A 72,089-nucleotide genomic window follows, 5' to 3' on the forward strand; every position below is an offset into this window, starting at 1 on the left:
AGGAGATAAGAGTTAAATACTTGGGCCGGGCAGTGGTGGCACGCGCCTTTAATCCCAGCACTTGGGAGGCAGAGGCAGAGGCAGGCAGATTTCTGAATTTGAGGCCAGCCTGGTCTACAGAGTGAGTTCCAGGACAGCCAGGGCTATACAGAGAAACTCTGTTTTGAAAAAGAAAAAAGAAAAAAGAAAAAAAGAGTTAAATACTTAAAATTGAATGTTAGGACTCCTATCTGTAATCCATGTACTTGGGAGACTGAGACACAAGAACCACAAGTCTCAGGCTAAGCTGCCCCTGTAGTGAGAAACAAATTGTACAAATTTTCCTAAGAATGTAAAGAAGAAAGAAGATAAGGAAATTAGAAAGAAAAAAAAGGAGAAATGAGAAAATAAGAGAAAAGAGAAATTACAATAAAATTAGATTAAAAACTTGTAAACATTTGTGTAAATATTTAAAGCAATCTCATCTGTTCAAAAGATTCTATAAGAAATGGGGGAGGGTCAATTGCTGTCCATCAACCTACTCTTCCTAAGGAAGACCAATGAATGGCAAGATTTCTACCAGTCTGCCAACTGCTGTGAAGTCCCCAGAATGATCAAATGAGGTTGCAGTAATCTACACCGAAGGGTAGTAGGCACCCAGAGCTTGTGCGGCTCATTCTTCTAGTTCTCTCTGTCTCTGTCTTTATCTCTGTCTCCCTCCCTCCCTCCCTCCCCTCTCTCTCTTTCTCTGTATGATTGTAACTTAGTATCTACACATAATCATTTTCAACCACTTGTTTCCATGCTGGAGTTCATGTAACCAGTTTTCCTAATTAACAGCCGTGAAGAGGAATCAGCTGCATCTCTTCCTGCATCTCTGACCTGCTTCTCATGGCACCTTTCTCAAGACTATCACTTACAGGGGTCATTTCATGAACCTTGCTTGGAAGTCCTGAACATAGATCAATGAAGAAGCTTTGAGTTCCAAGCCAAAAACTCAGATGAATCATTTCAAAATGGTGTCTCGTTCCATCAGAGCAACCAGATGCCAGGGAAAGAGAAGGGAACTAGGCGTGAGCATTATACTACAGACCCCGGATAAACATGATGAGATGGTGTTTCTGCTTAGTGTTGACACTACTTTAATGCTGTTTTCTGAACCTTACACTGTTTCTCTCACCTCCGCCATAGTCTATCCAGGTATATTGGGTGTTGGCACTCTCTCTGTCCCTCAATTCTACCCTACAAAATGTCAAGTTTTCTGTTTTGGGAGGTTTCTTTTCTTTTCTTTTTTCTTTGATGATTCTGTCTGCTCACTTCTAAAACTTCGGTACTCTTCCACTGCAAAAACACATGGAGCTGTGAGAACTTGGTGGATGTTACAAGTTAGTCATGTTTTTTATTTTTCTAATAGTTAAAAACTGGAAACAGGATAGTGAGTAAACAAACTGACATGCCACATAATGAAATATATATGCATGTGCATACATATATTCAGAATAAAAATAGAGTATGAATCTAGTAAGAGCAGTCTCTCCTTGAACAGCTATAAGCATACTAACAAATGCATAATGTGTTCTCTCTCCAAATACACATCATTTTCAGGGAAAAGATAGCACTATTCATACTATAAACAAAAAACTTTTCAGAAATAGAAATTGCTTATAAATTGCTACAATGAAAAAGTAAACAATTACCATATAATTAAAAATCACAGTAGTTTATTTGTCCTCTAAATGATTAGAATGTTGTTGTTCAACACAGTCTGTAAGTTTCCAATGCTTATTCTCATCAAGATTTTCAAATCAAAATATACATATTTCACGACATACACAAAATGAGATTCAATTGTGGTTTTTCTTTTCGTTTTTCTGTTTGCTTGTTTGTTTGTTTAGAGAGTTTGTTCTCAATGTTTAATTTTAAAAAGAATGTGTTCCATTTGATATTATACAAAATATTTATTGCACAGATTTGTTTTAAATTTTTCATGAAAGGAACCTATACTCTAGTATTTGATAAAGTCTTAGGATATTCATCTATATTATAGATTGACTGAGAGATTTGCTTTTGCAATCGGTTCATTTAATAAGTATATCCATGAGTGCCAATCAATGGGTAAAGTCTCTAGGGTACAGAACAGAATGAAGAGGGTTTATATGGATGAAACCCTGTGGCTCTTGGCTTCTTTAGCACTCTGTAGTTTCCAAGAAGTCTTGTCCTTCTTTTTTATTGATGTTTTTGTTCATCAATCTGTCCCTGGAATCAAAAACAAATTAAAAGCATCAGATGAATGGACATAAAAGTGCAACAGAGATATTAAAATACACAAATAAAGTTTATTTGTACTGCACAAGGCTTGCACATCTCTCTTAGATGTTTATTCAGACTTCCCAACATAATCCTTTTTCTTTCCCTAATTTATTTTTGTTCAATTTACATATTAACCACAGCTCCTTTCCATCCTCATCCCCAACATAAAATCTCACCTTTTCTCCATATCCTTGATAGAGTCAACAAGTGGAAGATTAAAGGTTTCTGGCAGAAAGTAGATGTTGATTGTCGCCACTATGGGTAGGACTCCACAGAGAATCATAGGAAGATGTACAAAATACTTTCTAGTGACAAGTGTTAGTGCAGACAGGACTATTGCTAATCGAGCAATAAGCATAAAAACACCATTTACAGTAGACCTTCAAAAAGAGACCAGAGATGCAAAACTTGAATCTACACACTTAGTCTTAATTTCACCATTTTCAGTACAGATATCTGACATCACCCACGATCTATATCATTTTCTGGCATTCAGTACTATTAATACATTAATATAATATATATTATATATATTAGTATATATTAATATATGGGCATCTATGGGATATATATGTATATCCTAATTCCTTCTAGAGTCTCATAATAAGCATGATTTTCAAACATGGATTTTTTTGCATTTCTTGAACACACTATAAGATGTCAAACTATAGTTTTTGTTGTCAATGGAGTATACAATCTATTATGATGTTTAGCTTTCTCATGTAAAATGGACAAAATAGATATTGTATCAATGTTCGTGGAGTACAATATTAGGATTACTTGATAAAACAAGATAAATTAAATTTAAATTCAAAATAAGCACAAATATTATTTTAGTATGTAGTAACCAATATTTATTTACTTACTGCTTTATTTACAGCAAAAAATCCTGAAATTGATATTCATTTTAAATTTAATAAATTGACCTTACCTTTTTCTTTCTCTTTCTTTTCAGGTTAAGTCCTACCCTGGTACATGGACTGTCATTGAAAATTTTAGCAAAAATAGTTTAAAAACTAGAGATTCTCTTCTTGGTTCATAGCACATTTTTATAGAACTTTAGAAAATAAATTTTGCAGAAAATGAAATCTAAAGAGTAAAAAACATGACTTGACAATGTGACTCTAACTAAGATTAAGATTACAGTTCATTTATTCAAACAATTACTTGAAATTGCCATTTCACATGTATTTTCTCATTTGTCATCTACAAAAATCAATCTTTTTATCTAAATGGTCATACTTATATGGACATTAAATTATAAATATTAAAATTAATTATTAAAAAAATTAAAGAAGCCCCCAGAAAAACATTGGTTTATTTGGAATGAAAGTGGGTACTGGGAAGGAAATAGCTTCATGGAATTATATTCCAACTATGAATGGTACATTTTTGCAGATGTAATATAAACCATAGAGCCTAAACATCCAAATTGTGTATTGATGACAAAATTGGCTAAGAGAGTTCATTTTCAGTTAATTATATGTTAATTTCAGTTAACTAATTTCAGTTAATTAATTATGTTAATAGTATTTTTCACAAATAATATTAACATTGTGATTTTAAAAAGAAAGAAGAATCAATGGGCAGTAATGGATAAATGAAGTATCTAAATTATTGAGATGGCTAATATGACGGGATGGCTTTAAGGATGCATATTTATCCAATAAGCTAACAACCTGTACCCACAAAATATGATGCCTCTCTATACATAACTCAACAAAATACCTTTCTAAAAAGTTAGGTTTTATTAGGTAAATTCAAGGTCATCTAACAATCATGTCTTGCTGCTGGATGTGCTGTTTCCACCAAAAACTGGATTAACTCCTCTACAGACAAACAAAATCATATGTCTTCTGATTTAAGGGAATGGAATCCCTGACAGATATATAAAAATATACTCATTAAGAAGATGTCTTGTTATTTGGGTAGTTTAAAAATCAAGAAATGTACTTTGATAATGGACAGTTTTATCTTAAGGATTAATACGAAAAATTTTGACTGATTAATTAAAATAATGCAGCATTAGTAGGGAAACTGGGTTATATCTAACTGAGTTGAGAAAGGGTCACATGAGATATTCAAACAATCCAGACTCTTGCCAAGACACTAGGTTACTCTCTACAATCTGACAGCAAGACCTCATCGCTGAAGACAACATAGAGATAACTCATTGGTCTTAAAAAAAGTGATAAAAGTGACTCCTAATGATATTCTGCTACACTCATAGATCAGAGTCTTCTTCAGTCATAATCAGAGGACTTTCACAAAAAGAGAGACCCACAGCCAGACATTACACACACACAGAGAAAGTGAGACCTTGGCTTATTCAGCCCTAAATGGAATATCTTCATCAAATCCCTCCCCTCAGAGCTCAGGGAACCACACTAAAGAGGAAACTGAGTGAATATAAGAGCCAAAAGGTATGGAAAACATTAAGAAAACAAAGCTCTCTAAATCAACATGAGCAAAGCTTAAATGAACTCAGAGACTGATGGTGCAAGCACAGAGCCTGCACAGGTCTTCGGGGTATATATTGTGGCTTCCAGGTCAGTGTTTTTATGTGATTCCTGAATGTGTGAAAAAGTGGGTGTCTGATTCTTATACCTTCTCTTGGGATCATTTTTGTGTGTGTGTGTAAGTTTTGTCTTACTTTGATTTGATAGTTTTGGGTTTTTTTTTAAACCTAATTATATTTTCTTTTATTATATTTTATTATTATCTCTTAAAACCCCACTCTTTCCTCATGAGAGACAGAAAGGAAGTGGATCCATTTGGGAAGGTATGTTAACGAGAAATGAGAGAAGTAGAGGGAGAGGAATTCATAATCAGGATATATTATGTGAGAGAATAATCTATTTTTAATAAAAGGGAGAAGATGAAGAGGAGGAAGAGGAGGAAGAAGAGGAGGAGGAAGAAGATGAGGATGAGGAGGAAAAGAAGTAAAGCAAATTATCCACCACAAAGAAATGTAAATAATGAACCAGCAATTACTGAATTCAGTAACTTCCAAAACAAGTTGTCTGATATTCCTCATTATTCATGAAATGGTTTAAATTGTCAAAATGTTTCGAGATTCTCTATTGAAGATAGAAAAACTTAGAAAGTTCTTCCATTGGTAATGGAAAATCCATTTATAAGGAATACAGAGGTGAGTATTATGTTTGGCAAACAACATGGGCGCTCAATTTTGCAAGGAAAAGGCCCAGATTTGAACATCTGAACCAATAATGTCCTTGAACACATATGAATGATTAGGGTGGTATTATAGGTGCTCTATGCCATTCATTCCTTAATATGCAACATTTCGTTTTTGTACATGAAAACATCCTAAGGAAAGTGCCTTTTCAAAGTTTGTACACAAGTGGTCTTTGAGCCATCAAAAATGTAAATTAATAGGCTAGGACTAGGATATTATTTTAAGCCTGACAAGATAGAGTAAGAAGACAGTAGTAGTCTGTGTGCTGAATTTTTTGTATGTAGCAAGAGTTTTCAAAGTGTGATGATGTAGAGGAAGATGAGAAAATATTATAGAATAGTTTTACCTGCTAAATTGTTCTTTCAACTACTGTCTAAATGTCACCCACTTGTCTCTGAACATTGTGGGAGGACACTTTCTGTTTACCTTATCTTTTAAGTTAGCTTATGAGATGATGGGTTTAGCTAAGATGCTTTCATACATAGGTAATTATATATAGTTGTTATTCATTATTTTCTCCTCAATCCCTGCTTCCTAATCCCCAGGCTCACAGGTCCTTCTCCCACAGATGTCCTGCCTTCTGCTTTCTCACCATATGCATTTCATCACATTCCCCTTTTCTTTCTCTCCTCTTCTCTTGTATTTTATCTTCTCTTTTCTACTTTTATGACTTATACAACTAAACATACACACACATAAACTCACAGTCACATACATATCACATCACATCAAACTCACTCACCTTTAGACAGGTTGTACTGCTTAGTTTTGTGTCACCTTGACCCAAAGTAAAGTCTTCAAAGAGGAGGGAACTTCATTTAAGAAAATGTCTCTATAATATCTGGTTGTAGATAGGTCTCTAAGGCATTTTTAAAATTAATGATTGATGGGGAAAGCCTAGACCATTGGATGATGTTTTTCTGGGCTGGTAGTGCTGGGTTCTATTAGAAAAAAGGCTGAGAAGGCCATATGGAGCAAGCCTGTAAGCATTCCTCCATGGCCACTGTACCAGCTGCTGCCTCCAGGTTTCTGCCTTGCTGGAGTTCCTGTCATGACTTCATTTGATGATGAAACTATGATGTGGAAGAATAAACTGAATAAAACTTTCCCTCTCCAGGTTGCATTGGTCCTGGTGTTTCATCACAGCAATAGTAAACCAAACAAGACACAGGTTATTCATACTATGAGTCAGCATGCACTTTAGAGCAAAACTCCACTATAAATCAAATAGGCCTAACGAATCTATAGATTATTCCATCTAACAAAAACAGAATATACATCTCAACACTCCGTAAAACTTTCTTTAAAATAGGCTAAATGCTGGAAATACCTTGCAAAATGACACCCATTTTACTCATTTAAATTTTCTAAGATGTTCCAGCAGTATTCAGAATAAATCATTGCAGTTTCTTTTCTTACCTAAGTGCTACTGGTATGAGTTCATTGCAGTAGGCTAAGTTTATACAAGTGAAAGCTGCATAAAATCCTTTTCCCAAAATGAAAATAGTAAGACGCATGACATACATCTCTGCAAAAAAAAAAAAAAAAAAAAAAAAAAAAAAAAAAAGTTAAAGGGAGAAAAATGCTTATTCTATCAATGTTTATTGATCTCTAATTCAAAACATTTACAAATGTTTTCTAACATATTAACTACTAAGCCATTATCTGGAATCAAGCACTACTTTTTTATTGAAAAAATATATATTCTGATTATGGTTTCCCCTCAGGTAACTCTTCATAGAGCCTCTCTACCTCCCCACCCACCAAAATCTATACCCTTTCCTGCACTTTCTCATTAGAAACAAAGTAGGAATCTTAAAAACAAAAACAAAAAAAAGAAGATGGAAACAGATTATAAAAAAACAAGCAAATTAACAAAAATGTCTTTATTTCTTAAACAAAGGAAATATCATCCACAAAATGAACTAATCTCAATCTAACTAAAGTCATAAATGAAAAAGTCCTGCCAAGATCACACCCAATAATAATATATGAAAGTTTTCTTAAAGATATATAACAAGGCACATGAAATTCTACAGAGTAAAATGGAATCTGTCGAATGGTTACAAACATGTACCTTACAGGCTGTTACATTCCATATTATTAAAGAATTTCTAAAACTGCCCAACAAGAATTCAAATGATTTGAGTGAAAAATAAGCAGAGGATATCAGCAGAAATAAAAATAGACTCTTCCACCAGTTCCTTTCTGCTGGAGCAGACTGCTAGCTAGTATGCTCCCCTAAAGACACCACATCCTGAGTCACCCCAGAAGATCCATGGCACTTGGAGCATTTGATAGGAACCCTCCTGAAGTCCCACAGCTGCCACTGGGAGCCCAGTGAACTTGGCACCCATTAACTCCCAAAACTCCCACCCACCAAATACCACTCCCCTTCTTCTCTGACTTTCTGTTGGGGCAGACTGCTAGCTAGTCTGCTCCCCAGAAGACACCATGTCCTGAGCCATTACAGAAGATCTGCTGTTCTCAGAGCAGTTGACTGCTAGTTAGTCTGCTCCCCTAAAGTCTTCATATGCTGAGCCATCCCAGAAAATCCACTGTACTCAAAGCAGTTGGGCAACAAGCATCCCAGGAGATCTGCTACACACAGGGCAGCTGAGAAACTGATATCCAGCTTGTCTGCTACGCTGCAGACACCACTGCTTGAAGGCATCCCAGGTCTCCTCTGAACACAGGGCAACTGGACAACAGACATTGCAGTCTAAAGACCTTCTGGGGGCTCTGTGGCTTGCAGGGCAACTGACACAACAGACTGAAAACCTCCCTGGAGTTCTGCTACACACAGGGAAACAGAAACCACAGTCCATAGGCCCTGCTGGAGAACATCTTCACACAGGACCACAGCTTGATTTCTCCTCTGAAGACCCAACAGTATGAAGGCCTCCCAGCAGATCTATTGCAGCCAGGGCAACTGATCAGCAGCTTCTCTGCCCCTCTGAAGAGACCCCAGTTAGAAGGCCCCAAAAATCGTCTGCTACAGCCAGGGCCACAGGACTAACAGGAGACCTGAAGCAACCAAGGGACAAAAGAGTCAGACTCCAGACAGAGTCACCCAACCAGCAAACACCAGGGATAACCAGATGGCAAGAGGCAAGTGCAAGACCATGAGCAACAGAAGCCATTATACATGGGCATCATCAGAACCCAGTTCTCCCACCCACCACAGCAAGTTGTGAATACACCAAAACATCTAAAAATCAGGAAGCTGACCTAAAACCCTATCTCATGAAGATGATAGAGTCCTTTAGTGAGGAGATAAATAACTCATTGAAAGAAATACAGAAAAACACAGGTAAACCTGTAGAAACCTTTAAAGAAAAAACAAATAAATGCCTTAAAGAAATACAGGAAAACACAATCAAACAGGTGAAGGAATCAAATAATGCAGTCCAAGACCTAAAATGTGTAAGCAGAAACAATAAAGAAAACACAAATGGAGGCAAACCTGGAAATAAAAAAACCTAGAGAAGAGGTTAGGAATTGAAGATGTCAGTATCACCAACAGAACAAGAGATAAAAAAAGAGATTATCAGGTGTAGAAGATACCATAGAAGAGATTGACACAACTATCAAAGAAAAGTCAAAACACTAAAAACTCCTAACCCAAAGCATCCAGGAAATTCAGGACACAATGAAAAGACCAAATCTAAAAATAATTGAAGTAGAGGAGAACAAAGATACTCAGGTCAAAGGACCTGAAAAAGTCTTCCACAATATCACAGAAAAAAACTTCCCCAACCTAAAGAAAAAGATGGCAATAAAGGTGCAAGAAGCACATAGACCACCAAATAAATGGGACCAGAAAAGAAAATCCTCTCATCACATAATAATCAAAACACTAAACGCTCAGAACAAAGAAAGAATATTAAAAGCTGCAAAGGGCAAATAACATACAAAAGTAGACCTAATCAGAATAACACCAGACTTCTCAACAGAGAGTATGAAAACCAGAAGAATCTGGTTAGAGGTCATGCAAACTCTAAGATAACACAAATGCCAGCCCAGGCTACTATACCCAGCAAAACTTTCAATCAACATTGATGGAGAAACCAAAATCTTCCAGGGCAAAACCAAATTCAAGCAGTATCTATCTACCACTCCAACCTTACAGAGGATCCTAGAAGGAAAACTCCAACACAAGGAAGGTACCTACACAAAAGAAAATGTAAAATATTAAACATCTCACAACAAAGCCAAAAGAAGAGAACCACAAGCACATAAAGCCACATACAAAACCAAATATAACAGGAACTAACAGTCATGTTTTTAATATCTCTCAATATTAATGGATTCAACTCTCCTATTAAAAGACATAAGCTAACAGACTGGAAATGCAAACAAGATTTGGCATTTTGCTGCATACAGAAAACACACCTCAATAACAATGACAGAAACTATCTCAGAGTAAAAAGATGGAAAAAGTCTTCCAAGCAAATGGTCCCAAGAAACAAGCTGGAGTTGCCATCATAATAACCAATAAAATAGACTTTCAACCAAAAGTTATCAAGCATGATGAGGAAGGACACTTCATATTAATCAAAGGGAAAATCCACCAAGAGAAAGTCTCAATTCTGAACATCATTGCCCCAAATGAAAGGGAACCCACATTCATAAAAGAAATTTTACTAAAGTTCAAAACATACATTGAACTCCACACAATAATAGTGGAAGACTTCCACGCCCCATTCTCACCAATGGACAGGTCATTGAAACAGAAACTAAACAGAGACACAGTGAAATTAATAGAGGTTATGAACCAAATGGGTTTAACAGATATCTATAAAAGTTTTCACCCTAAAACAAAAGAATATATCTCTTCTCAGCACCTTATGGTACCTTTTCGAAAATCGACCATATAATTGGTCACAAAACAACCCTCAACTGAAGATTGAAATAATCCCATGCATCCTCTCATAGCATCATGGCCTAAGACAGGTCTTCAATAACAGTAAAAATAACAGAAAGCTCACATACACTTGGAAAACTTCACCACTCTCTACTCAATGAGAACTTGCTCAAAGAAGAAATAAAGAAAGAAATTAAAGACTTCCTAGAATTGAAAGAAAATGTTCACACATCATACCCAAACTTAGGGACACAATGAAAGCAGTGTTAGGAGGAAAATTCATAGCACTAAGTGCCCTGGTAACAAAACTGGAGAGATCTTACACTAGCACCTTGACAACACACCTGAGAGCTCTAGAATAAAAAAAAAAAAAAAAAAAGCAAACACACCCAAGAGGAATAGAGTACAGGAAATGTTCAAACTCAGGGCTGAAATCAACCAAATAGAAACAAAGAGAACAATACAAAGAATCGACAAAAACAAAAGCTGGTTCTTTGAGAGAATCAACAAGATAGATAAACCTCTAGCCAAACTAACTAAAGGGCCTAGAGGCAATATTCAAATTAACAAAATCAGAAATGAAAAGGGAGACATAACAACAGAAACGAGGAAATTAAAAAAAAGAATCAGATCCTACTACAAAAGCCTATACTCAACAAATCTGGAAAATCTATAAGATATGGACAGTTTTTCTGGACAGATACCACACACCAAAGTTAAATCAAGAACAGATAAACTATCTAAACAGACCCATATCTCATAGGGAAATAGAAGAAGTCATTAAAAACCTCATGACCACCCTTCCACCCTTCTCCACAGGTACCCAACCCCACCCTTGCAGAACTCCACTCCCCTTTCTCCCCTCTCTGGACCCATCCCGGTAGCTGGAACAGACACCCAGCGGGGTCTGCACCCTTAGGGAGACTGTATCCTGAGCCATCCCTGGGAGGCCAGTGTCCTCAGAGAGGCAGGTAAGGCCAGTGGGTTTGCACCCTGGTGGAAACCGTATCCTGAAACATCCTAGAGAGGTCACAGACCTCAGAGCAGGGGACACCATACCCAGAGTCATCCTAGAGGAGCCAAGGAACCCAGAGCAGTAGTCACCTTATCCTGAGACATTCTAGAGGAACCACTGCACTCAGAGCAGCGAACACCTAGTTGGTCTACTCTCAAGAAGATACCTTACCCTGAAACATCCTAGAGGAGACACTGCACTCAGAGCTGCTGGAGCTCAGGATCACAAGATCACAGAGACATCTGGACCCTGAGGAGTTCTGACACAAGCAAGATAACTGGAAAGACAGTCCCCAGTCAGAACCAGTGAGAGAGGGTAGCACTAGGGATAACCAAATGGCAAAAGGCAAGTTCAGGAATGTAAACAACAGAAACCAAAGTTACTTGGCATCACCAGAACCTAGTTCCCCCACCATAACAATTCCTGAACACCACATCACACCAGAAAAGCAGGACTCAGAATTAAAATCACTTCTCATGATGATGATGGAGGACTTTAAAAAGGACATAAACAACACTCTCAAAGAATTTAAGAACACAGGTAAACAGATAGAAGCTCTTAAAGAAATGCAAGAAAACACAACCAAACAGGTGAAGGAATTACACAAAACCATCCAGGATCTAAAAACTGAAGTAGAAACAATAAACAAATCTCAAAGGGAGACTACCCTGGAGATAGAAAACCTAGGAAAAAGATCAGGAGTCATAAATGCAAGCATCACCAACAGAATACAAGAGATAGAAGAGAGAATCTCATGCACAGAAGATACCATAGAAAACATAGACACAACGGTCAAAGAAAATGCAGAATGCAAAAAGCTCCTAACACAAAACATCCAGTAAATCCAGGACACAATGAGAAGACCAAACCTAAGGATAATAGGTATAGATGAAGGTGAAGATTCCCAACTTAAAGGGCCAGTAAATATATTCAACAAAATTATAGAGGAAAACTTCCCTAACCTAAAGAAAGAGATGTCCTTAAATATACAAAAAGCCTACAGAACCCCAAATAGACTAGACCAGAAAAGAAATACCTTCTGTCACATAATAATCAACACATCAAATATACAAAACAAAGACAAGATACTAAAAGCAGTAAGGGAAAAAGGCAAAGTAACATATAAAGGCAGACCTATAAGAATTACACCAGATTTCTCACAAGAGACTATAAAAGCCAGAAGATGCTGGACTGATATCATACAGGCCCTAAGAGAATACAAATGCCAGCCCAGACTACTATACTCAGCAAAACTCTCAATCAATATTAATGGAGAAACCAAAATATTCCATGACAAATCCAAATTTACACACTATCTTGCCACAAATCCAGCACTTTGAAGGATAATTGGTGGAAAACTCCAACACAAGGAGGGAAACTACAACCTAGAAAAAGCAAGAAAGTAATCTTACAAAAATCCTAAAAGAAGGTAGCTATACAAACATAACTCCACTGCCAATAACAAAAATAACAAGAAACAACATTCATTTTTCCTTAATATCTCTTAATATCAATGGACTCAATTCTCCAATAAAAAGACATAGACTATCAGATTGGATACATAAACAGGACCCAACATTTTGCTGCATACAGGAAACGCACCTTTGTGAAAAAGACAGACACTACCTGAGAGTAAAAGGTTGGAAAACAATCTGCCAAGCAAATGGCCCCAAGAAACAAGCTGGAATAGAGTGATTCTAATATCAAATAAAATTGTTTTTCACCCAAAAGTAATCAAAAAAGATAAAGAAGGACACTTCATATTCATCAAAGGAAAAATGTACCAAGAGGAACTTGCAATTCTGAACATCTATGCTCCAAATGCAAGGGCAGGCACATACATAAAAGAAACTTTACTAAAGCTTAAAGCATACATTGCACCCCACACAATAATAGTGGGAGATTTCAACACCCCACTCTCAACTATGGACAGATCATGGAAACAGAAACTAAACTGAGACACAATGAAACTAACAGAAGTTATGAACCAATTGGACTTAACTGACATCTATAGAACATTTCATTCTAAAACAAAAGAATATATCTTTTTCTCAGCACTTCATGGTACCTTCTCCAAAATAGACCATATAATTGGTCACAAAACAGGCCTCAACAGATACAAAAAGATTGAAATAATTCCTTGTACCCCATCAGACCACCATGGACTAAGACTCGGCTTTGACTTGAACAAAAACAACAGAAAGCCCACATACACTTGGAAACTTAACAATGCTCTACTCAATGATAACTTGGTCAAGAAAGAAATAAAGAAAGAAATTAAAGACTTTTTAGATATAAATGAAAATGAGGACACATCATATCAAAACTTGTGGGATTCCATGAAAGCAGTACTAAGAGGAAAAATCATAGTTCTAAGTGCCTACAAAAAGAAACTGGAGAGACCATACACTAACAACTTGACAGCACACATGAAAACTCTAGAACAGAAAGAAGGAAATACACCCAAGAGGAGTAGACAGCAGGAAATAATCAAACTCAGGGCTGAAATCAACCAAGTTGAAACAGAAAGAACTATACAAAATATCAACAAAACCAGGAGCTGGTTCTTTGAGAAAATCAACAAGATAGACAAACCCTTAGCCAGACTAACCAAAGGGCGCAGAGACAGTACTCAAATTAATAAATTCAGAACTGAAAAGGGAGACATAACAACAGAAACAGAGGAAATTTAAAAAAACAGTCAGATCCTACTACAAAGGCCTATACTCAAAAAAATTGAAAAAATCTGGATGAAATGGACAATTTTTTAGATAGATACCAGGTACCAAAGTTAAACAAGGAGCAGATAAACCATCTAAACAGTCACATAACCCCTAAAGAAATAGAAGCAGTCATTAAAAACCTCCCCACCAAAAAAAGTCTGGGGCCAGATGGTTTTAGTGCAGAATTATATCAAACCTTCCAGGAAGACCTAATACCAATTCTCTTCAAACTATTCCACAGAATAGAAACAGAAGGAACGATATCCAATTCATTCTATGAAGCTACAATTACGCTCATACCTAATCCTCACAAAGACCCAACAAAGAAAGAGAACTACACATCAATCTCTCTTATGAGTATTGATGCAAAAATACTCAATAAAATTCTAACAAACCGAATCCAAGAACACATCAAAGCAATCATCCATCATGATCAAGTCAGAAATCCGTCAATGTAATCCACTACACAAATAAATTCAAAGAAAAAAAACCACATGATCATCTCACTAGATGCTGAGAAAGCATTTGACAAAATTCAACATCCCTTCATGTTAACAGTATTGAAAAGATTAGGAATTCAAGGTCCATATCTAAACATAGTAAAAGCAATATGCAGCAAGCCAGTAGCCAACATCAAACCAAATGGAAAGAAACTTGAAGCAATCCCACTAAGATCATGGACTAGACAAGGCTGCCCACTCTCACCCTACCTATTCAATATAGTACTGGAAGTCCTAGCTAGAGTGATTAGACAACAAAAAGAAGTAAAAGGGATACAAATAGGAAAGGAAGAAGTCAAAATTTCACTATTTGAAGATGATATGATAATATACTTAAGTGACCCTAAAACCTTCACCAGAGAACTCCTAAACCTGATAAACAACTTCAGTAAAGTGGCTGGATATAAAATCAACTCAAACAAATCAGTAGCCTTCTTATACTCAAAAGATAAACAGGCTGAGAAAGACATTAGGGAAATGACACCCTTCACAATGGTTACAAATAATATAAAATATCTTGGAGTGAATCTAACCAAGCAAGTGAAAGATCTGTATGACAAGAACTTCAAGTCTCTGAAGAAAGAAATCGAAGAAGATCTCAGAAGATGGAAAGATCTCCAATGCTCCTGGATTGGCAGGATTAATATAGTAAAAATGGACATCTTACCAAAAGCAATCTATAAATTCAACGCAATCCCCATCAAAATTCCAAATCAATTCTTGATAGAGATAGAAAGAGCAATTTGCAAATTACTTGGAACAACAAAAAACCCAGGATAGCGAGAACTATTCTCAACAACAAAAGAACTTCTGGGGGAAATCACTGTCCCTGACCTCAAACTATACTACAGAGCAATAGTAATAAAAACTGCATGGTATTGGTACAGAGACAGGCAGGAAGATCAGTGGAATAGAATTGAAGATCCAGAAATGAGGCCACATACCTATGGTCACTTGATCTTTGACAAAGGAGCTAAAACCATCCAGTGGAAAAAGGACAGCATTTTCTGCAAATGGTGCTGGTTCAACTGGAAATCAACATGTAGAAGGATGCAAATCAATCTATTCTTATCTCCTTGTACAAAGCTCAAATCCAAGTGGATAAAAGACCTTCACTTAAAACCAGATACACTGGAACTAATAGAAGAAAAGGTGGGAAAGACCCTCAAATACCTAGGCACAGGGGAAAAGTTCCTGAACAGAACACCAATGGCTTATGCTCTAAGACCAAGAACTGACAAATGGGATCTCATAAAATTGCAAAGCTTCTGTAAGTCAAAGGACATTGTCAATAAGACAAAACAGCAACCAACAGATTGGGAAAAGATCTTAACCAATCCTACATCCGATAGAGGGCTAATATCCAAGATATACAAAGAACTCAAGAAATTATACTCCAGACAACCATATAACCCTATTAAAAATGGGGTACAGAGCTAAACAAAGAATTCTCAACAGAGGAAACTTGAATGGCTGAGAAGCACCTTAAGAAATGCTCAACATCCTTAGTTATCAGGGAAATGCAAATCAAAACAACCCTGAGATACCACCTCACACCAATCAGAATGGCTAAGATCAAAAACTCAGGTGATAGTAGATGCTGGCGAGGATGTGAAGAAAGAGGAACACTCCTGCATTGTTGGTGGGATTGCAAGCTGGTACAACCACTCTGGAAATCAGTCTGGCGGTTCCTCAGAAAAGTGGACATAGCATTACCTGAGGATCCAGCTATACCATTCCTGGGCATATACCCAGAAGATGCTCCAACATATAATAAGGACATATGCTCCATTATGTTCATAGCAGCCTTATTTATAATAGACAGAAGCTGGAAAGAACCAAGATGTCCCTCAACAGAGGAATGGATACAAAAAATGTGGTACATCTATACAATGAAGTATTACTCAGCTATAAAAAATAATGAATTTAAGAATTTTTTAGGTAAATGGATGGATCTAGAAATTATCATCCTGAGTGAGTTAACCCAATCACAAAAGAACACACATGGTATTTACTCACTGTTAAGCGGATGTTGGCCCAAAAGCTTGGAATAGCAAAGACTCAACCCACAGACCACATGAAGCTCATGAAGAAGGAAGACCAAGAGGGGATGCCTCAGTTCTATTTAGAACGAGGAACAAAAATGCTCAAGGGAGCAAATATGGAAACAAAACATGGGACAGAAACTGAAGGCGGGGCCATCAGGAGACCATTCCACCTTGGTATTCATCCCATGTACAGTCACCTAAGCTAGACACTGATGTGGATGGCTGGAAGTGCATGCTGTCAGGAACATGATATAGCTGTCTCCTTAGAGGTCTGCCAAAACTAACACATTCAGAGGACGATGCTCACAGTTAACCACTGATATGATCAGGGGTTTCCCAATGGAGAACTTAGAGAGAAGACTAAAGGAGCAGAAAGGGTTTGTGACCCCAGGAGGAAAGCAACAATACCAAACAACCAGAGCCCCCCCCCCCCCAGGATCTAAACCACCAGCCTGGGAGCACATAGGGAGGGACCCATGACTCCAGCAGTATATGTAGGGGAGGATGGACTTGTCTGGCATAGGTGGGAGAGGAGTTTCTTGGTCCCATAAAAAACAAACAAAGAGTGGGGGGAGGAATGTGAGGGTGAGGAGGGTGTAGTAGGGGGGTAGGTGCGGGCACTGCCTCATAGAAGCATGAGGAGGGGAGATGGGATAGGAGGTTTCTGGGTGGTGGGAGGAAGTGGGGTAAGGGGATAAAATCTGAAAGGTAAATATAATACCCAATTTTAAAAAAAGAGATGGGAAAAAAGGAGAAAAAGATAAAGAAAAAACGAGAAAAAAATAGGAGACTTAATAACACAAAGGGAAGTATTTAGAAATTGAGGAGGCAGTTTACGTTAATGGAAACAGCATCATAGAAACTGGAAAATCACACCCTCATAGAAGCACAAGGGGGGAGATGGGATAAGGGGTTCCTGGGTGGTGGGGGGGAATGAGATAAGGGAATAAAATTTAAAATGTAAATATTACAACCAATTTTAAAAAGGGGAATAAAAAGAAAAGTTGTTAGAACCAACATTTTTTTAAAAAATGTCAGCCCTCTAGGAAAAAAAATTTTTTTTGATACTAAAACTTGTTCTGAGAATTGTATATTGCAGAATACACAGCCTTGGTGTATCTACTCATCAAGCATACTGAGCAGACCTGCCCAAACCTCTGATATCCTGGAATTCCATCTGGATGCAGTGAAGACACAGAGTCAGAGGCTTATCAATTTACTCTTCCTCCTACCCCTCTTCTAATATCTCAACGCCCATAATCAGCTTGAAGAAGTTAAAGAAGAGTCAGTGCCCCTGTTCCCTAGGCTTGGGGACTAAGGTGGTTAATATTGGTCTGTCTTTCTAGGGAAAAGTAGTGGTTTTGTTGGAACAGGGAGGATTAGCCAGGACTTACTGCATAGCCATAACCTATTGGTAGAAATCTATATAATTAATATCAAGATGAAGTTATAATTTCTTAAATGGTACAAAATGTACTTTGATTTCAAATTTAAGGTTTTCATTGGTATGAGCTTCTCTTATTGATATAAAAGTGAGATGAATATTGATACTCTCATAGGCAATGTGCCTAACACATTTAGGAATACAAAGCTTAGACCCAGTCCTTCTTTAACTTTTTAACTGATTTGGAACGGTTAGCCTATGAGTTAAGGGACTATAGCAAATTCATGGCTTTGAGTTTATTGTTAGGGTGTTCTCCATATTTTATTTAGAAATAGCTGAGAGGAGTTAACAGACAACAGTCCAGGTTACCTTACATGGATAGTTGGTTTTCAAAACATCAGAAGTCCATAGAATTGACATTACAAATATTTCTATATTAATGTTCATTTTGATTAGAGACCTGTCTGCTCCTGACAGCTTCCTGTCGTGGATTCTAAGAAGAAATTGAGCATCCTTGGAGATACTCCAGTTGTGCAGTGACAACCACTAGGCAAGAATTGCCTCTTTCCATCTGCAGACAAATTAATGTCCAGAAAAGGACACACATACAGAATAGTCGACTGATTATATCTGCCTAGACAGAGTAATCAGCTCTTAATAATTCTGCATCACTAAGGTCTGTCAGATGATTCTGGGCTAGAAGGCTGAAGATTTGATGCTCCAATGGTCGGTAGTATAGGGGCTTTCCAGGTGTTCAGCACTCTCTATAAATTGGCTAAGTCTTAGAAGCTATGTTTAGTGCTTCCCATAATTTCAGTTAACTCAGTCATTCTGGATTTCTGACGGGGTTAAAGACCTATAGTCTCATAGCCAATCCTGGCTATTTACTTTGAGAGAAAAGATTTGAGTGGATGGTTTCCAGCTGACATTCATTCTAAAGCCAAGAAAAATGCCAGGTTCAAAACTAAGTGTTTTAGTTAGGAGAGATGACAGAGGTTCTGGTTAGTCAACAAAATGATGGACTGCATATTAGGACTATCTTGTACCTCACTGGTACAATTAGGAATAAGTATGCTCTAATTGTATTGTGAGAAAAAAGTTTTATTTTAACAGGAAGAGTGATATGTAGGAGGATCTAAGTGGGAAGGAGTACTAAGAGGAAGAGATGGAGTAAGGAGAGGAGAAGATGAAGGAGAGGAGAAGCTAGGTGATGAGAGAGAAAAAGAGAAAGAGAAGGTGGGCATGGAGGCAGATGTTCACGTGTCTCCACCAGTCAAAGATAGTTGATATATCTAGGTTGGATATTGGGTTACACTTCTGATTGAGCATTACCAAACTTAAAAAGCCTTTGATTAACATTTTAAAAAAATTGTATAAAAGCAAAAAGGAAAAGGGGGCATGGGATAGGGGTTTTCTAGGGAGGGGAAATGGGGAAATGGGATGGCATCTGAAATGTAAATAAAATATAAAAATAATTTTTAAAAAGACAAAAAAAAAAAAATGCCCAGGGCCAGATAGATTTAGTGCAGAATTCTACCAGACCTTCAAAGAAGACCTAATACCAAAATCCCTCAAACTATTCCATAAAATAGAAATGGAAGGAACACTACCTGATTCATTCTATGAAGCCACAACTACTCTGATACCTAAACCACACAAGGACCCAGCCACCAAAGAGAACTTCAGACCAATCTTGTTTATGAATATCGATGCAAAAATAATAAAATTCGTGCAAACTGAATACAAGAACACTTCAAAACCATCATTCACCATGATCAAGTAGGCTTCTTCTCAAGGATGCAAGGTTGGTTCAATATACAAAAAATCCATCAACTTAATCCACTATATAAACAAACTCAAAGAAAAAAAATCACATGAACATCTCCCTAGATGAAGGAAAAGCATTTGACAAAATACAAAACCCCTTCATGTTAAAAGTATTGGAGAGATTAGAAATTCAAGGAACACACTTAAGCATAATAAAAGCAATTTACTGCAAAATCAACAGCCAATATCAAATTAAATGCAGAGATACTTAAAGCAATCCCACTAAAATCAGGGACAAGACAAGGATGTCCACTCTCCCCATATCTATTCAATATAGTACTCAAAGTGCTAGTTAGAACAGTAAGACAACAAAAAGATCAAGGGGATACAAATTGGCAAAGAAGAAATAAAGGTATCACTATTTGCAGATGATATGATAGTATACATAAGCGACCCCCAAAATTCTACCAGAGAACTTCTCCAGCTGATAAACAACTTTAGCAAAGTGGCCTGATATAAAATTATAAATTATACACCAGTAGCCTTCCTTTATGCAAATGATAAACAGCATGAATAAGAATTAGGAAAACGCCCCGCGGTGATGGCGCATGCCTTTAATCCCAGCACTTGGGAGGCAGAGGCAGGCAGATTTCTGAGTTCTAGGCCAGCCTGGTCTACAGAGTGAGTTCCAGGACAGCCAGGGCTACACAGAGAAACCCTGTCTCAAAAAAAACAAAACAAAACAAAAAACAAAAAAATAAAAAATAAAAAGAAGAATTAGGGAAACTGAGTTTACAACGGCCACAAATAATATAAACTATCTTGGGATAACTCTAACTAAACAAATGAAAGATCTGTATGACAGCAACTTCAAGTCTCTCAAGAAAGAAGCCAAAGAAGATCTCAGAAAATGGAGAGGTCTCCCATGCTCATGGATTGACAGAATTAACATAGTAAAAATGGCCATTCTATCAAAGGCAATCTACAGATTCAATGCAATCCCCATTAAAATCCCAACACAATTCTTTGAAGACATGGAAGGAGCAATTCTCAAATTCATCTGGAAAGACAAAAAACTCAGAATAACAAAAACAATTCTTAATAATAAGAGAATGGCTGGCGAAATCACCATCTCTTACCTCAAGCTTTACTACAGAGCAAAAGTGATAAAAACTGCATGGTATTGGTATAGAAACAGATATGCTGATCAATGGAATAGAACTGAACCCAGAAATAAAGCTACACATTTATGGATACTTGATCTTTGGTGAAGATGCCAAAAATTTACAATCAACAAAACAAAGCATCTTCAATAAAAGGTGCTGGTCTAACTGGCTGGCTGTATGTAAAAAAATTAAAATAGACCCATAATTGTCAGCTTGCACAGAGCTAAAGTCCAAGTGGATCAAAGACTTCAACATAAAACCAGATACATTGAATATAATAGAAGAGAACGTGGAAAAGAGCCTTGAACTCATTGGCACAGGGAGAAATTTTCCTTAACAGAATTACAGAATTCCAATGGCTCACATTGTAAGGTCAAGAATTGATAAATTGGACCTCATGAAACTGGAAGGCTTCTGTAAGGCAAATGACATAGTCAATAAGACAAATCAGAAAACTACACATTGAGAAAAAAAACTTCACTAACCCGGCACCCAAAATATATAAAAAACACAAGAAACCACCAAAAAAAAACCTAAACAACTTAATCAAAAAAATGGGCTATAGAACTAAACCAAGAATCACAACAGAGGAGTCTCGAATGGCTGAGAAGCACTTAAAGAAATGTTCAAAGGCCTTGATGATTAGAGAAATGCAAATCAAAATGACCCTGAGATTCCACCATACACTAATCAGAATGGCTAAGATCAAACCCTTGGGTGACAACACATGTTGACAAGGATGTGGAGAAAGAGGAACACCCCTCCATTGCTAGTGGGATTGCAAACTGGTACAACCACTCTGAAAAATCAATCTGGAGGTTCTTCAGAAAATTGGAAACAGATCTACATGAAGACCCAACAATACAACTCTTGGGAATCTACCCAAAAGATGCCCCACCATGGCACAGGGGCATGTGTTCCTCTATGTTCATGCCAACCTTGTTTGTGATAGCCAGAAGCTGGAAACAACCCAGATGTCCCACCACAGAAGAATAGATACAGAAAATGTGGTTCATTTACACAACTGAATACTACTCAGCTATTAAGAAGGAGGACAACCTAAGTTTTTTAGGGAAATGGATGGAACTAGAAAATATCATCCTGAGACCCAAAAAGACATGCATGGTATGTACTCACTAATACTTGGATATTAGACAATAAAAAAGTACAGAATATCCAAGATATAATCCATAAAACTCAAAAAAGGTCAATAAGCTGAGGGTCTAAGTGAGGACACCTCAGTCCCACTTGGGAGGGAGAAGAAAGCAATCACAAGAAGGGAGGAAGGTAAAGACCAGGGAGGAAAAGTGGACAGGTGGGAATTGGGGGATGAGAGGAACCTGATCTGGTATTGGGTGAGAGAAAAGAACTGAATCCCTGAGGGCCAGCAGAAAGAATAGAAACAGGCAATCTCAGGAGGTAGGAGGTTTGGGGGGACCTACCAGAATGCACCAGGGATCTGGGAGGTGAGAGACTCTCAAGACTCAAAGTGAAGGACCGTAGATGAAATGCCCGATAGTAGGAAGAGTGAAGTTATAGAGTCCACCTCCAACAGGAAGACAGGGCATCAATTGAGGAAGGGGGTTACCATTCCACAGTCAAAATTCTGACCCATAATTGTTCCTGTCTAAAAGAACTGCAGGGATGGAAATGGAGAGAAGCCTGAGGAAAAGAAAATTCAGCGACAGGCCCAAAAAGGGGATCCAGTTCAAGGGAAGTCCCAAGGCCTGGTACTATTACTGAGGCTATGGAGCGCTCACAAAAATGGACCTGTCACGACTGCCTTCCAAAAGACCCAACAAGCAGCTGAAAAAGTCAGATGCAGATATGTGCACCCAACCAATGAACAGAAGCTGCTGCCCCCTGTGGTTGAATTAGGGAAAAGCTGGATGAAGCTGAGGAGAAGGGTGACCGTGTGAGAGGATAAACAGTCTCAATTAACCTGGACCCCTGAGATCTCTCAAACATTGGACCACCAACCAGGCAGCATATACCAGCTGATATGAGACCCCCAACACATATACAGCAGTGGATTGCTGGGTCTGGGTTCAGTTAGAGAAAATGTACCTAACCCTCAAGAGACTGGAAGCCCCAGAAAGTTTAGAAATCTGGTGGGGTTGGGGGTGGTTGATGGGGACATTCTCGTGGAGACAGAGGTCAGGGAGGAGGTATGGGTTGTGGAACAGTCAGAGGGTAGAACAGGAGAAGAAAAAAATCTGGAGTAGAAAGAAAGAAAGAAAGAAAGAAAGAAAGAAAGAAAGAAAGAAAGAAAGAAAGAAAGAAAGAAAGAAAGAAAGAAAAACAGACTTTAGAATGGTGGTGGTGGTAAGTCATTCTGAGTGAATAAATTCCAGAGTGTATGTGCACTGTGGAAATGAGCAGGCTATTTCAAGGACCCCAAGATTCATGGGAAATCAGCAAAGCCTGCCTCCCTTGGAGGGTGAAACTCTCAGGGATTGCAAAACCTTGCTCTACTCTGTGTAAAAATGTTGATAGTGTGTGCAGAAAATGCTGACCAGTGCTCTATCCCTCAAGATATTTATGGCCTGAAGATTCTCCCATACAGAGGCTGCTCCTATTGAAATTAGGCCAACCTACCTCCTTCTTCAGCTGTATATAATAACTTTGTCTCCTCATTTATATGTATGTAAGAACCCCACCTTCCTGTCTAGCTGGATGTAATAACCCTGCCTCTGTGTTCAACTGGAAGTAATTAACATAATGAGTTTCCAAGGTACTTTAATTTTTCCATCAAAGAACTCAAGTCTACTTGATTCCTTAATCCCTCTGTGTGTGTCCATCCTTCAGTTTTTCTGTCTGTTTGTCATCTGTCTGTGTGTTTGTCTGTTATTTCTTTATTGCCTTGCCACCAAAGTTGTGTAATTATATAACAAAAATGGAAGACCTATTTTGGAATAAGTTTTCTGCCATGTAGGATAGTGAATGAATGTTCATCAATGAAAATAGTAACAAAAAATACAAAACAATATATTTGCAATTACATTAGAGATTTAAACGTTGTATGCGCAGGAAACAAATATGTATTTGTCCCCTGTCTGGAGCATAAGAAACAATTAATTTCTTATTTTAAGCACATCAAACACAAACTAAAATGTTTGACAGCTATAAAACATGTAAAGTTTAATTCAGTGTTGGTCATGAAACTCCTCTTCTTGTCATTAAATGCAATTTCTCTAGAATCTTTCATAAAACCATGAAAATCTGTCCATCAGTTTAGTCTTAAGTTTTTGGAATTGATTTTCTGAATGTTTCTTTAGTGCATACTGTTACAATTTAAGTGAGAAATGTTTCCTCACAGCTTTGTGTACTTGAACACTTGTTCCTCATCCAATGGCACTGTTTGTGAAAGGTGTGGAACCTTTGCATGGTGGAATATTCTGGAAGAAGTGTGTCACTGGAGACTCAAGGTTAACAGCCCAGTCTTGCTTCCATCCCCCTCTGAGTCTCTCATTACACCAAGATGTTAGAAGATAGAGAGTCCTAGGCACAGATTAACACTTTCATGGACCCTCTGACCATCATACCTTTCAACCACTAGGGCAATTATCTCCCCTCAAACCATCAAAGAAAAATAGGCCCCTCCCCTTAAATTATTTCCTGTCAGGGACTAGTGACAACCACAAGGAAGTAGCTAATAGACATCAAACACCTTTTTTTTTCTCTTTCTAAGTAAACATTTTTGGCCAATCCTATCTGTCTCCAATGTAGATTAGTCATAATCCCTGATTTCAACCATACATTATTTAAATAAATGCTCTGAAATACAGTCATTCCAATCATGCCTTTCCTTCTGGGTTTATTGTCTTTATTGTCTTGCTTGTTCCTTGACTATATACATCTATTGTATTGCTAGTTCCTCAACCTAGAACTGACCTTAATACTTGCATGATATTTAAATGGTATAAAAGCAAAAAAAGGAGGAGGAGGGATGGGATAGGGAATTAATGGGGTAGGGGAAAAGGGGGAAAGGGGATAATATCTGAAATATAAATAAAGAAAATATAGAATAAAAAAGAACATCAATTGAATACTTACTAGATCATAATAATTAAATACTCTGTAATCAACATCCTCCTTATCACTTACCTCATAGTCATTTACCGGTAACTAACACAATGACACTAATTTTCTAAACCATATGTTCTGCTTCTCCTTCCATGGCATCGTGAGAGTGTGTGTGTGTGTGTGTGTGTGTGTGTGTGTGTGTGTGTGTGTGTTTCTGCACCAAATAATTCCTATTTGGTTTTAGATGTTCAACATTGAATGACACCAGAGATTCTTCAAATTACTTGTGTGTAGTTATTGTCATTTCCACATGATATCTTCTTGCCAAGTAATATTGCTGATATAGGCCTCCCAGAGATGACTATTTTTTTCCATTGATGATACATAATTAGTTCCTATTAGAATCTAATTTAGCGCTTCCAAGTTTAAAGGAAGCCATAGAGTTGTAATTTTCTTTACTAAGGAATCCACAGCATTTAAAACGTCCAGACTTAAAAATAGAGTGCAAGCTTGGTGACATGGCTTAGCTGGCAAAAGTGCAAATAAGTCCTAAGACATGATTTTGGTCCCTGAAGCCCAAGTCATAGGAGAGAACCAACTATTCCAAGTTGTTATTAGAGCTCCACAAGTCCTCTCTCAGCACATCGTTTCCCATACAGAAGTTTATGGGACTGGTCTCCCTCTTACTACTCTTAATCTAGTCCAAGTGTTCACCACACAATCCATATCCATTTAGAAAAACCATGTGATTTTTTTCTACGCTCATTTTTTTATCCTGAAGTTTGTCTAAAAATAAATCTCGTAGGAGAAAGCTAAAAAAAAAAAAATTAACTTTGTTTGTCTTATGGAAATTTCACTTTTAATGATTCTATTCCTTCTACTGTTTTCCGAAAGAGAAAGAGAGAGAAAGAAATAGAAAGAAGAGAGAAAGGGAGACAGGAGAGAGAAAGAAAAATTTTCAAATATGAGTTCCTTTTAAATAAATAAATAAATAAATAAATAAATAAATAAATAAATAAATAAAATGGAGCTGGGAAGAGAAGCTCAGCAGTTAGGAGAACCCGTTGCTTTTGCAGAGGACCAGAATCATTTCCCAGAATCTTCATCAGGCAGGTGATGCCCAACTTCCTATAATTCCATTTCTAATTGATCTAACACCTCTGAATACTTAGGGCACCCACATTCACATACGATACACTTACTTACAGCATGCACACTCATTCACACACATTTATAATTAAAAATAAAATAAATATTTAAATAAATCTGGTCTAGTGTTCTTTTAGGCAGTAGAGTGCAGATTACATTTTTCTATTTGAAAATCTAAGTGTACATAGATATACATTAATAGTAAGATTCTGAACACTGAGAAAAATCTCACCTTCAGATAGAATCATGGTGATGATCATACAACTTCCAAGTGCAATGAGCAAAAAAGTAATTAAAGGACGACGCCTTGAATATTTTAGTGTAAAATATGTGAGTGATTTACTGGGTATGTCTATCACTCCTAGGAGAATCTGGGTCAGGAATATGTTCTTTCCCAACACTTGAATATCCAACAAGAGGCCAAAAATGCTGAAAAGTACTGCAAAACTGGGAGAAAACACACAGAAGCATTCAACCAACTCAGGAAACAAAACATTTTATTATAATGTGTGTGTGTGTGTGTGTGTGTGTGTGTGTGTGTGTGTGTGCAAATTAAATCCTCATATCCTTTAAATATACAAGTAAAATAAATATTTCAAATATTGGATAAAATTTTGTCTCATAATCTTATAGAACCTACTTAAGAAAAATGTAAAAATATGATGATTATAGAATTTTTCAATAAATTGAGCATAGTTTATATTCAAAACATTCTTAACTTAGTTTACTGCTTTAATAGACTCCACATTTGATGTGTGTCAAAACCTGGGCATGGAGTATGAAGCTGTCTTTAAGTGGTCATTTTTTATATAAAAATCATGGGGCCTAAAAGCTGCATCTTACAAGTCTTGATACAGTGCAAGAATATATCATGCAAGATGTGTATATTTAGGAAAATCAAATAATTTATCCTGAGCTCATTTTTCTTTTCCTGAAATTTGGACTAAAAGAAAATTCACTGGGGGAAGCTGTGGTTGCCATGTAGAAATGTATTATCACTTGCAATGATCCTGCCCTACCATTTTCAAATAATTGCCTAATGTAATGCAAAGATGTTTATTTGTAACATCTGAGGATCACAGAAGACCAGAAACTTTGAGCAAAACTTGAAATTTGTGCAGAATTTATTTCAATGTTATGCATCGAGGCTTACTGCTTTATAGAATAAATAAAATTATTTGATTTCATTAAAAATCTGTTTTATCATTCTCATTATTTAGTGAAACTTAGCTGAGGTCTAAATTGCCTTTTTAATTTCTTGCTTACATTGCTCCAGTTTCTGTAAATTACAACCATCCTATGAACCATTTCAGAAAAACATGACCTGTGTGAGTTGCTGTTAATCCTTCCCTACAAGTATTTATTATTTGGTTTCTAGTGTCTTGAATAAAGGGGAAAGGAGACAGTTGTTTTCCCCAGACATTCTTCAAAGGGCTTAGCTTGATGCTGAAGCAGTTGACTGGGATAGTGAAGGGAGGAGGGTAAAGTACTCACGTTATACTGGACTTACAAAGCACTGTTTTACGTATCACAGGATTAATAATGATGTTCTTTATTCTGAAATGCTTTCCAGTTGAATTCACATCTTCCTTAACTTTCGATCGCAAGTCCTTCAAAATGAAAAAGATCAAGGCAACATATTTAGGTTGAATAAAAGTTTGAAGCAAATTTTCCACAAATTATACTTCACTCTTCTATGCTGTCATATACTCCCTATGACTAGCTCGTAAAACCAGAGTGGCATTGATCATACTCCAACCATCTAAAAGGAGAATAGGAATGGCAAAATTGCTTAAGGTGAAAGCACTTGTCACCAAGCCCCATGTCTTAAGTTCAATTCCAGCACCCACAGGTCAAGTCTAGAACTGACTCCCATAAATTGTCCTCTGACCTTCATATGACATTTCTTGCAAGTGTGTGCCCCCCCAATACATGTACACAAAATAAATAATAAGTACAATTAAAATTTTTGAAGTAAATAAGTAAAAAATAAAGATAAATTATTAAATGATTAAATGAAGAAGTATATGCTATATATATTGTGAAGATGTTTCATGGTAGAAATTATAAAATTTTCCAGCCTGAGTAGTCATAGACCTTGTAAATAGGCAGCCTTGGCGGATAGTACCAACTTAAATAAGGACAAGTGAATCATAGGCAGAGTCATAGTGACCTGTCCCCTGAAACTTCACCCAGCTGATACCCTGTTCTGAAAGATATCTGTACTCCCCCTGAACACCTATGCTCCTGTGTCATCCCCTTCCCCACATCCTGCATTTTTGTGTTTATAACCCCTGTGTTAAAAAGTAAAAATGATGATTTGATAATAATAATAAAAAAAAAGAAAAGAAATAACACATAGTGTCCCTCTGGCTCTGCTGTCTTAGCTTCTGACAATCCATTTTCTTGTTCTCAGAAATACTTTGAATTATAAAACGTTATTATGGTTTTTGTTAGTATGCTGGGTAAAATAATTTTTATTGATTTCATTTTAAACTTCCAAGTTTGTAGTGAGTTAAAATGTCCTTCAACATAATTACAGGTCATATTTATTTTCATATTGTAAAATGCTAGTTAATCTGCTGAACATTTAAAAAACTGGATTCCTTTGTGAGAATTTCATATATGAGCATTGTATTTACATAATTTTCCCTTTCTCTCCTTCCTTCTACTCTTCCCAACCCCCATACTTTTCAATTACATCTTATTATTTAATTATTATTCATATATGTATGTATATATGTATAAGTATATATAGATATACAAATACTGATAAATAAAACGTTTTGAGTTAAAAAAAAGAAATTATAAAATTACTTTCTAATAATTCCTAAATTGTTTCTTATTAGAAACTATTGGAGCAGTCTAGGCTGGCACAGTTATAATTAGATAATTGATGCTCAAACTGAGTGACTGTTGTCAAACTCTTTCTAGGAATCCCTACTTTACCAATTTCATTTCATGATGAGTAAAGTCCCATATCTGATTAACTACAAGAAAAATTACAGTTACTTTTATTGTATCTTTGCAGATTTTTATATATCTTATATTGCTATTAACTTATGTGAAATTAATTTTTCAGCAAAATTCTACATTAAATATTAACTTTTAGTTTAGACTCAACCTTTTAAAAGATTTTTAATTAGATTTTTTTCCTTTCATATTTTTATTGATTATCTGTGAACTCCACATCATAAACTCCAATCACACTCCCTATTCCTCCCAGGTCCATCCCCTACCCTTGTGACTACCCCACTCTCATGAAGAAGAAGAAGAAGAAGAAGCAGAGGAAGAGGAGTGCAACTTGTGTTGCTCCTGGGCATTGTCAAACTCCCAATGTCCAGTCCCTTAAGAAAATTGAGTCACTCCCCGCTGACACCCCTACCAGAAGCCATCAATCATGGTGAACTTTTTCAAGAGTTCTCTTCGATGGATTTGTACCCAGGCTGTTACTTTTGCTGGTGGGTTAGGCTAGAAGTAGGGGGTTGCCATATAGGCCTTCTATGTCCCTCTTTCTCAACTTTGAGCTTGCAATCATCAATATCGTGACAAAAAGTACTTCCCTTGTCCTTTACTGTCAGTTACCTAGATATGATCTCAAGTCTGAGTGCTTGGTACTAGATAACCAGTTGGAGTGGGGAGAGGGGATCTTTCCAAGAGCATTTCTCCATGGCACATTTTAAAAAGAAAATTCCCAAATGTTATTTTTTGATCACTTTTTCCATTTAGAAAATATGGCACTATACATAGACTGTAAGTACAATATTATGTTTGAACTTAAGTTACTAAGTCTGTGAGACTTTCTTTCCTACCATGCACAGCGTGACACATGCAATGCAGGCTTCTGAAATACCTGCACACATCCCTCGGTCTACTACTCAATTCTTTTCATACTTCTAACACAATCTTAAAATAATGCTGAAAAATCATAAACACTAGGAATATTTGCAAAGGGGTACTTGTACATCCATGTTCACCACTGCTAAATTCATAATAGCTAGGAAATAAAAGAAATCTAATAATCCTTCAACTGATGAATGGATAACAAAAATGTAGAACATATAACCTTATTTAGGAGTAAAGAAAAATGAAACTCTGAACTTTGCAGGTAAACTGGATTGAACTATATCTAACCTGAATGCCTTTTCAGTAAGGACTAGCTGTGATAGTATAGGAAGTCTCCCATAGAAAGGAAGTAACCAATGGTCCTAAACCAGATGTGATGCCTATGAATCTGAACAATGGCCAGCATCAGGAGATATCACTAATGATGTGATAATAGCATGCGTATCTTGAAGGTAAACAACAGCTTTCTAATTGGATGTAAGACCCACTCAACCGGTAGGAAACTAAAAGCTGAGAACATAGAGTTGGCAAAGTGAATGATCCCGAGGAAAATCTACCACCACTTTACTAAATCAGAATATTACCTAACTGCACTCTGCATATTTTTCCTTATGCCTATAGATAAGTATAGTCCTCATCTCTGATCAAACAAAATTCACTCTGCAAAAGAAAGAAACTGTTACAGAAAACAACAACTGATCTAAATGTAAAAAACGACTAATTAATCATCAAGTTCCCAGCCTCAGTTGATACTTCACAACTCCTATACATTAACGTCAGGAGATATCAAGGAAAGAGAAGAACAATAATAAGAGTCAGAGAATCAGGAAGTCTGTTGTGCTACTGTGTCTCATATAAATAATAAGGGAGCATTACCCCTGATACCTGGGCAATATCACTGTCTTGACAAGAAAAACACCAATAGACTTGCTAACATGACTTTTACAGGGCCTCACGCAGACAAAGAGATATAGGCATCTAAGGAATGCCAAAAGATTGAGAAATAATTGTCTCCAGGGATAGGGTTTCCTATTTGGTTATCTAATACCATGTGGTCACCCTTGAAATCATATACATGTAAATAACACTAAATAGATTAGCAGACTGTATTTATATATTTAGGTGTCCATGTATAGCAACAACAATTAAAGAAAAAAAAGAGGCCATGAATTCACAAGGGGGTATGGTGGGGGTATTATGGAATTGAAAGAGGAAAGAGAAGGGGTAAATAATATATTTTAATTAAAATAGACATTTTAGAGGGGTAGTAATAATACTCATTTTAATTTGAGTCTATCCACAAATTCTTCTAGTTCTTGGGTATGTTTATCTATAATTTCATTGTGGTTTTTATTATTTGATGGCAATAAGGGATTTGAAGATAATGGTCATGTGTGTCTAGTACCTCAGTGGTTAGATTTTGTGCAATTTCTTTCTTCCCATTGATGGAGGCAATTCTCTGGAGTTCCTTCCATGCTTGTTCTGTTTTGCCAGTGATCATGAGCCACCGGGGTGATTCTGGAACCCAGCTGTTTAAAAGGCAGTGAGGAGAAGGGGGGGTCATATTCTAGTCCAAAGACATTTCTGTTCTATTCAGGAAAAGAATAATCTTATAGAATATGGTCCCTCCTAGCAACAGAGGACACTCAAGGATCTAACTAACCTTTAACTTGTTCACTAATACCCTGTTGCTAAGTCTTTTAATACTCTTTTACACCTAAAAAAGTTATTCTTAAGAAAGAAGGAAAAACTTCATTATCCAAAATGTAAATACGTTTTGTAGTACTTTAACAAAAAAATTCACTTCAATATGTGACTCTCATTGAAATTCACAATTCTAAAATACAACAAAATATTACTAATTTTATATTGTCTATTTAAAATGATACCTTGTGGGGGCTGGAGAGATGGCTCAGCAGTTAAGAGCACTGACTGCTCTGCTAGAGATCCTGAGTTCAATTCCCAGCAACCACATGGTGGCTCACAACCATCTGTAATGTGATACGATGCACTCTTCTAGTATATGTCTGAAGGCACCTACAGTGTACTCATATAAATAAATAAATAAATAAATAAATAAATAAATAAATCTTTAAAAAATGATACCTTCTGTTTTATTCCTAAGAAGACTAATTAAAATTTTAAAAAAATACCAGAAGAGTTGCTTTCAGAAAGAAGGCTGTTTGATGTTTGCTTTAAGAGGGATCAAAAAAGATCTACTTCCAAACCTCTCTGTCCGTAGCTGTCATGTAAGTATATTTTCCTGTGACTTGATCTTAGCAACCAAGGGAAAAATAAAGTAATACCTGAGTGAAATTTTGAGACACCAGTCACTTCATTTTTTTAAATTAACTGAAGGAATTATCCTGTTATTGGTTTTTCTCCTAAGACTTGTAAGTGTATTCCCTGCATATTGCACTTAAAACAGCCTAGAGTACATGAATAAGAGGCAAAATATCCCTCAGTGAACATAAAACCACCAACATGTATTATAGCCATTGGAATGTGGTAGGGTAGGACATATCAAAGTGCACATACCAGTACAAAATAGAAAAAATGAAGTAGGGCAAGGCAGATGCAAGTTGAAGTAAGTGCCAATCCGAAAGCACATATGCTAGTACCCCAAACCCAGCCAGGCCAATACTGGCAAACAGTCCATTGAGTACTATGACTATGGCATACCACTGTACTGATGCTTCTTCTAAAACTAAGAGAGAGAAAAAAAGAGTTCTGTATTAGTTTGCATTTTACTGGTATGTTATCACCATGACCAATAGCAACTTAGGAAGGGAGGATTTTTTTTTTTCATCTTAGAGCTTATAGATTATCAGTAAGGGCAGGAATTTGGAGGCAAAGGCCGTGGAGGACTGCTTCCTGGCTTGCTCTCCATGGTTTTCTCAGGGGATATGGGGCCACTCACAATAGGCTAGGCCATCCAGTATTGATAATTAATCAAGAAAATGTTACAGATACTTGCCTATAGTTCATTCTGTGGAGACATTTCATGAACTGAGGCTCCCTCTTCCAAAATGAGTCTAGCTTGTATCAAGTTGACAAAAACCAACCGGCACAATATATATATCACATTTTAAGAATGATGGCTTCAAGAATGTAAGATAATACATGTGTACATACCAAGGCAAACTTACCAAGGATAAGACTGTTGATCAGAACAGCACTTATGGAGGCAGATAACAAGAATTTCAAAACACAGTAAAAGAAGAAATTGGGGGCAAAGGCACAGCAGGTCCCCAAAACCCCATAGGCTAGGGAACAAACCATCAACAATGGCTTTCTTCCAAACCTATGGTAACAGTAAAATAGTAAAAGACCTAACAACTGCTTATATACACATCATTAGCATATTCCCAGAAAACCCTTATTACTCTTAGATCCGTGTTTTCTGGAATCCATATACCATCATAACGCAACAATTAAAGTCACACATATTCATATAAATGTCACTATTTAGTCACTATATGTATGTGTCTAATATAGCACAATTTTCTATTTCTGAACTGTACCATCACATCGAGTACATTCTAAACTCTTTTTTAAACAGTTTTATTTTTGAGTGTGTGTGTGTGTATGTGTGTGTGTGTGTATGTGTGTGTGTGTGTATGTGTGTGTGTGTGTATGTGTGTGTGTGTGTGTGTATGTGTGTTTGTGTGTGTGTGTATGTGTATATGTGTGTGTGTATGAGTGTGTGTGTATGTGTGTTTGTGTGTGTGTGTATGTGTGTATGTGTGTGTGTGGTGTGTGTGTGTGTGTGTGTGTGTGTGTGTGTGTGTGTGTGTGTGTTGGGGGTTGATGCATGCAGGCACCCATGGAGACCATGGGATATCTAGATTGAATTGAGGTCCTCTGAAAGAACAACTAGCACTCACTACTGAGCCATCTCTCTAGCCCCACCATTTAAGTTTCAATACTAACTTTTCTTTTTTTCTTGGAATGTATATCTACACATACTAATTGGATTATATCCTTCCTCATAAATATTAATAACTAACATAAATTAATAATTTATTAAGATATTATTCTCAAAAATAGTATTATTATTAACCAATTTGTTTTAAAATCTGTCTCATCATTTATCTGGATGTGAACAACTTATCTAACTTTTATCTTATCTAACTCTATATTTTCTTTCTAGAAATTTCCTTGAACACCCACCATACTCAGGTTTGGTTTTTTTGGTTTTTTGGTTTTTGGTTTTTTTTTTTTTTTTTTTTTTTTTTTTTTTTTTTTTTTTTCTTACTGTCATAAACTTTCTTGTATACTTCAAGCAAATAAATTTTCATAAATGAATACTTTAATCAAGCTATATAATTTTTAAATGTGAAAATGCACATAGTATTTTGAATTGCCACAATTTTCTTGCTATCCAGTATATCAAACTTAAGAAGAAAATGAAGTTTCAGTTCTTACAAATTTAGCTACTTAACCTTGTTTCCCATTGCTAAATCTATGCTATTTTTCATTAATCATAATTGTTATATAACATTTTGTGATATTTTTGTCCCCTTATCATTTTTCCATCTACCAACTGTTAATTTTTTATGAGCCAGTTCAAAGTTTACTTTCATTGGAAGCCTATCATATTGATTTCTGTCTTGCAAAGTTGGTTATTTCCTTGAAACATATCTATCATGTATATTGTATACACTTTTCCCAGCTTCTTTCAATGTTCATAATTTTTAATAAAAAACATATAGTCTTTAAAAACAGTATTATAGATGTTTCTTTGTCAAAAAATTAAAACTTACCTGTCAGAAACAAAGCCACCCAGAGGACCAGCCACCAAATGCCCTGCCAAAGAGGTGGCTTGTGCGTAGTATCTGAATGACTGAAAATCACATACTAAATCCCACTGTAAAAGAGTGAATAAAATTATCATAACTTGAGTAATTATATATATATATATATGTATATATATATATATACATATATATATATATAATTTGAAAAGAGGCCCCAAGTAAGTAAAGCTAGAGAATAAATATGCTGAGTAGTGAGAAATGGTTTATGACTAATGTTTAAAATTGACAGTGATTACATCCTATGTAACCTGGGGTCACACATGTCATTGACCCTAGGGGAGAGCCTACCACTATCATTTTACTAAATGTATATAGTATCAAGCTGGCTCCTAATGACTTACATTATATGCATAAATTAGTGCATCTGCGACTTCTTGTCAGAGCATTTTCTGTCAGGAGCGATCTAGGAAAGGCTAAAGGTGGCGTTTTTGGAGCTTGCCTGCGTTTTTATATGGACTAAGATGGATAAGTTCTAAAAGGCAAGGTCCCAAAGAGACTTCATCTCAGGATTGCTTCTTGCAGCTGATATGCCTTTCCTGTCATTATTAAATTACTTTAATAATCCCTGGGCATTAGCCTACCCTATTGAGCAGATTTCCAACAAATCAACATAAAGATGAACTTTCATGAAGTAATTCTGTTTAGATGAATAAATGATTTTTATAGAGCTCCTAATTTGATTAAAATATTCTTAGAAAGTTTTAAGAGATCGTTTTAGTTGTTTTGCTAGAAAGATGTAATAAAGTTATAATCAAGAATAGAACGTGCCCAGTTCTCATAATAATAAGTAAAGACTATATAATAAAAAATATAATGAACTTTCATACTTATACTAAAAAAAAAAAAAAAAAAAAAAAAAAAAGGAGTAGGCTTTGAGGCTTGAGACAATTTGTATTCAAGGAAAAACATTCAGATCCCAGGATGAAGACACAGGTGTGTACTATAAGGCAAGGTCACATAAAAACTGTTGCTTTGAACTTATAATGACCTTTCAGAATAAAGCACAGCTTTGAACCTAATATCAGCATCCTTTTGTAACTTTTCTTTTATGTAACATTTTATCTATGAGGTAATTTTTCAAAGAATTTTTGTCTATAAAAAGGCCAAAGAAAAGAAATAAAGATAAAAGGTTGGTTTAGGGAGTTAGTCTACATACATACATACATACATACATACATTCATACATTCATACATGCATACATACATATACACATTCATACAAACACACATATATGTCTGTTTGTTTATATGTACATATGTAGGTATATATAAGTAAAGTAAGCATGCATGACGTTTGTGGAGTTGATTGAGCGAGATGGCTGGGCCCAACCACAATGTGTATATAAAGGATTTTAAGTCTTTTCTTTGTAGCATTTTATCTAAAAGCTATAAAAAAAACTAAAAGCAATAAATAAAATGTGGGGCAGCCATTTTCTGCTTTGCTCTGTGTGTGTGTGTGTATGCATGTGTGTATGCATGTGCGTGTGCGTGTGTGTGTGCATGTTTGTTCTGTGTGAATGACTACTTTTTTCTTTTCTGGTTCTTTTATGTCTGCCTGGGCAGAGAAGGGAGTGCTAGCAATAAATTCTTTACCTGATCCCAACAGGTGTTAATTCATCTGAAGCCATTGGCTGCTGGCGCCAGTATAACAAAGAATAAAGGAGAGTAAATATTAGCACTAAGCAACTTTTACTTCTGCAAAACCAAGTTTTGTCCCCTCTGTGCCCCACTTCCTTGGCTGCCTCTTGGAGAAAGCCAGTGTTAAGGCCACCTCCCAGCCACTTCTATTCATCATAGATAGTGATCACAAAAGAGATCCAGAACTTGTGAACACACAGAAAATAAGGAACAGCAGAATGTTCACCCTGAATTGGAACATATATACTATACACCCCAACTCAGTATTCATATAATAAGGTATTTCTATCGTAGATGATATTCATGGAGTATTTCTAAATGTTTTTAGTGTTATTTCTCCCTTCCTTTTTTCAGTCCTCTTTTCTACCCTATTCTCCCAAACCCCAAATTAACCTTTTATTATTTTTATTACTTCCTTATAAACTTTTATACCAGTCTATTCTATCTCACCTCCTTTAAAACACTCTCCCACTGGCCCCTTAATAATTTTCTTACCTATGTAAGCATTCAAAATAAAACATACATATTTGAATATTCAAGGCTAACACTTAAGAATGAGAAAAAACATGCAATACTTGTCTTTCTAGTTCTGAGTTACCTTACTCAGCGTGAGAGTTTCCATCTCCATCAATTTAGCTGTGAATTTCATAATTTCATTTTTTTTTTAATTTTTTCATAATATTCTTTAATGGTCATGTGACTGTAACAAATGGAGGTAGTTAATTTTTCTTAATCTGTGTTCTATAATTTCAACCTTCAATGAAGAGGACACCTGTAGCCTTTATACAAATGCAAAATACTTTTCTTAGTCTAGAAGCAGGTTTAGGATGCACGAAACAACAATTTCTAACAAGAGATGGGTCACTGGTGCTAGAATGATATGATTTAACAATCATGGCATAGCTAAACACTTTTCCACTGGATTTGAGGCCTTCTTAAAAGGGGGGAATTTCATGCTTGGTACAGTAATATTGGTCAGAATCCCAGGGCTGAGGAGGTCATAGGCCCTATGGTAGATCCTGTTACTGTTAATTTGTTCAATCACAATAGTGTCAAATTGCCTTTTTGTGGTGGAATAAGAATGACTCTCAAGACTCATATGTTTGAATATTTCATTCCCATTTGGTATAACTCTTGGGGGAAAATATGGAGATATGGCCTTGTTGTTGTATCATTTAGAGTAGAAACTGAGATTTCCAAAGCCTCATGAGAGTCCCAATGATTGCTTTCTGTCTCATGGTTGTGGAACAAAATATGAGTTCTCAGATGTGCCCTTACTCCTTCTTTATTGACTCTAAACATCTGAAACCATAAGCCAAAAACAACTTTCTTTTATAAGTTGCCAATATTATGATGTTTTGTCAAAGCAATAAAAATTAACTAATGCACATATAAATATTTATGTGTACACCTATAGACCTAATGACTCTCGATATTTCTCTGTGAAGCTTGTTTTAGTAGTAGGCATTAGTCAATGCAGAGACACATCCTTGCAGCCACTTTAAATGTAAATAGTTACTTCATGGGGAAAGTTAGAAATTTTAATAATTATATTCAGATAACAGCATTAACCAGAATTTTTTCTTAAAACAGTATATAAAATGACACTTCCTTAAATATTAATGAACTGAAACATAAAGCTGCCTAACATTAAATAATAGATCTAAGATTTTTTCACCCAAATAAGGCAAGTCATATAAATATACTACTGATCACAGTATCTGAATACAACCACATTCAGTTAAACCTTTTGTAGACTGGTGGTATTGCTTTTTTCAAATATATGAATATTTAAAATATGTACTTTTACATACAGACAAACACACACATACACACACAAACACATACACACACACACACACTTCTCACCCCCTTCCTTAGTCTCAATGTTTTGTGAAAACTATCTTACATCTCATTACTAGATGGTGGGGTTCTATAGTCAATTCACTAGACATCATTGTAGTTAAGCATCTTACCTCAGTGACAATGGTCGAAGTAAAAACACTGCGATCATATGTCCATCCATCTAGGCACGGCTCAGTCTCTAGTTCAGTGCTGTTAGTTGTGGATATATTGGAATCTAAGAATTGCCATTGGATGTGCCTAAAGCGTCGACATTGCTCAGGTTTCTGATTTGGGCCCATTGGGATGGAGACCTTTATCATAGCTTCGGTAGTCAAGTTCATGGCAGTACTAATTTCAGACCTTGAATTATCAAGGTTTACACTGCAGTGATGAGCAGGGATGGCTGCTGTAAAATTCTCCATGATATCATGAGGGGATGACATCATAGATAACATGTTGAGAAGGGCAATCATCCAAACCTGAAATCTTCCACTGTCACCTACATGATGTAGAATTTCATCAAAAGCCATGGCAATTCTGGCAAATGCTAGATGTAGAGTCATAGATACAATGGTATAAAAAACACAAATTCAAAATCAAGACTTTGTTAATTTAAAGACATATCTTTTCTGGATCAGATATTCAAAAATTGAAATAGTCGTTATTTTCTCAACAAAATGTACATTCCTTCCCTGCATATTAAAAAGTAGTAAATAGTTTGCTTCTTACAACATCAACAGCAGTATATTTTATTTCATAATGACAATAAATTCAAATGAAAAATCTCTGATTTGGCAGCTTATAGAATGAATTCCATTTTATAAATACAGTTAACATGCAATGTAATGTAGTCTGCTCAAGTCTTGAGAAGTAGATTTTAATAGATACTAATGACTAATACAATCTTTCTGCCCCCGTGAAACTATGTCTTCTTTATAAAGCAGGAAAGCTACACTACAAAATCTCAATATTATAGAAGTCTAACCAAAATCTGAACAATGACATCATTTACCATGCAAATGTGGACAGCAAAAATCTTCCAAGGCCTCACCCCTAGATGAAGAACTGTATTAATAACTGCTGAGAGTGATAGAATTAGTACCTTCCAGAAATTAGCCCCCTAGGTAGTTATGAGTGGCAAGTATTCCACTCTAAAAATATGTTATGAGCAACACTAAGTGGACTGTTTTATTTATGTATTTATATGCATTGTATATCAATAGTATTTTTAAAGAGAAAAAGCAAACAATAGAGTTAGTACATGAAAATTCAAAAAGTTTTTGAAGGTAAAGAAAGGAGAAGAGTGAGTTACACATACAGGATGTGATAACAGAGAATTAAAGATGACCAAACATATTCACATAAACAAAATGTCATAATATAACCCATTACTTGGTACAATTAATGATTCCAAATAAAAATGGAGATGAAATACTAATATACAAACAAAGAATATTATAGTCTTATATTAAAGGCATAAAACACCATGGTTGTGTAATACTTTTAATAATCATATTAAGCCAGGAGGTCATGGTGCATACCTTTAATCCCAGCATTGAGGAGGCAGAAGTAGGTGGATATCTGTGAGTCTGAGATCAGTCTGGTCTACAGAATAAATTCCTGGACAGCCATTGCTACAAAAGAGAAACCCAGTCTCAAAGAACAAAACAAAATAACAACAGCAAAAAAGTTGTATTTCTATCATGATGTAAATGTAGATGCCTTCTATACTGACAGCTTGCAGCTTATTTGTCTCATCGTTGTGGCATAATCCTTTTAACAGTATCTTCCCGTTTATGTGACCCCAATCACTTGAAAAAATTAATCTACTTTTTGATTCTTTGAACTCAGTGGTTTTTGGCTGTACATGTAAGTCACATAAAACAATATTGCCTTTCAGTATATTGATGTCTTCACACAAAATACTGTCTTTCAGTACTGTTTATATTTTCTTACATAGCAAGAGTTTCTTCTTTTTATACCTAAATAATAATAAAATAATATATATGATATAATATATAAATAAATATATATTACAATATATTCATTGTATTATATATTGTAATACTATATATTTATATATTTTATTATATATTTATTTATATATATTCATGCTATATATAACATAGAATAATTTATTATATATTGTATTGCAATATATAATACAAGTAGATTGTATTACATAAAATGCAATATATGTATAAATCATATTTTTATGCAGCTATATACCTTTAAAAGAACTCAATATTCCAGTCATCTGTGAAATGAAAAATCACAACCAAGTCCACCCACAATGATAACACATCCCCTCATATCATAGAACATCTCATATAAAAACTATTAGAAATTCCAATGTAGAGGAATATTTTAAGAGAGGTGAGTCCTTGCCTACTGGTCACAGTAGTGAAATGTAAATTAGCATCTCAACAAGGGACAACATGATGGAGATTTCTCAAAAGCATTTAAAAAATTCATCAGTCCTTCTGTTTTAAAATACAAAGGAAGATATGTTGATAAAATATTTGTCTCATATTCATTACTGAAATATTCACAATAGAAAACTATGGGAACAAGTTAACATCTATCATTGGAACTTAATTTCAATGAAAACTGACTACACTTTGTTCAAATGACATGTTCATATAAATAATAAGCATACATGTTTATATTGATTGGAATTGTGTAAATGCAAACAAAAATATATTCTCAAATAGTGTCTTTAAAAAAACAAAAACTAAGTTTCTCCTTAACATTGTAAAGGCCTTATTATTGCATTGGTTCCTGGCATGGTCACTGTAAACTCATTTCATAAAACTTCAAAGACTTGTCAGATGATAAAGTTGAGAAGAGGAAAGATTGAGAAAGAATGCCCAGGTACTATGCTGAAAACAAATAGTCAATAGCACTGATCAGGAATCTATCTGACAAGAACATAAAGAAAAAAAAATCATGAGTCAGGTTGAACTGGTTACACTTAGAATTGTGTCAAGGATTAAAACAGGTAACTTTACAATGTTCCCTCTTTAATATATTTAGAAGCTACTTTCACTAACTTAATTTGAGAAAACAAAAATATTTAAAATATGCATATTCTTAATTCTTATAAAAATTATCCAAATGTATACCTTTAATTATTTTTAGTTATTTACTGACTTTGAATACAAACCTATATATTTTAAGACAAACTTCCAATTAGGGCTTAAAACTTTTCTTTTATTCTACTTTATCATCTTATTTGACAAAATCAACTGAGTTAGCTGAAATTTCTAGATATTTGAAATGACATATATGTCAATTGAATTCATTGAATTATAATTTTATGCTCTACTTTGTTGATAAATTTACAAGACCTAAACATACCACTATAACTTGTCAAGTTATAATTTGTAAAAAGTAAATATAGATAAGTGCAATAAAAGCTATAAAAGTTCAGCAGGAAACCTGTATTTATGCTCATAATTCCAAAAGGTAGCAATATAAGATCTTAAAATAGGAATTCTCATAATTCTGTTAAATGATTCATATTTATTCAGATATAAGACACAAGGACAATCAATAATGCTTCCATATTTTTCACCTAAATCAAGATTTTAATTTGATTATTTAATTCCTTATTCTATATTAACCATTATTTTACATGTTACTTTAATAAAAACAGAGAACTTTACCTATATAGGACTCCTGTTGCACACAGCCAAATCACAGATAGAGAAAAGCTATGTCTCTTTACCAAAGAGAATAAATATCTACTAAAATGTTATAAAGTTACTAATTTACCACTGGTCCACTGTTCACTGGAACTAAGTAACTGACATGGACATTAGTGTAGAGTTTCTTATGGTTTTCAGCTTAAAGTGAATACTGCATTAAATGAGAAGTGTTAATGTCTAGTCACTGTATGGAACAAAACAAAGGAGAGTCCCAGACAACTTTCAGGATGGACCCAGAACAGGGACTAGAACAATGCCATGCAACTTTTTTCTGAGTCTATTTCTGTGTAGCTTTCTCTCATCCCTGTCATAATTTCCCATCACTGGCATTTCTAATGAATAAATTAAAGGTTTTAGATAAAATTGACCTTAGATAATCAATCATTTTCTCTGAAAATAACTTCATTTTTCCTATTTTTAAATATTTCTATCAAGCATACGATAAAGTATAAACATATTTATTTGTACTTTCCCATTCTCACTTACTCATACACTGCCAACATATCATTGTGACAACTTCATAACTTTTAAAATAACCCAATAAGGCCAGTTACTGCTATCCATATGTGCAAGGGCATAGGACTGCCCATTGGTGCATGGAAAATATATTCATGGCCATGTAATCAAAAAATAATTTTCTTACAGCTCCTATAGAACATTGAATCTTTAGAAATTTTTTTATTGGATATTATATTTACATTTCAGGTTTTATCCCTTTACCCCGTTACCCCTGAATCTTTAGAAATTTTAAATCCAGTATGTGTCTACCTATGATACAAGTCGATCATACAATTGATTGCATAATAATTTATTTAATCCAGTTAGTGATCTCTCAAGTTCTAACTTGGTAATATTTAACATATGCAACTAAACGAACTCTGTTAACGAGTGCAATATTCACATTCCCATGGATTTGCTGATTTTAGCCCATAGCCAAGAGCAGGAACAACAACAACAACAAAAATGTAATGATATTCTCTGTCTCCATATGTGCCACATCTGCTGATACTTTATGGAACAGAGCAAGAAACGTTACAAAATAAGAACAAAGGGCAGAGATCTAATCTAATCTTGCTCAGTAAAATAAATTACAAAGCAACACAGCAGAAGTCATGGATACAGAAATGGTTAACAGATTTGATACATAAATTTAACACAATAATTTTATTAAATATAACTGCAACCCTAAATTGCCTTCTCTTCTAGTATTAATTTCAGTTTAGAATTTTTTTACCCTCTTTTAAATGAATTCCATAGTTTTTTTTTTTTTAATGTAGATAATAGAATTTTAAGTGTTTTCCTTTGAGAGGAAAAAAACTGATGATGCCCGAATTTGTGCACGAAGCAGTTTCAGCCAACCTCAGTTATTTCTCTTCTTGCTACAACACTGAAAGCAGGACAGATTCATGAAGAAAACTAGAGAAGCTAGGCATGCAGCTCGGTGGACATCTGCCTAGCACATAAGAGGCCTGAGATTTATTCACAACCTCAGGAAAAGAATTTATTCAACTCACAGTTCTATAACTTCAAGGACATGACTCTGCCATTGGTCACAGCTCTGATGGTGATCTCATAGAAGACAGTGTCAAAAGAATATCTAAAAACTTCAAAAGGTGAAGATGAAAAAAAAAAAAAAACCAACTCATTAAATGTGTCTGGATCTTAACAGAGAGTTCACAGAATAAGAGAGACATGGCTAACAAGTACTTCCAGAAAATGTCCATCATTTTCAGCAGTCAAATGGAAGTCAAAACAACTTTAAGATTTCACAATATCCTAGTCAGAATGGTAAAGATCAACAAAAGAACCAACTATAGTGGCTGGATTGGGATAGGGAAAAGAGAACCCTTATTCATTGTTGTTGGGATTGAAAACTACTTCAGCCACTCTGAAAATCAGTATGGGTAGTTCTCAAAACGCTACAAATAAATGCACCATATGAATCAGCTATACTGCTCCTTGGCATGTGTACAAAAGACTGGAGATTCTACTCTACAGACACATGCTCTGTCATTATTTGTTGTTGCTTTATCCTCAATAGCTAAAAAGTTGACACAATCTAAATGCCCTTCAGCCAAGTAACTGATAATGAAAATGCACCTGCACACTACTGAATACTATTCAGCTGTAGACGGGGGATAAATGAAATCATGAATGTTTCAGGTAAATAGCTAGAACTATTGAGTGAGGTAATTCAGACCCAGAAAGACAAACAGGGCATGTTCTTATTCACCTAAGTCTCTCAGCTTCAAATCTTCAGATGCCTGGTGTGTAACTATAGAAACAAGGGAAGTAAAATGATACAGTTGTTGGCACAAGACGGTAAGGAAGCAATAGAGAAGGGGAAGGCAGGTTCCAAATGATATGATGGAGGTGGGGGAATGGGAAGACTGAGGCTCGTATGGAGGGGGTGTGAATACAAAATAAGATGACAGAAGAGTTTTGAATTTTGTCAAGATAAGAAGAGAACAGAAAAAGATGCCAATGTTTCAAAATGGAATATGAAGTGGAATGAATGCAGCGAGAAAATTTTGAGGTAAAGGAGAAAATGTGGGCCTTAATTTTATCTGTTTTGCTTTACTATTTTCCATGAATCAGAAGTATTAAGCTTCTGGTGGAGATGGTGTACACCATTAAGATGGATCAACTCTCTACAAGAACAATTACAGGCAGTAATAGCTAATTGTGTTGGGGACCCTCAGTGGATATAAAGCAAAAGAATAATAACAAAGATAGAAGCAATATTTATGCCCATGTTATATTTGCTAAGCCTCTTTACTCAAAATAGAAAGCTATCAAGATTATGGGGGAAACACAATAAAAATTAATATTAGATTCAAAACAGATTCTGAAGTGTTGCAGGATTTGTGAAAAGTATTTGGGTTTTGTTTGTTTGTTTGTTTTTCTACTTTCTGTGTTCTGTGACATTAACTTCTAAATATTATATTTTCAAGAATAATTGCTGAGATTCTTACAATTTACTAGTTTATTAAAGTGTTGAGACTGTATGTTCACTAATACAACCTCCATTGAAAGTCAACAATGGCTCATATTGCTCTGTGTGGCTATTTTTCTTTTTACCTTACCAGTATTTTGCTTGTATACTATGATTTCTACTATGTTTTTATTGGTTTTGTTCATGGTATGTGTGTGTGTGTGTGTGTGTGTGTGTGTGCGCGCGCGTGTGTGTGTGTGGTTTCTGTATGTAAGTTCTGGTGAGCAGATGTCATAGTGTACGTGCGGACAGAGATCATAAAACAATAACTTTTATTTAAATTTTTTTTATTGGATATTGTATTTACATTTCAAATTTTATCCCCTTACCCCATTCCCCACCTGCAAAGGAACCCCCATCCTATCTCCCTTCTCCTGCTTCTATGAGGATGTGCCCCCCCACCTACCCCCAACTCCCACCTCCCCACACTCGAATTCCCTCACATTCAGTGTCCCGCCTTCATAGGACCAAGGATCTCCTCTCACACATATGCCCGACAAGGCCATCCTCCCCTACATGTACAGCTGGAGTCATGGGTCCCTTTCTATGTGCTCTCAGGCTGGTGGTTTAGACCCTGAGGAGCTCTGGTTGGTTGCTATTGTCGCTGTCCTCATGGGGCCACAAGCCTTTTTGGCTCCTTCAGTCTTCTAACCCCTCCATTGGGAACCCCTTGATCAGATCAATGGTTAGCTGTGAGCATCCACCTGTGAATATGTCAGACTAAGAGGCAGTTATTTCCTTCTACTGAGGATTCCGGAGATTAAATACAGATCTTCAGGCTGGCATGACAAATAGTTTTGAGTCAGTGAGCCATCTCACCAGCCTATGAATTTAACTTTTTAACAATTGAAATAGTTTCCTAATACTCCCTTAATTTTTTTCACCTAACACTTTGTTCATGTTGTTTGATATCATTCTTGATTGGGTGGTTTTTCTAAAAAAAAAAAAAAAAAAATTGATCATGTAGTTCGTGTTCGTGTCTTTAATTTGTCTCTATAAACCCTCAAAACCAATTTAATCAGATATTAGTCCTTTTGATTCCATTACAGTTAATCATTAGACAGCTGATGCTTCCTGTATTGATAATTCACAGTAGGGAACCCCATCATTGTTCTTGACTTAGTAGGGGGGTCGACAGCCTGATTACTGCCCCTTTGATGGCTACTTCTAGGACACTGCCTTCTCTTGATTGTCTACCATTCTTGTAACTCTTTGACAGACTCTTCTTCTTGTATTGGTTGGTTTCTGACTTCTTGATTCAAATTCATCTCTTGGAAGAATGTTTCCAATTGTGTGTCTTTGAATATTCTGTCAAAGTCCATTTGTTTTCTGTAAGTCTTTTACCCACCTAAAAGGATTTCAATAGCATTTACCTAAAAACCACATCACAATACCATTGAAACAGGATGGATATGAGCCAAGAAGAAAAAGGCAGATGAGTCTCCATAAATTCATGGACAAGAGTATGTTTTTCTAAGTCAGGAAGTCCTAATGTGACCTTCATGAAGTTATTCAAATGATCAATTTGCAGTTTGTTCATCAAAGAACGGAAATACAATGAATACCTTGACCTGAACATTTTAAGAGCATTCCCTCTTCTTCATATAGGAAAACTGTCTAACACTTGCTCTCTCATCTAGACTTCAATATTGTCTGCCCCAGTATCTCTATAAAGCCCAAAAATTCATCTTTAGATTTTTAGAGTGTGAAGAATGTTCTCTACAGTTTCACATAGGATCTTCCCTCAGTACACTCCTACTGAAGTACATTATTGAAGTACAGGTACTTTTGTTGAAACATTCTAATACTGTAGTCAATTTCCAATGACCTCCATTAATCTATTAGCATGTGAGAAAAGTATCAACTCTCTTCTATCTTATTAGGTCCTGTAAAGATCACAAAGGCCAATCAATACTCCATCTGAAGCAACAAATGAAAGGTAACATGCAGGTTTGCACCAGCAGCACATCAAGGTTCTAAGATTCAGCGATCAATTGAATTTTCTCTGCTCTGATTTATTCAGATCTCCAGAAATACAGCTTAGTCTTCTTGTAGGTATATAGCAAGAAAGAGGCAGGACTTGCCACTAGACATTCAGGTGGTCTGGACAGTATCTTAAGGTAGGGATTGAGATTGTGCTAGATACAACAATTAGTTTTGATAGAATGGAACATCTTGCTTCCAACATGAACAGAGAAAGTCCCTGGGGAATAACAGTGCCTTCATTAAATCAAAACAGAATAACTTTGCTTTCCATATGTTGGATCCAATTATGATCCTCTTACTTCTGCTGAAACAAGCCAACTTTCTCCCTTAATATACATTTTAAAAGCCAAGAAGCTGCTAACAATACATAAATGATCACAGCTCAGGACTACTTCAGGCAGTGACAGCCTAGACATCCTTAACAAATAAATGACAGTAAATAATGAAAACTGTGTGACCATCATGGAAAAGAAACACAGTTTGCCCATAGCTGAAAATTATTTTAGAGCAATTTGGCAGGATCAATTTAAGGTGAATTAATTTCTTCTATTTTTCTCAGTTTTTATTGTCTTCTCAAAATTTAATCATATAATATCAAACAGATGGCCAGAAAAAAGTGAATTAATAGGTCATAAGAGTTCTGTATACTTCATTGTTCTGGTTTATGGCTAAACACGGCAATCAGGGTTTGTTGAAACCGGATAATATTGCAAGTTTCACTTTGTTTGCGTTCCAGGTGATCTGGAAGAAATAAAATTTTTCCAGGAGCACGTGTTCTTGGAATCTCTACTTCATGTAATTTGCCCAAGAAATTGATTCAATCCCACGAGGGCTTCCAAGCTATAGGATCGTTTTAAAGGCTTGTGACAATCATGTCTTTATCATGATTTGCCAAAACCAAACATGTCAACTAATTAATTACATAGATGCAGTGCAGAAGTTTTAAGTGAAGAAAACATAAAGTTTGAGCAGAACACAATATAGAAAAGGCAGAGAGTCTGATGAGTCCTGTAAACACTCAGATAAATCAACAAGCACACCACAAACATCTGTAATTTGATGAGCAGCCTTTACAGAAGGCAACAGACACTTGGCATGAATGATTGGACTTCCTTATTTCTCCATTTTGAGAATACATTGTGTACTAAAATGCTTCACTATGGTCTTCTCTGTAAAGAAAAAGCTTAGGGATTTCTTTGTTGTACCTTTGTGAAGACCACAGAGGATTAGCTGAAGCATGGAGCATTGAATCACAGGTGATGTTATCAGTTAGATAATACAACAGACCCATGAACACAAGAGTTCTTTTTTTTTTTAAAGTGCACCTTGAATGCAGAGTTTTTTCATTTAGAGAATTGTGATTACTTGAAGATGAATGCTATAGTCTAGTTCAATAAGAATGAGTTAAGTCACAAACGCATGATACTATAAGACAGTCTCTTCTCATTTAGTACCAGAAATATGCAGGAATCCATTTTAAAATGAAAAAAAAAACTTGCAGAAATATAGGATACACATGGTGCTATTCACAACTGAATGAAGTAGGAAAACACATAAAGTTCAGTATAGGGGTTCCCTAAAATGCTAGAAATAAAACTACTACATAAAGCAGCTATAGTATTCCTTGAATATACTGGAAGGAACCAAAGAAGCAGTGTGGCACAAAGATATAGAGATACTGTATAGAGATACACTGAAGAATACACCATTCATAATTTCTGATATATGGAATCATTCAAGATGCCTATCAAGAGACAGACAGATCGAGGAAGATATTGTACATAACACACACACACACAGTGGAAGTAAACAAAACACTAAAGAAGCCTGAATTAGCATGTAGGAAAGTTCATAAACCTGGAAATCACTGTGGCAAGTAAAATGAATTAGACTTGAGAAGGCATGCATTTATGCTTTTTCTATGAGGAACACAAAACTTTTAAGTACATATATATGGCATGAAGGTAGAAAGGGTACTCAATGGGAAAGCTGGTAAAAGATGAGTTACAGGAAAAAAATCGAAACAATGGGTGTGACTGCAAAGTACATGGAAACACATGGCTAAAAATTCTGTCATGGACCCCATTAATTTGTACGCTAACTAAAGTATTGATGATATAAGAATTTAAAAGCAGCTGTATAAAGCTTACTACAGGTTACAGTATATTAATTTAATAACATCCTGACTCTCTATTTCTATTACTAACATTTAATCTGCCAAGTGGCACTCATCTTTGATTGGGCACTCCATTTCTTCTGTTAAATTGCATATAAAACATATAAAACACAGAATGCATGAAAGCTCAAAGCTTACACTACTCGTATATCATTGAGGAACTCAGCCCATTACTAGCTGAGTAGGTGTGTTAAAGGTCAACATGTCAACATGGAGGTTTTGAACTGCACATGGATTCACATCCAAATTTCCATGAGCAAACCATATAACAAGTTCTAAATTTCAAAGACATTATGTGACTCAGCCTCAAAGTCAACACTATAACCAAAGCATCAAAGCGGTGTATGTGCTGATTCTGAAAGGCAGTTTTCAAAAGTCTGATATTTATGTTCTAATCATATTTTCCAGACGAGTATGGAATACACCAAAGAACTACATCAAAAAAAGTGTAAAAATTGTGACGTGGACACTAAACTCAGTGCCATCATCTTTCCCTAAGTTGATTTTCATTGGGTAGTGCTGTATTTTAGCATGATTTGTCTTTTCAGGCACCAGTGCTAACATTTGCTTTTCATGTATTATTGTGAGGTTGGACTTGGGGAGGGGCACTCAGTTTCTATGGTCAAGAATGGCTTAGTACTGTCTCTTAGGAGTGATTCCTCCCATAGGACTAGATTAGATGCCACAAGATAAGGTTGATTTAAGGTAAAACTGTATTTGTCTCTTTTTCATATTCTTTACTTTGTCTTTCTGTTTCTTGGGCTGTAGCAATGGAGGTCCACCCCAGCAACTCAGCCCATGATCACTGTATGATTTTTACATTCCAAAGACATGGGCAAAAATAAAGCTTTTTTTATATAAATATTCCAGTTTTAGGCATGCCCTAAGATCAATTTAAAAATGAAACCTATAATCTCAATTCCTAGCTGGAAAAATGTCTCTTCCTTGTGGCAGCTTCTAAGACTTTCTAATTCATGAGAAAAATAATGTTTTGTTTATCTTATATCCAGAACCATCTTTCCAAGGGTCTGTGTTTTCTTTCTTGTTTTATTTTATGTCATTGTCATAACTATTTTAGATCTTCCTTCATTGCATACATATATACAATACATACATGCATACCCACATATATATACACACATACACTACATGCCACTTCAAATGGTTTTTTGATAAGAACAAATATCCATTTTTCTTATATATTAGATTCTTAAGATTGCTGGAACAAAAATATTATAAATAGGCCAGCTTGGAATGTAAGTCTATATATGTATATACATATATTCTTAAATATAAACTGCCTAGTCTGTATAATGTTACTTGTATGTAAGTTTTCAGGGTTGGATGTAATGATATTTTTAAGGCCATGGATTTGACAAAAAGTAAGGAGGGATACATGGGAGGATTTGAAGGGAGGGAAGAGAAGGAGGACATGATGTAATTCTATTATAATCTCGAAAAGTAATTTTAAAAGAGTTCAGTTTTACAAAGAATATAAATCTATTTCCTCATGTTTCAAAAAAGACAGCAGTCTGAATCAAGGTATTGGCAAAGATATACTTGAACTCCTTGCATCTGTTCAGCTCTAATGGACACTGGCATTGTCCTGGGGTCTTGATACATATTACAGCTCTAATGGACACTGGCATTGTCCTGGGGTCTTGATGCATATTAACATCATTTAAATTTCTCTCCATCTGCACAGGACTTTCCTCTCCATTGCTATATCTCTATTTGCAATAACTTTTGATTCCCACAAAGACTATTTTTAATCATTTGAATATAATTTCTCCCAAACCTGTCTGACCTCATTTTAACTTTTTTATACTGGTGAACAACCTATTTCCAAAAAGACTATATTAAAAAGTGCTAGGAATTGGGGTTAAAAGATACTTTCGTGGAGTACAACTGAATTACAGCTTTTGCGTGCTCATCCAGACTCATATGATCCATCAGTCTTTCAGCTTGCATTATTGCATGAGTAGAAAATACTCATTTTAGTATCATTCTTCAATCCTTTAACATCACTGGGGGAAAAAAGCTCCTATATTGTGTTTAATCATTGGCCTAATACAGTGATGTGAAAACCATGGTGGACTTAGACAGAGAAAATTGGGATTTTCATCCCAATTCTCCAGTATTATAAGGACCATAAAATGTAAACCATATGTCAGTTGAGTTAAATTTGGCTTTAACCCTGATTCCAATCTCTTGCCAAAGCCCAAAGCCCTTCCCAGGACATCTGCTGATTCCCAAGTGCTTGCTTCCTCAGGTTTCTCTGACTCAGCATCCCTGCTTCAACAGTCCTGCTCGGCACTGCTGACATTAATCTGAGACCATTAGAAAATACTATAAAACATCTTGAATAGGCAAATCAGGTGTCCTGCATATGCACCCTTCCTGGTTTTTGTGCTCACCATGCCTCCCTCAGTAGTAAGAAAATAGTGGTAGTACCAATCGTTCCTGTTGACCAAGCAGTCATTTATCAACAAGGTTTAATTATCCTTCTTCCTACTAGAAAAAAAACTAGTTTTGGTACATAGTGGCCATTAAACATTTTAACCCTCTTAGCTTCCTTCATTTTGAATAAGTAACCATTGAGTTTTCCTTTAAACAGCTTGTGGCATCTTAAGCATTCTCCTATTAGTTACTAAATTACAAAAATCTGTTAAAAGTTCACTTTATGTTTTTCATAATGTACAATTACATTTTTAATGAAATTATCATCTAACAGGCAGAGTCTATTACCTTCAACTCAAACTAAGATACTTAGGTTGGCCACACTGACATTTAAGAGTTTAGCAAGTTTTCTAATGCTGAAATACAGGAGGAGAACAGAGAAGAATCTGTGGGGAAGCCTTTCGTTTTGTCCTCAGATTTTCCTAGCATTTCCATGTAGCATTGTGTACTTGAAATCATCCATATAAAATGAAAATTACCTTACACTTGTTCACACCACGAAACTCCAAACAGCACTGTGAAGGATCTTGCCAAATTATATCCAAAAGCTGTACCAAAATATTGAGAGAAATAGACCTTTCTACTTATAGAAGGTTGTGTCAATTTTTCTGAGGCCTCATTAGTCTATCACCAAAAGTAGCTGGTGGTAACTATCTCACAGACATATATAAAATTTAAAGGTGATGCTACATAAAAAGGCATGTAATAAAGAATAATAATAAAAAGGTCATAAAGGGGTTTGGCTGAACTTCTTATATCAATTTAAATCAAGTACAATGTTGATATAGAAAAGCTTAAAGTTTTTGTGTAAGATCTTGGATGTCATCAATTCTATGAGTTGTGACCTTCTGACTAAAGGGGAATTAGGATTGTATATCTGTTCTTATCTACAAATCAATAAGTTTCCCAAGAATTCCTTCCCTACTGCTCCCATATACATAAATACATGTGTGTTACTTGTCTGGAACCAACGCTTCAAATTTTCTGTTTAGTCAGATAGAGGCCTTGCCTGATTACCCTCTGTTGGTTACACTACAGTTAAAATGTTATCTCTTTCTCTCCATGTCCCATTTGAGTCAGAGGACTATTATTATAGTCTCATGAACATAGAGATACCTCTGTGTAGGTAGGAGTTAGAAGAGTAGGAAGAACAAGGATGCCATACCTTTAAGTTGAACCTGCATCTGGAATCTAATTTTAATTCTCATAGAAATCCACCTCTTCAGTAAATCTACATCCTGAGATCTGCCTAGAACACTACTCAGCTGAGGAATTCTCTTAGAACCTTGGTTTCCCTATATGTTACTTTGCATTCCCTTTTTATAGCTGGGGTTCAAATGTCACTCTTTTTTTTAGTATTATCCTTTAATCTATTTTTTACAGTCCAGTCTTTATCCCCCTCCAAATCTGCCTTCTGATTGTTCCTCATTTTGTCCCTCCTCCACCCTTCTCCAAGAGGATGTCCACACTCCCAACCCCCACTCCACCAGACCTCCCCATTCCCTGGGCCCTCAAGTCTCTTAAAGGTTAGGTGCATCTTATCTGACTAAACCCAGACCCAGCAGTCATCTGCTGTATATGTGTTGGGAGCCTCATATCAGCTAGTGTATGCTCCTGGTTAGTGGCTCAGTGTCTGAACAATTTCTGGGGGCCAGGTTAGTTGGGACTGCTGGTCTTCTAGTAGGGTCATCCTAAGTAAATATTGAGAAAATAGTTCATCATTCAAGAAATGTGGAAAGACGAGGAAAGAAGAGGTGACTATAGTGAAGCATCTACAAAAAAAGAAAAGAACTAGAATCTTACAACCCAAAGCTCAAAGTGAAAATGTTCTGTTGCTTTCAGGTTTGTAACATATAGCATACCTTAGGAGTGTGGTCTACACAACATCTTTCTTCCTGACATCCTCTTCATGTAAGTATTGAAGAATAGATCAATAGCCAGTGCTAAGTGGTGGTTTGCAGTTGGCTGGAGGAATAGTCCTATGTTTCCTAGAAGTTGCTTCCACTGTGGTTGTGAGGAATTTGGGGAGGAGAGTGTTTTTAATTTTTCAAGTTAAAATATAATTATTCTACTTCTTCCCTTACCTTTCCTTCCCCCAAACTTTCCCATGAATCCCTTCTTCTTCCTTATCAAAATCACAGCCTTTTTTTCTTTAGTTGTTACGTTACAGAAATATTAAAATACAGCCTGCTCAGCCCATTTATGGTTACTTGTATTTGTGTGATTTCACGGATGATCATTTGGTATTAGAAAACTTTCTACTTTAAGCTTAATTTTTTAGCATGTATATTATAGGTTCCTTTTTGATGTCTGCACTACTCACTGTTTAAATCCCAACTCCCAATACCATAGAATGTTGCCTTTTGGAAACAGACTTATTGAAGATCCAATTAAATAATGAGACTACTTAGCCTGGGTCATGAGCCAATATGATAGGCATCTATATAAAAGAGGGGTCATTTGCACATAGAATAAGTGAAAATTACATGGTTTTATCTAAAATTATTAAAGGCAGATTTCTAAAAGTCAAAGAATTTCAAAGACTGTCAGTATGCCAGTCTAAACCAGAGTAATATCTGAAAGCAGTTTCCTCCCACTCCCTTAAATGACAAACCAATCCTTCTGATAGCATAATCTTAAACTATAGCCCACAGAACAATGGATCAAATAAATATTTGTTGTCAAGACCTTCCCCAGTCTACGGTGCTTTGTTTTGACAGCCAATTTGCAGGAAGAATAAACTTGTACTATATCCATAAAAACAATAAAATAGTTTGTTATTATTAATGAAGAAACAAAAACAATAAAAATAAATTTAAATAAAATAGGTATTTAATATTTATTTAACATTACAGTAAAAGTAGTACATTACATTTACAGTAGTAAAATATTTATCTAACATTACATTACAGTAGTATCTGCTGTTTCTGAGTTATATCAACCTGGAGCATGTCTAATATTACTGATTTTCATTTTCTTTCTTTAATTCTAGAGAGCTCACATGCAATTTCATTGACTTGGCAAAGAGCCAATTCCAACTTTATCTACTTTATTAATGTATATTATTATTCTTATACATCTGGGTGAGTTTGGGAGTCCTTCCTGGGAAATCTTCCAGTAAGCATTATTAAGTTTGAGAATGTATGCTCAATAGCTCAAGTTTGGAGAAGCTATTGGTGAAGATTAACTCTAAGGGCAACTAGAAAGTGTCTTTGAACACCTGTGGCCTCTGGGGAATAAAATGAGAAGAAGGCATCTTTACAACCATTAAAAGTGAGTTGCGCCAAATGTAAGTAATGCAATTTCTGGAGGCAATGTTTGCAAAGTGAATAAACCGGACAAAAATCGCTACAAGGTGCTTAGAAATAGAAGCAGAATGGCTAGTCTGGAAAAGCACAAGTTTATTTGAAAATATAGAGAAAGGATAAAAAATTCTCACATGCTTCAGTTTCTCAAATTTGGAGCAATAAGCTAAAACAACTTATTATATTGGATAGCCAGGTCATTTCTCAGCCAAGCTCAGAAGGTAACACCAATAATTTTCAGATGACAACAGAGAATTATAGGGTATTATGGTGGCTGTTTTCCCAAATTACTGGCTCTGGATAATTAATGCTTGTTTGAGTTTTAATGTTGTCTTAGTTACTGTTCTACTGCTGTGAAGAGACACAATGACCAAAAAAAAGCTTACAAAAGTAAACATTAAATAAGAGGCTTGTTTGTAGTTTCTGAGGGTGACTCCATTTCTGTCATGGTGATAAGCATGGTAACAGGCAGGCAGGCAGGACCTGGAACAGTAGCTGAGAGCTTACAACTCATCCACATGCAGAGGCATACAGGAAAGAGGAGGGAGGGAGGGAAGGAGGGAGGGAGGGAGGGAGAGAGGGAGGGAGGGAGGGAGAGAGGGAGGGAGGGAGGGAGGGAGGGAGGGGGAGGAAGAGAGAGAGAGGAAGTGGGAGAGAAAGGGGAAAAAGGAGAGGAGGGAGAGGAGGAGGGGAGAGGATATGGGGGAAAGAGGGAGGGGAGAGGAAGAAAAAGGTTTACTGGGCTTCGAACCCCACCCCCAGTGACACACCTCCTCCAACAAAGCCACACCTCCTAACCCTTCCTAAGCAGTCTGTCAGAAATCAAACTTTCAAATATATGGGCCCATTAGCATGTTTCCATTCAAAGTACCACAAATTTGAAATGTTTCCCCATTAGCTCACATGTTTAAACACTTAGTCTCCAAACCATGTTACTGTGTGGGAAGATTTAGGACCTATTAGAAAGTAGAGCCCGCCACTGGAACATGTAAATTACCCGAAACAGACCCTCAGGCTGGATAGCCAAGACTGAAGTCCTGTTCACCTTAGGCTTCCTAAGTGTGAATCCAATATGAACAACCACTTTCTTCCTGATATCATGCCTTCCCCACCTGCTGGCATGTCTCCTTTACTTTCCATGATGGACTGTATCCCCAAGCAACTATAATAAACCCTTTCTTTCTTAAAAAAAAAAAAAAAATAGAGGAAGAAGAGAGGGGTAAGAGTCTGGGAGGGATTTAGGAATTGCAAATAGCTTGGACTTGTAAAAGCTTAGTCTTTTGTTGACCTACTGAGGAACTATGAGCCACCCAAATCTGGAAAGTTAATAATAACCAGAAATGTAATCAAGTCCCAAGGAGTTATAAACTACTTGTGGACAAAATATTTACCATAAATAATGCTAATACGTTAGTCTATTGTGAAAGATATACCTATCATTACAAGGAAATGGGAGTTTCTGACTAAACTTATAAGCCTTTAGCCTTTCTAAATTATGAAAATTGGAGAAATCAAAGCAGCCTTTCTTAAGGAACAATACTGAGCTACATCTAGAAAGCTTGGTAGCTTTTGAGTCTAGAATTTTCTAATATGTTACATAGTTTGACTTGGAGGTTTTGTTTTTTGTCAAACTATGAAATCTGCATGTATACCTAGTAAGTTCCATTAGATATTCAAAAACCAGGGAGAGATACTATATACATATATATGTTGTATGCATCACATTTTCTTGGTTATACATTTATAAGTATACACATATATGTATATTTACCTATACACATAAAAGGTTCTATGTGATTATTATTGAAAAAAGGCAGCCTAAATATAGCCTCATTTTTACACAAGGGAAATGAGTGAAAACATATTTGATAATAAAGTTATGGATTGGCATGCAGAGACACATAATTAACAAGTTAATAAATACAAGAGATTTTTTTGAGAAATGTTTACTGTCCTTTCAGTACCAATTTAAAATGGATATCATATTTAATGAATAAATATTCATGACTTTTCCTACCATAAACTCAAAATAAAATATCTGTGTGTATTCTATGTAAATTATTTAATGTTTATTCTCTACTAAGCACAAACTAATAATAAATCCAAGCAACTGGCAAGATCCCTCAACATTGCTACATAGAACCAGACAAAGATCGGAGGCTAAGAATGTACAGGCAAGCCCAGCAAGACATGTGCTCCTGCAGAAGGCATAGATTCTGTGTCCTTAAAGAGTTCTGGACAGTAGTGAAATTCATTGCAGTCAAAGTTCTACATTCTCAGTATTTGATAATCCTAGTGAGATGGATAAGCCATTTGAATTAATGAGTAATTAATAGTAAAACAATTTGATAGTTGGGAAGTATTTAAACACTTGGAACAAGATCAGCATGCCTTGAGCCTGCTATTAAAATGTATTGAAAGGTGTTTACCCATGTCTTAGGACATTTTTCTGCCAAGTGTCACTGCTCAAATGAAAGGACTCTTGTCTCTAATGGCTACTTGCATTTCCTTTGACCTCAGACATTTCATATGCCCTTCAAAGATAATAAGTTTATAGATGGTTGCCTAACTTATTTTTTTTATTTTTGTCACCAGATTAGCCAGATATTTCTTTACAGAAATGAGATATTAATATATTCATAGATATTTTCTGGAAAGTGTTTTATCCTTAGAATATTATCAGCTGTGGATATGCATGAAACACAAGAGGCCAAAACTCTTGTTAATATTACTGCTTACTGATATTCTAAAGAAGCAACCTGTGTTTCAAAGACACATGGTTGATATTATTGTCAGGTAGATTGAAGAGTATTTGAATGGTAGTCAAATCTGAAAGTATAGACTATAATATTCTAAAACTCTATTTTAGGACAGGTTAAAACAAGGTGACTAGTTCATTGCCTGAGAAAAGACATGTACTTATAAAGACAAATAAATGGCATGTCAGAGAAAGAAAGACTATAAACCGCATGAAGATTGTAAGGAAAGACTGAAAATACATGGTTTTCATTTATTTCTGGATGTATTACAAAAAAAGGATCCCTAGACACTGGTTAAGAGCCAATTAAAAACAACCATCACGACTTTGGGTTAAAGGTCCAATCTAAATAATGGGTAGAGAGAGCTGTTTGTAGTCTATATCTCTTGGGATGTAGACTAGTTCCAAGAGTACACATGGCCTTGGGAACTAGATGCACCTGTGTTCTATTTCCAGCTCTGTAGCAGCTGTTTCAGTCACCTTCTAAGACTCACTTGATCCCACTGAGGAAGAAACATCTACTGCTTATTATTATGTAAATTAAATCAGAAAATGTTTCCAAAACACTCAATGCATAACTTAACATATATGGCATGGTCATCACAGTTCTCTCTGGAAGATTTAACATAATTTCTCCCTTCATCTCCCCTATCACTAATTGTACCAATAGTCCATTCTGATATAATCAGTTTACATCTATAGGAAGACACTCTAAGTAAATCTCAACAGCAGTTTTCAACAAAATTTGAAAGAAGAGCTAACACAATTCAACCATCACTGACAATTAAATAGACAAAAAAATGAAGAAAGAAAGAAAGAAAGAAAGAAAGAAAGAAAGAAAGAAAGAAAGGAAGAAAGAAAGACTTTAAGACACAAATTCCCACCCCTACCTCCAAACCAGTTTATTGTATTACCAAATTCAGAAAAGTTTAGGAGGCAAGAATATTTGGAATTCAATGGAACAATGGCTCACAATAACTGGCATGTTAGAAGAAACACTGAATCGAAACAGAGCTCAACATTTGCAAGAAAGGCAATCGAAGAACAGAGCCCAGATACGCACTCATTTCAAATGGTCTTTTACTTTTCTAGTCAAAAAAGTACATTTATTCTTAACTCTCCAGTCAAATTCTTAAAGTCTATTTACTAATCTGAATCGCTTCCATGCTGACTGTTCTGATGTTTTGTATTGGCTCCAAAGATTAGACCAAGAGACAGAATAAACAAGTAGAAAAATTATTATATATAGTTCCTTAGTTTAAAACTGTCCCAGGCAGCACAGAAACCTCCATGATTCCATTCTCTAATATTTACAGTAACTTCCTCTTCCTTACACAGACAGTGATCAGGCCTGAAGCTCCATACCTACCACTTCTTCCATATTCCGTGAATCAATCTTTACGGCAGGATTATTGAAGGTAAATTTCCATTAATTGCTGAGATTAGATTCATTTCCTCCTTTTCCTCAACTATTCAGATGTTTGTCACCATGAGGAAAAAAAAATCAGTATAATGACCATATTTCATCTTGTCTAATCCACTCAATGGAAATTCACCTGTCAGAATCTGAGACACGCTGATGCTAATGTATCTCCACTTAAAGCTAGAGTCAGAAAATTCAGCCCTAGAAGCAGATTTATATATAAGTGTGTTTAAGCAGAGTGACTACTATTGTGCTTTGATTAATCATCCTAGGTCACACATATATTTAAGGAGGAGGAGGAGAAGGAGAAGGAAGAGGAGGATGTTATTTCTTTCAAATTTCAAATGGTTATTAATTTGGAAAACAAAAAAATGATGTGTTTACTTCATTGTGAGAAACTGTCACAAATCAGTGAATTTGTGACACATTCACTGAGAACATTATGAACATTACTTAGATAGAGGAAGAGAGATAAAATATAGGGAAAATTTGCTGACAGTCAAGCCATGAAGAGTACATTAAGAACACTGCCTTCCCTTCCCTGAATATCAGCAAGATAAAGTAGAATGAACTCAATGATTATTTGTATATTGAAAATGTCCAGAGATACGTGCTCTGCCATTAGGTTTCATGGCATGCCATTGATATTACTTCATTATTAACTCACATTTTGCAATTTCTCCACTACCAAGTGCCTATAACTTTTATAAAAGTACTGGGAATCTGTTCTATCCAGAGAATCCATTTGAAATTTATTAATGTACCATCAATATATAACAACTGTTAAACTGTTCTTAGAAGTTACCAGAGATGTTAAATTCTTCCATGATCCAGATGAGCCACAATTGAATACAGACACTAAAATCAAATAGAAAATTTTTATTTTACAAAGGGAAGAAAATCACATGGAGGAACAATATTACATAGGCTTACGCTGTTACATATGAAATCAGCTAGATAAAAGGTAGCAGTTTACCATTACAAAATAAAAGCCTAACCTAATGTTAATATCACCCAGAGTTTATTTTGGCTAAGTACCAAATATCTTCTATCCTCTCAGCTCATAAATCTTTGAAGATCTACTTTTCAAAACAAACAAAAGAATAACGCATTACATGTCGACCCAAGTGAATTCATTTGACTAGCTTAGTATTTCATAAAAGTTAGGGAATAATGACCATCATAGGTTCTGAGTTTTCTTGACAAGGCTATCAAATAATCTGAAAATAGATGAGTTTGTGCTAGAGAAAAAGTCAATCAGAAAAAATAAGGGTCTTCATTGCCTCCATCTTCCTTCCTGGTACCCACAAGGGTATAATGACTGCTCCAGGTGTTTACCAGAACCTATCATTAGGAAACTAGTGAACGGATGGACTCCAAAAGTGAGAGCTATAGCAAAAAGGAAGACTTTGGAACACAAAGGGTTCAATAGAAAAGCAAAAAAAAAAAAAAAAATGAATAATAAACTTAAAAGCCTAAGTTCACCTTATGAAACCAGATTGTTATCTATTCCTATTGTAGATAAGACAGGTCTGCCTACTCAAGTTTATAGCTAGAAAGCCCTCACATGACATAGGTGGAAGGAGAGAATCTGAAAGTTTGACATGACATTCATTAGTCATCACAAGTAGCACTATAACATCTCAGAGGGTTTTTTCAATATTATTTTTGTAAAAAGTAAATACTTCAGTATGAATAGCACTTGAGTTTGGGTAACAAAACTGAGGCTTAAGTCTAATTCCATCACTTATATATGGGGCCAAGTGCATAAAACATTTGATTTTGCTTAATTGTACAAAGTAAATAACATTACTGCCTTCATTTGACATAGGAAAATACTGAAGTACAGAAAGTTAAAATCTGCCTAAAGCCATATAGATAGACAATCCAGGACTGATCCTGAGACATGTCTATTCTTCATATATCTCCCTCATCAAATGTGCTCTCCCAGGTATAGAGAGAGCAAACATATATCAAAGATGAGCCATTATATTATTTTTAGTATTAATAATTGCAGAAGGAAACAGGCAACCTTGATAGGTGGGGTGGGAGTGGCCTCTTAAAGTGGAGACCTGGGAGATGAGACTCTCAGGACTCAAAGAGAGGGCCCTTGGATGAAGTGCTCTACAGTGGGGAGGGGGAACTTGTAGATGAGTTTGTGCTAGAGAAGAAGTCAACCATAAAAGAGAAGGGTCCTCATTGCCTCCATCTTCCTCCCTGGTACCCACAAGTGTATAGTGACTGCTCCAGGTGTCCACCTCTAGTGGAGGGACAGGACATCAAGTGGAGGGGTTGCCATCCCACAGTTAAAAGCTTAAAGAATTGTTCCTGTTCAAAGGAACTACAGGGACAAAAATGAAGAAGAGCCTGAGAGAAAGGAGGTCCAGTGACAGGCCCAAATTGGAATCCAGCTCAAGGGGAGGTTCTGGGCATGACAATGTTACTTATGCTGTAGTATGCTTGCAAACAGGAATCTAGCATGGCTTCTCTCTGAGAGCCCCAAAAAGCAGCTGAAAGAGTCAGATACAGATACTAGCATCCAACCAATGGACAGAACCTGGGCATCCCTGTAGTTAAATTAGAGAAAAGCTGGAAGAAGCTGAGGAAGAGGGCAGCCTCATGGGAAGACCATCAGTCTCAACTGACTTGGACCCCTATGATGTCTCAGACACTGAGCCACCAACCAGGCAGCATTCACCACCAGCTGATATGAGACATCCAACACATATACACATACAGAGGACTGTCTGGTCTTGCCTCAAAGAGAAAACATGCACCTAACCCTTGAGAGACTTGACGGTCCAGGGAATGGGGAGGTTTGGTAGGGTGGAGAGTAGATGGTGGGGACATCCTTTTGAAGAAATGGAAAGAGTACGAAATGGGGAGCAGTTGGGGGGGCAGCCTAGGAGGGGGATGAAGACTGGACTGTAAAAAAGACTTAAAAAATAAAAAAAAAATAAAAGACACTTTATTAAAATGCACTGGAGCCAAACCTGAGGCTTGAATTGTGGTATATATTATGTGGAATCTTTGTGGACTGCCTGATTCTTCATCAGAGGCTATTAGAAAAAAAATACACATAATCCACTGAAGAAGAACAAAAGAAAAACTGTACAGGAAAGAAGGAAATTATTCTTGACCAACAGATAAATATACTTTTCCATCTGCCTTTATAAGGTCAGGGTCCTATAATTCAGTTCATTTGTCAGTGGCAACAAAATAATACAATCACCATGATGTTATTCATGATATAGATATGATTTGGGGCATAAAGCACTTGTCACTCAAGTGTGAAGACAGGAGGCTCATTCATAGAACTTATACACAAAACATATGGGCTTGGAGGCTCATGTTTGTAACCTCAGAGCTCACGAGGAGACAGTCAGGTTCTCTCAGCTTCTAGCCAGTCAGTCTAGCCTTCATGACAAGCTTCAAGATAGTCAGAGACCCCAATCTCAAAAACAAACAAGGTAGACAATGTTATAAAACTACCACCACCAGAAATAATCTGGTCTCCACATGCATGCACAAACATGTGTGTATGCCTGAACACACATATACCAGTACAGACGTAAACATGAATATACATAGAAAAAATGAAATTATTAGAGATATCAAGCATGAAGCATTGTCACACCACAGAAGATTGATTTGGTTAAAACCTCATCTAGACTGAGAAGAAATTCCTGAGAATTTCATCATCTCCCCACCCCAATCTGGGTGTTTTCAAAATTCTTTACCACCTGGAGATCCAAGTCATTATCTGAACAATAGAAAGCCTAATATCCCAAAAGATAAGACAAGGTTCTTCACTAACATTCTCATATATTAACTAATATTTGTCTAACACCTAAACACACTTAATTCCATCTTAGAAACTCTCTGGACCAATAGAAATGTTCTGTATTTTTGTATGTTTTTGTCGCATCAACTGGACTGTGCTCTTGACATCTGTACATTTCACAGTATACAAATTATACCTTATAAACTAATTATGAGAGTAATAATTTGGAACATGGGAATAACAAAATAAATTTAGTAGATTTTAAGGAAAGGGAATGTCCTGATTGTTTCTGAAGATCATATACTAAAGTAACTAATTCTTATGTCATTATTGGACAGAAGAAATTAATCTGCTACCAAGAGGAATGTATTCAGAGGGGCTGAATAGGTAGACTGACTCTTGAAGTCATCGTGCCATTCTCAGATGGCTGAGGAACAAGGGTAGAAATCTCCATCTGTTTCCCACTTGGTATCCCCAGAAGCAAAGTGAACCTGACTGTCTCACACACGAATGAGGGAAGCCCTGAAAATGTTTAAATAGAAAATAGTAATGGTTTCTAAATCTATACACAAGATGCCCACAATCTCATCAGCCAAGTTTCTCCTTCAAAGGGCTTCTGTTTTGCAACCTGTCCCTTAGGGGTAATATATAACGCCTTCTATCCATAGCACCACTCTCCATAATGACGGTTCCAATTCTGCAATGATTTATTGCCTAGTGGACCAGATTCCCATGGCTCTAGGGGAATACAGGATAGAAGGGAGCCTGTTTTCACTGTGCAGAGTGCTGTGAATCTTCATCTGAATGCGAGAATCAATTTTAGAACTCCCATATACTGTGGGTAGCCAGAAATACATTCGTCTGTAGCTGCTAAGCCAACTAACTTCATAGTTTCTCATTAAAGAGTACTCTCCTGCCAGCCATGAACTGGGCACATCTAAACTAAGATACTTTAAACTAAACTAGTTTATCTTGACTACTTGTGACTTAGTGATGGAAGTTTCTATAGAATTTTTCTAGTGTAGGATGGAGAATATTAAACAGCTCTGATCACATGAAAATCACTCTTTTTTGGAATTTTATAACCATGACCGATTTATTCACTTCATTCAGTCTCATTCTCAACTGAAATTACAAAAACAAATAATGACAAAGAAACAGTTGTGCCTACATTTTACAAAGTTAAAAAAAATCACTGTATTACATATAGCTGTGAGATTCTGGTCTCTAGCATCACACTTTTGTAGAGTATCTTCTGAAGAGGATTCAGCAAAGCCCACTCTTCCTGAGTGAAGTTCACATGCACATCATCATAGGTCATCACTTCATAAAAGATCTGTTATGTGTGTACATAAGAAAACATGATACCCACAACAGTGTAAATGTGGACTTCAAAATGAATAGTTGCTGACTGACCTGCCCACCCACATAGTACTTTTTATCCAATAATCAGTCTTTCACAGTTGAATAACAGCAAAAACTTATGTAACTGTAGAAGCAAATAAATGATCTCTGGGAACCTGGTGTCTTAGTATTAGGATGTTGAGTATGGAACCATGTAGAATGCTACTAGACTTTCTCCATTTCTGTTCCCTGAGACCCAATACTCAAGGATGCCCTTAGGACTGCAGTTTCCTCTCACCTGTCTATACCTCTTGCAGATACAAAAGACCATTTCCATCTCCCCTTCCTTTTTTACCCCATTTATGTGTCTGAGCCCCTATGGGCACACACATCTTTCTCAACCACAGGCCAGTTCTCCAGAAGACCTAGCAGTCCATCTAAAGACCAATCCCACCATCTGTTACCCTAGATACAGTTCTCACAGTTGCCCAAAGCACTGCAATACAATATAAGGATAAGCTCCCTCTGCCCGTTTCCACATTACCAGTTTTCAAGTTTTCTTTAAAATATCTGTGGGAACTACACCAGGAAAAATGTGAACTTGACCAATGTTACCTGTGTTTGTACATGTATACAAGTAAAATAAAAACAGATTTCATGATTCCTATAAAATTAACTCAAAGTGACCCCTAAACTGTAATATTTCTATCTTTCCAGACAGAGAGGTCTCTTGCTCTTGAATGCTCTCTGTAGATATAGGTGATCAGAAAGGTGGGCTACTATAGACATGGCCTTGAACCTTGTAGACAGAGGAAGGAGGAGACAGGCCAGAGCCAGGCCAGATCAGAATGATTAATGATAGATAAAAAAGACCAATTACCAAATGGTTGGATTACATTGGGAATGGCAGCTGGGAGATTGGCAGCCCTATTCCTGGGATAGAGGGTGAGGTATGTCAGCAATATGCTGTAACAGGTAGGGACTGAGATCTGCTAAGAGAACCAGAGAGCCAGGTTTGCTTTGATTTGGTTTAATTTTAAAGAGCAATTTGATCTTAAGGTAATATACTTTGTGGCCCCTCAACCATTTGTCCCAGCATTTCACACTTAACATTATGGAGAAGGAAAGAGAAGAAATGATTTAATTACATTCTCAAAGATTATTTTTAAAGGCTAAAATACACTTCATGGTCCAATATGTTTCAGGCACTAAATATACGTACTAGAGCACACCGAGTAGTACTCACATGTTTTCTCTTACATTGTGCATTTTCAAACAGGAATAACAACATTCTTGTTAGGCACAGTCACACCAGTATGTCTGGATTTCTTTTGTTTGAACTAGTGAAAATACAGAAATGTGGATTCTAGATATAAGTTCAATTCCTCATTTAGATTTGTCATTGTCCTGATCTGGGAAATGTCCCAAGATGGCCAGTATGGAATTTTGTCTAAAACTGATTAGGTAACTACTCATGATTAATGCCAACTACTGCAAAAAAAAAAAAAAAAAAAAAAAAAAAAAAAAAAAAAAGCCTCGCCTTTCTACCTTTCTTCTTCCTCCCCCTTTTCTGTGTAGTGATTATACCAGCTTCATCTTTAGTCAGTGGACTCAATTCTTATTACAGGTCCCTCTTTATTTGCAATCCCTTCACCTCTAATCCAGGGAGGTTAGGAAACACTCATTCACTGATATTTTCTTCTCACTGACCTTAAATGAGTTACAGGACAGTCTTCTAAGAACTGGGAAGCAGAGGCAGGTTTAGGTGCTCAAAGAAAGTCTTAACTACATGGCATAAGGAAAGACTGAGCCACAGGATATGTTGCTCTAAACAGACAGATATGAAATTTCTTTTTAAAAAGGAGTGAAACTCTTAATTTCTAGGAAACATTGGAGAACAGAAACAAGTAAGAGATCAGAACACCTATGCATAAAGAAAATAAAATTTAAAAAGTAATAATGAAATTGACTTTTAAAAAGATAAATATACTTGAAAAAACATATCTGTGTGCTGACTATGAAATAGAGTAGGCCCTTCCTATTAGTGGGAATGGCATTAATAAGATAGTGTTTGACCTGGCCCCTATGTGTAGGGCTAACTGCTCAGATCTGTAACATGACAAACAGAGCTAATGGCATGTATTTTAAATTTCTGAGCTGACTTAAATGTGTCAACAAGGATTGCTCATATCTATATATAAAGGGAATTCATTATGCACTGGCTCCAGCTAACCTGCCCAAGTAAACACCCACCAGTATAGTTTTATTTAGTCATATGCATTATTAAATAAATGCTGTGAAATTACAAAATTATTCACTATGACCAAATCAGGTCCTACTCCACAATGTTGACACCTGCAGAAGACTCCCTGAAACTTTAGTCTGTGATCTAGCTATTGCTTGCAGGTTTCACCTGACCGTGAATACAATAAACCATGCCTCCTATTCTCATCTGAAAGTGGGAGAAGTGGAAAGTTCATTATATGACTCAAATGAGCAATTACAAAACAGGGTTGTGCTACATTCATCAATTTCCTCATACTCAAGAATTTAGGGATCTTCATCAAGAGGAAAGCAAGATCATTGCCCTGGGGAGCAACAAACCAAGATCAAGGTTACCTGAGTCAACACTTAGCTTGTCTTAGAAACATCTCTATAAAAGGAAGAAGATGCTACTCTCCCGAAATTAATATATCATCCCAGAAAGAAATCACTCCACATACAAGTAAAACATTAATTAGAAGAAAACCTCTTCAGTGACAACATGGATTCAGCTGTGGCTATGCTCAAGAGTCACCTAAAAACAGATTTTAGATTCCACTTATGCTGTCACCCATAAATTTCTTTCTGGTTCAGTTATTTTGAACAATTTAAATATGGACTGGAGACTGCAAGTCCTACTTAAGACGGTTATGAGATTTATACAACAAAGATCCCAAGAATCATTTATTAAGTGCATCAGAGCCCTGAAATAGCAGTTCAGTTTTCTTTTTTTTTTTCTTCTTTTTCTTTTAAATTATTTATTTTGTCGTAGTTACCAAAAGGTGACTGGCCAGACCATGTTAAGAACCCAACCAACCAACCAGCCTACAGTAGTTCTCAATAAATGCTGATAAACACATATTTTTTAATGATGTCGACTTAGAAACTATTGTAAAGATTTCTACCAAATGCAAATATTGTTACACAATCAATTCTAGCTATTTCCTCCCTGTTCCAATTATGACCATTTCAACATTCCCCAGAAAGACAACTAGAATGACCACCTCTAGACTCCCAAGTCAAGAGAACTGGGGTGATGACTCTTCATTACTTCTTTGACCTAAATATGGGTGTTGAGATATCTTTGAAGAGGGGGGAAGATTAGGAAAAATGGGGAAGTTTGTTGGACTTAAAGCCACACCAACAATTGTTTCAGTCTCTGCTGTCTGTGTCCTGACTGAATCCAACTGAAAGTCCAAGAGATCAGGAGTTCAAAGCAAGTCAGTTCAGCATGTCTGCTGATGAGACTCACCAAGGCTATATATTCTGTAATATACAAATCTCAAAACAAAGTTTTAGTATCATCAAGATATCGTTTTTGTTTGATTCTCTGGAATCTAGTCCTCTGGGGATCTCCTTTGTCATATCTGATCCATATAACTCTGAATCACCTTATCTAAAAACACAAAGACCTCTCCCAAATCAGCATATCCTTGGGCCAGCAACCAGAAAAAAACTTTATTTTGACCTTTCCCCCAGAGGAATAACCACAGAAGTCAAAATCACACCCATTTTGAAAATTAAAACAATCTAAAACAAATGAAGCAAACTAAAATAGTGTATGTGCCTATTCTTAGGACTTTTTTATTTTGCCATGCCACGAAAGTAACCCAAAATTCCCATGGAGTCCACATTCAAAGAATATGAGTAATCCTGCAGAACTTCAAATCTTCCCTAAATCTATTGTTTTCATACAGTCTCCCTGCTATCCTAACAAACCTTTTGCTTATCGTAAAAACCTATTCTCAGGCATTTTTCCTAATCTGTTATATCAGGATAAGCAACCTAAAATTCCCTTGGAATCACGTCCAAAGAATATGAGTTAGTTATCCTGTAGACCTTTTTATACCATCTTTAAAACAATTAATTCACATTTCTATGTATACCTACTGATTAAGCAGGGAGCTTGTCAAACCAGGGTTTTAACTCAAAATTCCAGGGTAGCCCACGTTAGAAAGAATATGAGTATCCTTTAAGACTTACTAGAGCAATATATCTTTATACCCTTTTTAAAGCATTTAATTCAAACTATCACTAATATCTGCCTATAGGAAGCAGGTAGATTTTATTTGTTAAGCTTTCTGCCTAGAACATCCATCCTCACACATAAACTGTTTTTGCATTTTGCATTTTCTTTGACTATTTTGTCAATGTTTTCTATGGTATCTTCTGCGTCTGAGATTCTCTCTTCTATCTCTTGTATTCTGTTGGTGATGCTTGCATCTATGACTCCTGATCTCTTTCCTAGGTTTGTTGTTGTTGTTGTTGTTGTTGTTGTTGTTGTTGTTGTTGTTGTTGTTGTTAATACCTCCAGTGTTGTCTCCTTTTGAAATTTCTTTATTGTTTCTAGTTCCATTTTTAGATCCTAGATGGTTTTATTCAATTCCTTCACCTGTTTGCTTGTGTTTTTCTGTAATTCTTTAAGGGATTTTTGTGTTTTCTCTTTAAAGGCTTCTACCTGTTTATGTGTGTTCTCCTGTATTTCTTTAAGGGAGTTATTTATGTCCTACTTAAAGTCCTCTATCATCATCACAAGATGTGATTTTAAATCAGAGTCTTGCTTTTCTGGTGTGTTGGGGTATTCAGGGCTTGCTGTGGTAGGAGAAGTGGGTTCTGATGATTCCAAGTAGCCTTGGTTTTAGTTGCTTATGATCTTGCCCTTGCCTCTCGCATCTGGTTATCTCTGGTGTTAGTTGGTTTTGCTGTCTCTGACTGTGTCTTGTCCCTCATGCAAGCCTGTGTATCAGTACTCCTGGGAGACCAGCTCTCTCCAGAAGGAATTTGGGTATGGAGAACTGTGGCACAGGGTCAGCTCCAGGTTGCAAATGGAAACTGGAAGGATTCTGTCCCTGACTGTTCCTTGGTTCCTATGTCCTGATGGTTCTGAGAGGGTCCCTCTTGGGCCAGGAATTTGAGCAGAAGTGGTAGTCTTACCTGTGCTCACAGGTGTGTCAGCACTCCTGGGAGATCAGCTATCTCCTGGTGGTATTTGAGTATAGAGCACTATGGCACAGGACCAGCTCTGGGAGCAGACAGAAACTGGAAGGTGCGGGTTATTTTTCAATGATGGGTTCCATGTCTGGAGTTCTAAGCTTGCCATGCTCCCTTCACAGCACCCACCGGAGTCACTCGGAACATATCACACAGTAACCCTCATGCCTGCTGAGTTACAGAAAGAAACTTGAAAATAACTTTTTGTGTTACATTTTTATTATACTTACAAAGTATGGCCAGATTTTAACAAACTCCTTCTGAAGATAAATTTACAGTGATTTTCATTTCCTAAGATGATGGAGTAGAACACAGTGTACTGGGCTAGATTATTGTATGGGTCTAAGAAGAGAAAAACTGACCATGAATAGATGTAAGTTCTAGTCTAATAAGGAAACAAAATATTTAATAATTTATTTCTAAATACCATTCCAGCATTATTCAATAAATTTTCAGACATGTACCAATTTCATATGTTGAATTATCCCTTCTTGCCTTTCTCTTATCCCATGATACCCTTTAGGTGTACAGAGAAACAAATAGAAAAAAGAAAGAGAACACAATTTCCTTCTTTACCAAATACATCTAATTGATTTTTTCAATTTAAGTGCAATATATTTGGATGAAGTAAAATAAATGTTTTTGGTAACCAAAATGTTTGTTGCCATTTAAATAAGTGACTGAATTTCTATGAGTTGTGGTCTATACAGTGGTACTATCAAGAAGTCGTCTCACTCATCTATCACCTTTGTTTTTAAATGGTGTGCCATGAATCATTTCTCAATAATAATATGCTATATGCTTTCAGTTTTCAGGACATTTTATCTTCATTTTCCTATTTTAATCACACAAATCCGTAAAGTTGGTAATGGGTAATTTTACCTCCTTCTTAAAAAAAAAAAAAATGAGCTGGGAGATGAAGTTCCTTGTTCTAAAACAGAGATAGTACTAGAACTAGATTATAAACTGTCATTTGCCACTCTAGTGATCTCTGCTTTAAGAAGATATTTTTTAACTTGTATTAAATTTATATCTTGATTGCTTTCCCCCATACTCACCTTACACACAGTCCCTTGCACCATTCCCTTTTGCTTCTACTATGAGAGGATGGAGGCTCCATCTGGGTATCCCCTTACTCTGTCACATCAAAGTCTCTGCAGGGTTAAGCAAATCCTCTCCCACTGAGGCCAGACAAAGAATCCCAAATAGGGGAACATATCCCAGTCAGATAACCACTTTAGGGTTAGCCCCACTCCAGTTGTTACGGGACTAACATGAAGACCAAGCTGAACATCTGCTATTTCTGTGTGAGGAAGCGTAGGTCCAGCCCGTGTAAGTTCCTTGGTTGGTGGTTCAGTCTCAAGAGGTCCCAAGGGTCCAAGATAGTTGACCCTGTTGGTCTTCCTGTAAATTACCTAACTATTTTGGGGTCTATAATTCTTCCCCCAAATCTTCCATAAGAGTCCCTTAGCACTGTCTAGTGTTTGGCTGTGGGTCTCTGCATCTGTTTCAGTCAGTTAATGTCCTCTCAGAGGACAGTCATGCTAGGCTCCTGTGTGAAAGCATAACAGGGTATCATTAATAGTGTCAGGGATTGGTGCTTGCCCATGGAATGGGTTTCAAGTTGGGCCATTTATTGGTTGGGCATTCCCTCAGTCTCTGTTCCATCCCCCATACCTACATTTCTTGTAGATAGAATAAGTTTGGGGTCATAAATTTTGTGGATGGGTTGGTGTCCCTATTGCAATACTGGATTTCCTGTCAGGCTACATGAGGTGGCCTCTTCATATTCCATATCCACACTGCTGTAAGTCTCAGCTCAGATCACCCCCCATTTATTCCTATGAGCCTTCCCCATCCCAGGTCTCTGGTAAACCCTCAAGATGCCACCCTCCCCCAATGCCCACCACCAGCAGATTTTGATTCATTCTTCTGGCTCTCTGGTCTTCTCTCCTGTCTCTCCTCACACCTGATCCTGGAACTCCTATTCCCCTCCCCATCACTTCTCCCACCCAGTTTTATTCTTCCATGTGTCTCCTATTGTAATTCTATTCTCTGTTCTAAGTGAGATTCAAACATCCTCATTTGAACCTTCCTTCTTGTTTAGCTTCCCTGGGTCTGTGGAGTGTAGTCTAGGTATCTTGTACTTTATGTATAATATTCACTTATAAGTGAGTACATACTGTGGATGTCCTTTTGTGTCTGGATTACCTCACTTAGGATAATAATCTCAAGTTCTATTCATTTGCCCGCAAAAGTCATATCTGTTTCTTTTATTCTCTTGCTCTCTCTTTAATATTTATTTATTTTATGTATGTGAATACACTGTCGCTTCCTTCAGACCCACTAGAAGAGGGCATTGCATCCCATTACAGATAGTTGTGAGCCACCATGTGGTTGCTGGGAGTTGAACTCAGGACCTCTTCAAGAGCAGTCAGTGCTCTTAACCACTGAGCCATCTCTCCAGCCCCATGTCTGTGTTTCTAGTGGTTGAATATTATTCCATTGTATAGAAGATGTATCACATTTCCTTTATCCATTCTTCAGTTGAGGGACATCTAGGTTGTTTCCAGTTTCTGGCTATTACAAGTAAAGCTTCTATAAACATAGTTG

The 72,089-nt window shown here is 36.2% G+C and overlaps 1 protein-coding gene across 1 annotated transcript; it reads right to left on the bottom strand.

The window, feature by feature from the left end:
• Window positions 1-1,761: 1,761 nt before the first annotated feature.
• Window positions 1,762-38,818, bottom strand: LOC117718998 (solute carrier family 22 member 22-like). Its single transcript, XM_034517045.2, has 10 exons — window positions 38,414-38,818; window positions 34,746-34,849; window positions 33,129-33,283; window positions 32,518-32,686; window positions 31,385-31,508; window positions 27,628-27,743; window positions 26,366-26,580; window positions 6,908-7,016; window positions 2,466-2,669; window positions 1,762-2,235 (listed from the first exon to the last, which is right to left on the bottom strand). Exons 1-10 carry the CDS (start codon window positions 38,810-38,812, stop codon window positions 2,166-2,168), a joined length of 1,665 nt encoding a protein of 554 aa, XP_034372936.1. The 5' UTR covers window positions 38,813-38,818; the 3' UTR covers window positions 1,762-2,165.
• Window positions 38,819-72,089: the final 33,271 nt, after the last annotated feature.

The sequence above is a fragment of the Arvicanthis niloticus genome, chromosome 13 (genome assembly GCF_011762505.2).
Source record: "Arvicanthis niloticus isolate mArvNil1 chromosome 13, mArvNil1.pat.X, whole genome shotgun sequence".
NCBI classification, from domain to species: Eukaryota; Metazoa; Chordata; class Mammalia; order Rodentia; family Muridae; genus Arvicanthis; species Arvicanthis niloticus.

Excerpts from the sequence above, each read along its gene's own strand:
- LOC117718998 (XM_034517045.2), bottom strand. The coding sequence starts at position 38,812 with ATGGCTTTTGATGAAATTCTACATCATGTAGGTGACAGTGGAAGATTT. Across the intron at positions 34,850-38,413 it reads CTTCGACCATTGTCACTGAG|TGGGATTTAGTATGTGATTT; the intron begins GTAAGATGCTTA and ends ACTCTTTTACAG. Across the intron at positions 33,284-34,745 it reads GGTGGCTTTGTTTCTGACAG|GTTTGGAAGAAAGCCATTGT; the intron begins GTAAGTTTTAAT and ends CTGTTACCATAG.